General features: G+C 34.7%; 1 protein-coding gene and 1 long non-coding RNA gene across 2 annotated transcripts in view; both read right to left on the bottom strand.

Moving 5' to 3' along the window:
• The window catches only part of LOC115987415 (cuticle collagen 1-like), a 2,666-nt gene extending 1,531 nt beyond the window's left edge, over positions 1-1,135 (bottom strand). The window contains exon 1 of the mRNA XM_031110953.1: positions 511-1,135. Coding sequence (XP_030966813.1) covers positions 511-1,035 — 525 coding nt within the window. The 5' untranslated portion in view covers positions 1,036-1,135. The remainder of the gene's footprint in view (positions 1-510) is intronic.
• A 40,399-nt stretch (positions 1,136-41,534) lies between these two features.
• LOC115987412 lies at positions 41,535-44,442 on the bottom strand. The gene is made up of 2 exons (XR_004091075.1): positions 44,107-44,442; positions 41,535-41,788 (listed from the first exon to the last, which is right to left on the bottom strand). It is a non-coding gene; the product is annotated as an uncharacterized LOC115987412 (long non-coding RNA).
• Between the last annotated feature and the right edge of the window lie 27,647 nt (positions 44,443-72,089).

The raw sequence follows: 72,089 nt of genomic DNA, 5'->3' as shown, positions 1-72,089 counted from the left end.
AATGTAGAAACATGGCCACATGTCCAACTTTTTCATGGTAAGGGGTAGTGTCACCCATATTAGTACACAACTTCATTGGAAAAAGAAAAAAAAAAAGACTTGATTTTTTTTTTTTTGGTTTTGCCGTTTTGGGTACAAGTGATAGAGGAAGAAAGGAAACCCAAAGAAGTAAGAAGAATAATTGCAGAAAGAAAACACAGAAGATTGGAGAAGAAGGGAAACTGGAAAACGCAGAAGAAGCAGGGTAAAGATAAGGTTTGTGCTTTTCATTTCTACTTTATTTTGCGGTCTTGGTGATGGGCTGTCTTGGGACTGCATAACGTCGACGCCCCCATCTTTTTTTATTTTTTTATTTTTTTTTAGCTTCAGCCCGACCCGTCAGACCCAGCCACTGTATTTTTTGTGTAGAGCGGATTTTGGGTTTAAAGAACAACAGTATTCTCAGAACCAAATGGTAAAAACTGGGGGGAAAAAAAATATAAAAATCCAAACAGATAGGAAAAAAATTACTATTGTCATTTCCTGGCAGCTAATGCGGCACTCGCAGCCCTTGTAGCCCTTGCAGCAATAACAACAGTCCCCTTTCGGCCCTGGCGGCCCAGGCGGCCCTGGATCCCCTTTCGGCCCTGGCGGCCCAGGCGGCCCTTTCGGCCCTGGATCCCCTTTCGGCCCTGGATCACCTTTCGGCCCTTGCTTCCCTGGAGGCCCTGGCGGCCCTATTACTTTTAGGCGGCAAATGTAAATCGCCCATGCGATTAAGCTAATTCCTATTATTAGAGCCAAGATCCACCCCAGCACGAACCACACGGATACTGATTGTGGTTGACTTCGTGCAGGCCATATGTTGTCATTTCGTGATGATGGAATGAAAGGGGGACATGGGGGAAAATGTTGGATTGGAGTAAACTCAAATGCTGGCGCTGTCGGTGGTGGAGGCGGAGTAAGGGAGGGTTGTGGTGGTGGTGGTTGTGAAGAGAGGGTTGGAATTAGTGGTGCAATGATGGTGGTAAACAACATGAAGAACAGGGCAAACATGGTTGAAATATTTGGATTTTGGAGTTGGAGGTGAAGCTCCGTCTGCTCTGAAATACCCACAAAGCCATGCTTTTTATAGTTGCTTGGATCACCATCGTTTGGTAGATAGTCTTAGGCAGTCTCAGACTTCACCGACCTTATTTTAATTTTTTGCATGAACCTCTTTTGTTTTATTTTGTTATTTTTTCCGAAAACAAAAATAACCCAAAAATAAAAAATAAAAAAGAGCCATGGGCCCTTGCGACATGGACCTTTTTATTTTTATTCATAGGAAAGTCGGTGCAAGTACAATAATACATGCATGCATCCACTTTCCAGTTGAATTTCCTAGACCGTACGTAATGGTTGTTAACTTCTCAGTTGTGGCTTGTGTGGCAGTCCTGATAGTGAGGTGCTTCAGGTAGTTGATGTCCAGTTGGGTTGTATCTCGTGTGCATGTGTTATGTAAGCTCTTACTTTTAATAAAATCCGCCCGTTCATGCAAGTTCACGCTGTGTAACTTGAAAAAATGACACATTTTTAAGATCATGGTCACATTGCAACTTCATGATATTGTTTTAGGGAGTCAGCAAATAGACGAATCTTGAGTAAGAGATAAATACTGTAATCTACGAGCTTATTTCAAATTTGTCCATACGATTAAGCTAATTAATATTGAGTGAAGAGAGGGTTGGAATTGGTGGTGATGGTTGCGAAGAGAGGGTTGGAATTAGTGGTGCGATGATGGTGGTAAACAACATGAACAGCAAGGAAAACATGGTTGAAATATTTGGATTTTGGAGTTGGAGGTGAAGGTCTGTCTGCTCTGAAATAGCCACAAAGCCATGCTTTTTGTAGTTGCTTGGATCACCATCGTTTTGTAGATAGTCTCAGACTTCACCAATCTTATTTTTTTTTTTTTTTTGCATGAACCTCTTTTGTTTTGTTATTTTTTCATTCTCTGCTGCTAAAAGCCTTAAAACAATAGAAAGCCTAAAATATTCCGAAAACAAAAAATTAACCCCCGAAAAAAAAAAAAAAAAATTTAAAATAAAGGGCTCACTGCTTTAAGTCCACATGGGCCATGGGCCCATGCGAAATGGACCTTTATCTTTTTATTACATTTCTATAAAGCATCGTAGATCTTTCGTGGAAGATAGAAGTCTTTGGTAATCATATTTGTTTTATCTCTCTCTCTCTCTCTCTATATATATATATATATATATATACATATATATATATATATATATATATAATTGAAGTCTCTGTTGGCATCATAATTTTTCACATCAACACAGCATAATATTTAAAAAATAAAAAATAAAATTATAAACACTATCTTTCTCTCAATGAAACTCTATATCTTTAACAAGTTCAACTTAAACTCAAACTCAAATTTTGATAATTTAACTCAAGATTAATTATGAACACACATTTTTTTTTAGTAAAGTTAAATTATGAACACTATAATTACAATATCACCATCTGTTATCAACTCTACCAACCTGTGACTCTATTCTCAATTTCTTCCTCTCTCTGCGTTCCAACTTCAAACTCACTAATCATCATGTTAAAGTTAAGTTTGATTTACTATTCTTTTTCCCCTTTTCTTTGCTCATTAGCCGTTTATGAAGCAAACAATTGGTCTGCATTGCTCCAATTTCCAAGACAACGTGCACCACGTGTGGTTAAAATTTGATGTTTTCATCGATTGAGGTTGTGGCCAAGTGTGAATTCTCTTTCTTCTTTAATTCTTATTAAAATAATATATATTATACTACATAACATTATAATATATATATATATATATATAACTATTATTAAACTATTATACATCATATAATATATAAAAAAATAGAAATATAACAGGATTTTTTGGGCTAAGCAAAACTATTGATCATTATTTTTTTTTATAGTAATTGATTATTTGATTAGATTTTTCATATATTGAGATTTGTCTACTTTCTAGCAAATCTTTAGTTTGTTATTATTTTTTTATGAATGAATAATTTGTTATCCCCTTCTTTGTCACTCTTATATTTTCTTCTCCTTTACTTTGATAAAAATATATATATATATATATTATAGTTTTTTTTTAATGTATTTTTCAATATTGATTTTCGTACATGAACCACCAAACCTTACACCTTACGTCTATGACTATATATGATTTCGTTTAAAGTTTAGACCCGTTAAAATTTAAAATTTATTATTTTATGGGTTCGTGTACTTTTTTTTTCTTATATTTCTCTTTTGAAGAGTCATATATTTTTTGAATTGTTTCAATAATTTATTCTTTAATTATATATCTTTTTGTTATTTTGACAATTTTAACATCTGAATTTGTATTAGTTTTTGCAATATTTGAACATGTTTAGCAGATTTCAATGACTATACCATATATTATTCTTTTGAAGGTAATCAATTTTTCTTTTATATTTCTATATTGTGTAATTATATACATTTTGTTTTGTTTCAAAATTTATAGGAAGTAAATCTTATGATTCTTTAATATTTTTTGGCATTTCAAAAGTTTTAATATTTGAATTATTTTTTTGACGATAACACATCTTTTTCTTATATTTCACTGTTTTGTAGTCACACACACACACATATATATATTATCTATAATTTGTAGGCAATAAATCTTATGATTCCTTTCAATAGTTATAACCATAGATTATTCTTTTGAATGTAACTTATTTTTGTCTTATATTTCTCTATTGTTTAGTCATATATATTTTGTTTTGTTTCAATAATTTCTACACCATGAATCATCTGATTTTTTAATATTTTTTGGTCTTTTATAAATTTTAATATTTGGAATTTCATCATTGAAAATAACAAAATCCATGCAAACATTAAAATAAAAGTTAGTGTTATATGAATATTAAAAATTTAAAATTAGAATTGTATTCCCGAATACTGATTTACTTTACGTGAGTAAAATATAGGATATTTTTTTCTCTTAATGTTTAAATGTGCATTTTTATACAGGATTCCTGAGTAATTAATGTAAATCCATGCCATATATTAAAATCTCTAAGTTATTTTACACATTTTTTGTCAGTCATTACACATCCAAGCAATGACTTTTTCATCAAATTGTAACACAAATTAAAGTCATACAAGAGCAAATCATGCAATGATGTAGTTTTTTTAATCAATTTAGGATCTTATAAAATCATTTTAGTCTACCTCACAAATAGGTAGGTTCCCGTGCATAACACGGGTTAACGGCTAGTTAATTATAAGAAGATACAAAAGTCCTTAAAAATACAAATAGGGTTCACTATTCACAAAAACCCTACATTCGATGAGCCATTTTTCTTAATATTTTACCACATGCTGCAATTACATCTAAATATTGATGTTACATCCACAATCACAACTGAATATTTGTAATGCACAATAATACATGCACCCACTTTCCTGTTGAATTGTCTATACTGGGACATGATGGGTTTCTCACAAAAATGTCTTATGCTTTGCCCCGTACGTAATGGTTGTTAACTTCTCAGTTGTGGCTTGTGTGGCAATCCTGATAGTGTGGTGTTTCAGGTAGTTGATTTCCAGTTGGGTAGTATTTCGTGTGCATGTGTAATGTAAATTCTTTCTTTTAATAAAACCGCTCGTTCATACAAGTTCACTAGGTGTAACTTGAAAAAATTATACATTTTTAAGACCATAGTCATAGTGGCAGCTCCATGATATTTTTCTAGGGAATTAGTAAAAAGATGAATCTTAGGTACTGTAAGGGACATATTTTTATGTAATTGGCATATCTTTTGACAAAACACACTTTACTTATATTTTGGTAGATCTAAGTAGGTTCAAGATGATCATTACAAGTGGTTACATTGAAGACATGAAGATTACTCAAGAATTGCTCAAGAAAAGTGCAATCTACAAGTCTCGATACCTCATCTACAGAAGCTCGATTTGTTGAGATTCATTAAAGCTTGACAAATGTCTCGATCTATAGAGTTTACGAGATTCAAACTATAGCCAACAACGTTTTTATTCTAAAAGGCTATTTGTTTATTGGTTTATATAATCCTTATTGGACTAGGAATTAAGAAAGCCCAAGGTTTGTGTATACCTATTTGAAATAGGAGAGCCCATTCAACTTTTATTTAAACAAGGAGGTGGAAAAAGAAAAATTTAACCCTAGAGAGCTTCATAAGGTTTTCTTTTTGAAACCCTAGCCTCCTCCTATAGAAGAAAGAGTTCTTGCTGCATTTTTTGTATGTCTTTGGGTTCTGCAATCAAGCAAAGTCTCTCACACCATCATTGAAGATCTTATTGGTGTTTCTATCTAAAGCTCTTGCAAATCATCTGCATCAATCCAAAGGTTGTTGTAGAGTTAGTCACGTATTGAGATTTGTGCAAAGGATTTAGTCATGTATTGGGATCCGTGCATCATTGGTTAGTCACGTACTGGGATTCGTGCATTGAACGGAAAGATTGCCGCTACAATACAAGTCAAATTGGGTATTGGGGTAAGGGTTCAACTGTAGGTTGGTATTTTGAGATAGGCCAAAGGGTTTGGTAAGATTCCTTATACTTGTAACCACTTGTAATTGATAATAGTGGATTATTGGGAGTGGTGACCTTAAAATCACCTGGTGGAATTTTGCCTTGATAGTTTTCCCCATTCGTAAAAAAATCACCCGTATCAAATTTATTTTTCGCTGCATTTAGTATAATTGGTGATTTGTTTGTGCTACCACACTATTGCATGTAATTGAACCTAATTAATTAATTTGCAAGGGGTCAATATATTTTTTCCCTAACAGGTACACTAGCGAAGCCAAGAAATTTTCCTAGGGATAGCCAAGTTAGTTATATCTACATTGTGTTAATGGGTTAAGCCTACATTAGTTCATCCTATATTGGCTCAAAATGCAAAAAACTCAAGTTAATTTGGCCCAAATTGTGGCCAAAAATAAATTACTTTATTTCATAAATAACTTTAAGTAAACTTGTGCCTATATTTTTTTCACTGTACTAAATTATTTGCACTTAGGTTTGAACTTAACTTCTTGCATTTTAGAGCTTTTCTAAGGAGTTACATCTAATGTCTTACATTTAGGATAAACAATTGGTTGACTAAGATTATGACTTCAAAGGGATTAAAGAAGAAGAATTACACAAGAACCTCTTATCTTGCCTACCATCTTCAAATGCAATTTTGTTTTTATGAGAAAAGCTGAAAATCCAACCGGATATACATTTTACAGCCCCAAGACAAGTCAATATGAACAATTGTCTTTTTTTTAGTTTTTTTTTTTTTTTATAGTTTTTTTTGCTTAGTATATTTTTTTAATTGATGTTGTATGTGATATTGAGTTTGCAATTTGGTACTCTTTTTAGTGAAAATATACAAGTAGTCAATTTAATGGAATGAGGTAGCTAAGTTTTAGATTTCAGGAATTTAGAATTTGAGGCAACCCCAATGAAGAGGAAGAGTACTTTAGAGTGTTTAAGGATCCATGGGTGATATATTAGCATATATTTGGTATTTTTTCTCTTGTGGTCCTATGCATGTTGGCTACGGTATTTGTAAAATTATCTTAATTCTGTAGAAAATAATAGATTGAAGTGGTTGAAGGCTACTACAACCTGTGCAATGTTTTTAATGTCTAATATTTGTGCGTAGATGCTCCAGAAGTGTAGAGCTTTTTTTTTTTTTCATTTTTTTTAATGTTGAAAATTTCATTAATTTTATTTTGCGGTTTAGGCGTACTTCGAATGAAGTTTATGCATGTGCCAATCACAAAAATTAATTGAAGTCTGTGATGAGATCTAGCACCAAAAACTGAACCCATCCACAACCCCCACATATTCTAATATGGCTTAATATGTTTATGCAATTACATCGTTTAAGTTACTATTACAAAATTAATAAATTTAGCATTTACATATTAGGTGCTGTAAAATATTTGGAAGGCTCAATAAAAGACATTGCATTATGATCTTCTTTGTCGAACATTGTCATATATACAGGTGGATGGAATTTTTAGAATACATTTTTATAATCCAAATATTGTTTACCTTATGAGTTCATTATATATTATTGTAGTTATGTCATTGAACAAAAGCATATTATTTATGGACAAAAAACTAATCAATTAACAATCACATTAGAAACAACACATTGAAGGTCATTTGAAAAATTAAGAGCTATCAATTTAAATACTAGGTAATTTTTTAATATAAGAAAACCCAAAAGAGATAACATATTCTTTTCATTACGTTTATCTATTATATGAATTGAATGATTTTTACTAGTTCAACAAATTAAAACAGCAGTTTTTATAAATTTCTGTTATTTTAGTCACTATATACTCAAAATTTTCTAACCTATATATATATATATATATATATATATATATATAGGTTAGAAAATTTTGAATTAAATTTGCTTTTGTTGCTTTGACCCACATCCTTGGATTCTCTCTTGCCCTTGTCTTGGGACTTATATTGAGAGAAAGCAGTTTGTTTGCGATCCTTATCACCTGCATTGACATTTGCATTTTTGACGAACTTCTTGAATTGTCTGGTGATATATGACTTTAGCTTAGTATCCTTATCATTGTCATCATTCTTGGTTTTCAAGGCCATATTCTTGCCTTTGCCACTTTTGCCAACCCTTGCTAACCCTAGTTCATAGGTTTGCAAGGTACCAATCAATTCAATCAAAGGAATAGAGTCAAGGTCTTTTGATTCTTCAATGGCAATGATCTTGGCATGAAATCTCTCTGGAAGAGATCTGAGAATCTTCTTATCAATCTTGGGCTCCAGAATCTGTTCTCCAAGATTGAATGTTGAATTCACTATGTCTTTGAGCTTGACATAGAATTCATCAAATGATTCATCCTTATCCATCATAATTTCCTCAAAGCTAGTAGTGAGCCTTTGAAGATTAGAGTTCTCAACAACTTTAGTGCCCTCACAACTGTTCTGAAGAATTGTCCAAACTTCCTTGAAATTGTTAGTTGAAGAGATTTTCTTGAATTCTTTATTTGTTATAGCACTAAAAAAAGCATTCAATGCCCTACTGTTAAAGTTGGCAGCCTTGATCTTGGTGTCATCCCATGTTGCAGGTGGCTCTTTAGGCTTTGGCCAACCTACTTCAATTGCTAGCCAGACTTTCTCATCTAAGGACTGCAAAAAAGCTCTTATGTGTACTTTTCAGTATGCATAGTTAGTCCCATCAAATAGAGGAATAATCAAAGATTGTTCACGATTCATAACAGTAGGGGTCAATGGATCACATAGCAAATATTAAAAACTAATCAGAGTGTGCCTGCTTTGATAACACTTGTTGGTTTAAGATAGCTTGACCCCGGTTAATTAATTATGTACGGCGACGAACCCCCAGGGTCATTTGGGCCTTGAACCCCAACTCTACAGTGTGGCCCATAGTCCTAACGCCCTTGTTAGAAACTGGGCTTAAGGCCCACTAGGGTCACGAATATGGGCCTTTTGTCATTGTGTTCGGCCCAGAACCTGCTAGGCAGGTCATTGTAGTATATGCTCATTAGTTTATGGCCTGGGGGTTGCCCTGTAAATCTCATCTCCCACGAGTGTAACTACTCAGAAAGGTCATACCCTAGATGCTCGGCATCGTCTTTAGAAGTACCTCTACCGAGCATCACCTCCCCGAAGTGGGAACCATTTCCAATGCTACTCTCTCTACATCCTACTCCCAACTAAACACTCACTTAGCGATAACAGCATTGGACCTCCTTTTCCACTAGCCATCAAAGTAATCATGATACTTACACTAATTTGGGGCTATAAATATGAGAAGCTAAGTGATAGAGGGTTGAAAGGTGGGGGAAAGAAGTTCAGAGTTGAGAGCAATAGAGTCATAAGAGTGAGAGGGAAAGAAGACAATGGTGGATGAGATATGGTTGGGTCTCTAAGCTAGAATCGCCAAAGTAGGAAATCCAAAGCCTACATTACAAATAGATTGTGAGCCCAAGAGAAAGCCAGACTGTTGATCTTGTTTTGGGTGCGCACAAATTCAATTACCTAAGTTGATTAATTATGTCAAATTACATGAAAATAGTGGAGGCACCAACAAATCACTAAATAAACTAAATACAGCAGAAAATAAATTGAACACGGTGATTTGTTGACAAATGGGAAAAATCTCGCATGGCCAAAAACCCACCGGGTGATTTTATGGTCACCATTCCCAATAATCCACTAATCAACAATAAAGCAGTTATAAGTATAAGGAATCTTACCAATTACCCTTGTCCTATCCCAAAATACCAATCTACAGTTGAACCTTTGCTCTAATACCCACTTAGACTTGATTTTGTAGTAGCCTTCTTTCCCTTGATATATTGAAAGTTCGAATTTGTGTGAAAACATAAGAGCTGTTTAGACCCCCAAATTAAAGATTACGGCTTGGTTGATTTTATTCTAACTTAAACTAAGTGCGAAATAGAGTAAATGCGAGTGAATAAACAATAAAACTACTCTAATAGATATTCATTAAAACACAGCAGTAAAATGAAAACTAAAAGAGTAGAGAAGAAGAATGCTAACACAAAATAACACGTTGATATGTTATCGAAGAGGAAACCGAAGAGCTCGACAAAAAACCTCACCGCCGCCCTTCAAGTAGTAAATCGATCCACTTGAGAATAAGTTGGAGTACACGAATAACAAAAGACCCTCCAAGCATAATCTACCCTATGTACTCAATCCCTCCAAGCTCCTACTACCAATTGACTTCGCCAAGCCTTGTCTTCTCTAGCTCTTTGGATCAAGCAATTCAGTCCGATTTCATCCACCAAACAAATGGCTTCTTCCAATACTTCCCAGCAACACCAAAACCTCACTTGACACTTAGAATGAGTGTGGTAAGTGTTTGGGCTATCAACTTCTCAAGGATTTGGAAATGGAGAGGTAGGAGTTGAGGAAAACCACAATGGATTGTGTAGAGGATTGTGGATATAACAATCTCTAACTCTTAAAGGTTGTGGTTAGGGTTTTCTCTCTGAAAAGCACTCCTCTCAATATGTGGGTAATGAGGGTATATATAATGGGTGTAAAGACATGAGGTATTAGATATGACAAAATAGCAAAACAAAATGTTTCGTGGGTATCTCATGGGAAGGCCTTACCTGTGAGATACTCATGAAAACCAGCTATCACCATCTGTCATAACTCTTCGCATTCCAGTCATGTGCTGAGCACATGCTTCACTTTGCTGGAAGGCTACTCGCAAGCAACCCATGAAAACTCCTTGATCTTCAATTTGCCTTGAGTCTTCACACTTTCTCTACACACAACCCATACAATGAAATCCCACATAAAATATAGGGTACAAAAGATTGAACATAATTACAATCAAATTTGGCACAGAATTAAAGCCAACACAAAAATAGTTGTAAATCACAACTTTACATGCACCAACCTCCAATTTGTGACTAACCTTTTGCACAGATCCCAAGTACGTGACTAACTCCAGCAACTTGAATAGATGTTATTGGTTGCAAAGTTCTTCACTTTATCAACAATGAAGATTTGGAAGCACTCGATTACAAAACCCTATGACGTACAAACGTAGTAACTTCTCATAGAGAAAATAAGTCTCTCGGTCTCTGTATCCATGCATGACGGCCTTTAAAATAAACCTTATATCTGTTTAGGGTTGTGAGAAAAAATACCCCAAAAAATATGCAAGGCTGGGTCGAATTTCAGATCTGGAAATTTTGAAGTCGTAATTCTCGATAGATCAAGTTGCTGTCGAGCTATCTATCGAGCTTCATATTAAGTCTCAATAGTAGGCTTCTATCGAGCTATCTGTCAAGACTTAATGAATAACTTTTTTTCACTTGTTTCTTAGACCAATCTTCATGTCTTTAATACTTGACTTGAACAACATGTTTTTTGAAGTACTAAACCCATCTTAGATCTATCAATTACAAGTAAAGTGTATTTTGTCAAAAGATTAGCCAATTACACAAAATATGACCCTAACACTCTCCACTCACATTCACCATCATTTATGTGTTCTCCACTCATACATCCCTACATGGAAAGTACTTGCACACCGCATCCAAAGATCATTCTACATATTTGTATCCTCTCATATCTTTCCTACAAGGAAAAATCCTACGTTTATAGGATCTTTGTCAACCCTACACCCCTATGTAAGTACCAAGTCTTCTCTTCTCCACAGTATAAGAATTTTCCTAACTCTTACACTTTTGAGTTATTGGAGATTATTCTATTATTAACTTAACTTTAGGAGGGTTTTTAGCTAGCACCCCATTGATGCTCTCTATAAGGGTAGTTTTTTATACTCATACAGCTAGGTCTGAGCATTGTGGACCGATGAATGAAGGAAAATTGGGGTTTAAAAATTTTGGTAACTTTGTTTTGTTAGGGAAGCTTACATAGAGGGTTTTGTGTTTGTCTTGGAAAAATAGATTATGTATTAAAGTCCTCACTGCTAAGTATAAGGTGGGCAATAATTGGCTGAGAGCAGGTGTAGCTAAGTTTGGAAAGGGTCAACCTATTTTGTTTGGAAAAGAGCATTTGTAAAATTGTGGGAAAGATAGACAAAAGGTTGCAACTAAATGAAAATATTTGCTTATTTCCAAAAAGGATAAAATTGTTTGATTTTAAATTTTAGGAGAAAAAAATGTAACATACTACCAAACATAAAATGAAAATGCTTTTTTTCTCATAATAATGATAGAATTTTGTAACAATTATACGAAGGTTGTATTTGGAAGCTTGGATTTAGATTTGGATTTGAATTTTAAATTAATAGATTTGAAATGTCTTGATTTCAAATTCATTAATTTTAGGAATTATTTTAAATTCAAGCATTTCAAAAGTTTAAAATTCTTAGTAGATTTGTCAAATCCAAATTCTTGACAATTTTTAAACTGTCCAAAAATATATTTGAATTTCAATCACCTAAATCCAAATTCAAATGTTCAAATCATATCATTCAAACACACCATTAAAATATTGATTTAGAAAATAATTTAAAAAAATGATATTAAAAAGTGATATTAAAAACTTTTTAAAAATAATTTATTAATAATTTTTCTAAAAGAACACATTAACCTGCTCGTGATAAGATATAATACTATTATAATATAACATTATTATAATATATGTTAATGGATTTCATATTAGTTTAGGAATTATTTTTAAAAATTTTCTACATAAAAAATAGCTATTTTTTTGATAATTTTTTTATACCTTCCATCAAAATGGTATTTAAACATTTTTAAAATAACCTATTAACGAATACTAAGAGTGCCAAATAAATAAAATATATCCCTCCGCATTGAGCCACGTGTTTTATCACCTGTGCTGCACCTACAAAAAGTGATTGCTACCTAAGAATTCTAGTTTAGCAAGCACTATTGTTACCTTCAATTCAGCCAAATAGCAAATACTAGTTATGCCCTCCGGATAGCTATACATGTGGAAGTGGACCGTGGCCGTGGGACATTTTGGGCAGTCTATAATTTGGGGACTATGGAAAGAGGCTTTTAATGAGACATTAATATAGATTTCCTGTCTCTGCTGCAGAAGAATTCTTATTTTCTTTATTTTTTAGTTGCTTTTTGGGAAAATTTAACTAATGTACCAGATTTAAAAATTATTTTAAAAATTTTTATGTAAAAATAAAAATAATTATTTAAAAAAAATTTTATGTAAAATTTTTTATGTAAAAATAAAAATAATTATTTTTTAATGATTTTTTAAAGTTAGATTTTGTTTGGGATCTGCTTATTTTGCTGAAATTAAATTTTTTTTTGCTGAAACTACTAAAGATAAAGGTAAAAATTAGCTGAAATAGTATAGTAAGATTTATAAATAATACAAAAAGTACAATAAAACCTATAAATAATAAAAAACATAAGTTGAGTAGTTTTTAAGCTAGAGCCAAATACACTTAATGAAAGTTTTAAAAACATTAATTTAGAATATATTTTTATAAACTGTTTTATGAAAAAATTAAAATTAATAGTTTTTTAAAAAATTATTTAATGTATGCCTTTAAGGCACAAATTAATTATTCATTTTACAAAAAATTTTATGAAAAATTAAAAAAAAATTTAAAAAGTTAATCACTTTTTTGTTTTTCCATAAATTTTTTTCTTAACATGGCTTAGGAACATATGCCCTAAATAAAATATGAAACTCTATTAACAATTGGAAAATGTTATAATGTCGTGATAAGAATGAAACTTAAAAAATTTATTTTTAATGTAGCGATGGTTGATGCCTCACTACAAGTAGCGAGGATATTGTGCATCGTTAAAAATTTTGTTAACTTAGTGAGACTAATGCACACTTACTTTGGTTGGGTTTAGACAAAAATTTGCTAAAATGTTAAATTGGAGAGGCTAATATAAATGTTCTTAAAATACAACTCTAACCATCTGTCAAAAATGCAAAATGTTTTTTGTTCATGAATAGTCACTCTCTTAGAGCATTCTCATTAGCTATTCTATAAAAGAATGTCATTTTGACACACTAAAAGTCTACTTTATTATTTTACCACATCATTTTATAATATCTCATTCATCAGATGTTTTATTCTTTAATTTTATACATTATAATAATATTTACAACACATTAAAATAATATATTAACTCCTCTCATCAACAACAACAACAATGGCACAGCCACTACTGCTGCAACAACGGCCACCAACAACAAGCACGGCCACAACAACAACACCAACAACCACCACCGGCACAAACCCACATCCAACAACCCCACCTTAAAAAAAAAAAATTCACAACAACCCAAAAAATAACCACCACAACCACTCAATAATCACCACCACAACCACAGTACCACTACCACAACTAACCCACAACCCACCACTTTCACAAACCTCAAAACCCATCCCAAATCAAACAAACCCAACCTCCAATCCTTCTAGATAAACCTGAACCTCACAACCTACCAACAACAACAAAAAAAGCCACCACCACAACCCATGAAAATCAACCAATAGCCACAACAATAAAGAGGGAAAGGCGAACATAGGGGAGAAGGAAGAGGGTGAGATCGACGACAGCCTCGGGGTGAGATTAGCCATGACTGGAGAAGGTGAAATCGTGAGTGAGATTGGCAAGATCGAGCGTGACTAAGCGAGATCGATGGCGGCCGACGATATTGACTGCGACTGGGCGAGTCGGACTATGAGCGAGATCAGTGGCAACGGCTTTAGAGGGTGAAAGAGATTGAGAGGAATCGGTGAGAGGAATAGAGGTAAGAAAGATTGGGAACCGGTGAGAGAGAAAAGAGAATAAAAAAATAGAGATGCTACGTCTATAACATTTTTACAACAAATCATAGGTGGTTAGTTGTTTTTGGTTCAAATTTCAAACTAACGCTAAGATTACTTTTTTACCCCAATAATAACAACTAGTAACAATTTGTCACTTAAAATTTATTGTAAAAATGTTGTAGACATATTATTTCTCTAAAAAAATATATTAAAGCTTATACCATTTCTGTCAGTGCACTCTCATATTTGAGATTGTACTGTTCACTCATGCCAAATATTTTGACATTTATGATACTGATGAGAGGGATTTTTTAGTATTTGATGTGTCAAATATCAAATATTTAACATTTGATACATCTGATGAGAATGTTCATAATTTATAAAGTTACTGTTCATTAACAAAAGAAATTTTCAAGGCAAAAAATTGTTGAAGTCAAAATAAATATTTGTTTTTATTTCCTCTATTCTTTCGGGAATGGAGAAAGATTAAAAAAAAAAAAGATTAAAGTAAGAATAAAGAAATAATAGTTAAATAGGCTTGAGAAAATAGAGTGCCGGTGGAAAGGTTTTTTTTTGAAAAAGTAAGCAAACAAAATGAAAAAGTAACTTTTGCTTTGGAAATTGGAATATATGATACTCTAATATATGCCACCGACACAAGTTGCTCTATAAGTATCATTTATATCAACCCTAACCACAAAATTTCGGAAGTGTGCGGTGACAATTATCATAAAAGTACTAGGTTTGTCCATATTATTTGTTCAAAGTCTTTCCGCAATAATTGAATAGACCGTGTATCTATATCACGAGATGCTTTTGCAGTGCAATAATTGAATAGATCAAATCACAGTGCAATAATTGGGAGAAGAGAGAGACGCAACTATTGTAGGTCAATATATAATTGATAACCTTTTTTAATAATGTTTTCATGCAAAAAGAAAAAAGAAAAAATATTATTACACTACCATGGGCGCCATCATTTGTCTTGTTCGGCAATCAATTGCCTCTCATCTAGCCAATCTTCTATTCGGCTTAGCAATGAAAGCACCCTTCTTCCAATCAACTTCAAGCATCTTTCACATTCTTAGATTATTAGATGAATGACTAGGGTCTATACTTTAATAATAACATGAACATGCATTGATACATAGATACTGTGATGTAATGAGGTAAATCATGTATATGAATATGAATGTACATGATGGCATGATTGGATATGAGGATGCCATGCTTGAGTGATTGGATGTGTTTGTCATTATAAATATGCATGTGATAATTCTTGATTATTGCCTTGTTGATACTATTGCCTTGTGACATGCTTGCTGCCCTTGGAATATACTTTCCAATGCCATGATAAATGAATGTTTAGAGTTTGGGGATGATATGCCGTGTTAAATTCTCTAGATGGATATTAGAGCGTGTGTGTGTGTGTGTGAGTTTAGAATAATATGTTAGGAGACCCTTTTATAAGATTAGGATTTGGAACACAATGAGTGGAGGCCGACTTACAGGTTGGGTGGGGTTGGGTGCTTAACACCTTCCCATCTCCATATCTAAACTTTAGACAAGTGCTTTGGTAAAGATTAGTCCTTCCACAAAAACGCTATATAGATGGTTTCTAGATCTAATCTAGGTGATGACTACATTTACACCCTCTGCTTGGTCCACCCTAGGCCGAGATGTACCTTCCTATGAGGAAACCACTAAGACCCAACATGGTGGGGGCACTTGCGCCCACACTGTATAAGACTTTTTTCAAAAGTTTTAGCTTACGAATTAAAGGTCTTACCAAGGGTCATCATAGAGCACCATTTGGCTTTTGCAAAAGACCGTCTTATTTTTAATAACATTCTTGCTATTTTTGAGACTTTGCATTGCATGGACTCACAATTCAAGCAAATCTAGTTGTATGACACTTAAGCTAGATATGAGTAAGGCCTATGATAGAGTCGAGTAGGTTTTTCTTGAGAATCTTATGAGGAGAATGGGTTTCAGTGACCACTAGATGAATCTCATTGTGTTTTGTTTGAAAACAGTTACTTACTCAATCCTTGTTAATGGAGAGCCCAAAGGTTTAATTCATCCATCAAGGGGAATAATACAAGGAGATCCATTGTGCCCTTTTTTTTTCTCTTGTGTACTGAAAGTTTGCATGGGATCATTAAACAAGTAGCTAGAAGGGGTGAGACTAAAGTTGTTTGTTTGTTTGTTTAGACCCCTAAAAATAGATTGTTTAACCCTAGTGAATTAGCCAAGTAGTTACTTAGGTTAATTATCAGATCTAGGTTAAATAGCAAAATATCATATCATACAGTGTGGAAAAATAAAGAAGACAACGATATGATTACTTAGGAAAACCAATGAAACAATCCAGTTTAAAAGTAAAAAATTTGGGGATGATTTAACCTAACTATCCTTAAGGTAAACAAATTCACTATGATAGAATGGAAGTTTACAATAGATTTTCTCCCTAAAATCTAAAGCTACCTCTTGTAAAACTTACTCACACAAGCACGTGCAACTTCGAATTCACGAACTCTTCTATCTTGAATCTACAACACACAAACACCCACGTTTTTTATTTTGAGATCCCACTCAAATGTTTAGATCATCAATAGTAGTTGATCTTGTTATGGCAACAACTTCTACAACATTGGATCTTGAGTTTTTTCAAGGAACAACACGGTAGAAGAATTAAGAGAGCTTTAGGTACAAAAACCCTAGATCTAAAATAGGAGACACGAGATGCATTCTTCTCTCTCTCTCTCAAAATCTCTCTAAAACGTGCATTAGGGTTTCCTTTATATACTAGAAGTGTTTCACCTGAAACCTAAATCTAAAGCAGAGTTTAGACTAAAATAGAATTCTGCAAAAATTTCATGTCTGCAATTTTCGATGGGTCGAACCTGTTTTTCAATCGGTTGAACTCTTCAAAAATTGAATTTTTCTTTTCTGCAACTTGCATATTCTTGTATTCAAACTTGCAGCACCTTGAGCATTTTCTAATCAAACCTATAGATTTAGGAATCTATATTTAGACAACTTAGTGTTCATGGTTTGCCAATTGTTCTAAGCTTTTAGAACCTAACAAAAGTTTTCTCTCTATGCAAAAATGGACCAAGACTGACACATCTGTTTTTCGCAGATGATAGCCTCTTTTTTTTTTTTGGCAAGGCAACCTTAGAATTGAAGAGTGTGACTAAGTCCTAGACATGTTATCTACTTAGGAGGGTGCCTCTGGTCAAAAAGTGAATCGAAATAATACTATCATCTTTTGCAAGTCTACTCCAAAGGCTACGAGACAAATTATCAAAGGTATTTTAGGGGTCTAAGAGATTAAACAATATGACAAATATTTCGGTCTTCCATCTCTAATGGGTAAGGGGAAGAAAGCAAGCTTCAATTATATTAAGGAAAGAGTTTGGAGGAAGCTACAAGGCTAGGAGAGCAAGTTGTTATCTCAAGCAAGGCAGGAAGTCTTGCTTAAAGCTTTCATTCAATCTATTCCAACACATGCCATGGGTTACTTCAAACTTCCTTTCCTAACTAAAAAGTTTTGGTGGGGACAATGTGGTGATAGGAGAAAAATTCATTGTCTCAAATGGGATGAGATTGCAAAATCTAAAATGGTGAGTGGTATGAGTTTTAGAGATTTAGCCCTTTTTAATGATTCTTTGTTGGCTAAACAAGCTTGGAGGCTTTAAGGTGCATAATAGGGACTCTTTGTTTAATAGAGTCTTGAAGGCAAGATTTTTCCCAAATGGCACAATAATGAAGGCTAAAGATTCAAAGAGGGGCTCTTATTCTTGGAAAAGTATATTAAAAGGTAGGGATGTCATTGCACGGGGTGCTTGTTGGTGGATTGGTGATGGTAAGCCGGTGAAAATCTAGAAACATCTTTGGTTGCTAGTTAAGCATCCTACTATGATGTCCCTTGTGGAATCTTTATAGAAGGCTACAGCTGACTTGTTAATTGATCCCTCTATGAGAAATAGAACACAGGTATGATTGATGACATCTTTGTTCCACAGGAGGCCGAAGCCATCAAGAAAATACCCTTAGCCTACCATACAACAACCGATTCTCTCTTTAGGCATCTAGCACAAGATAGGAATTACCCTTGTAAGTTTGGCTATCGTTTTCTTAGGATGGAGACAGAGCTTGACCATAGAGTGTATCCTTATACACATGATACTAGACTTTGGAAGAATATAAGGGCTTTACACTCTCCGAACAAGGTGAAGAATCTTATTTGGAGAGCTTGCAGAAATTCTATGCCAAGCAAAGGTAACCTAGTTCACAGGATTGTGATTGATAGTCCATCTTGTGACCAATGTAACTTGGTCCTAGAAGCTCCTCTTCGTGCTCTTTGGTCCTATCCTATGTTAGATGATGTGTGTAATGCCTCTATCTCTTGGGATTTTTGCATGTCCACTAGCTTTTCGAACTTCAACGAATTGGTCTCTTGGATTATGCAGAAGTAAAAGAACTTAGAATGGTTTACTATGATAGCATGGTCAATTTGTACTCAAGTTAAGAAACCAGGTTAGACTACACCAACCTAGTCGTAGCATTGATCAGATTGCTCGGGTTTCAAAGGAAAAGGTATGATGAATTCATAGCAATCCAGCCTCCCCCACTCCCTTTGCCTCCTAAGCCTCATGTCCGGTGATGACCTGCCCTAGCTTACTTATATAAAATAAACTTTGATGACGTCGTGTTCCAAGTTGAAAATAAATTGAGCATTGGTGATCATTAGGGATAATCAAGGTATGGTCATAGCATCTCTATCTTATAGGTTCCTCAAGCATTTCAAGCTATGGAAATTGAGGCTTTGGCAATTGCTCGGGCTATTGAGTTTTCTCAATCCATTTTGGAAGGCAATTCGAAAGTGATAATAAAGGGTTTAGTTGAGAAGGGTAGGTCTTTGGCTCCCTATGATCTTTGGGTTCAAGATGCAAGGATTTTTTCTAGGTTTTTTACTAAATTGCTTTACCTTCATGCTAAAAGAGAAGGTAATATGGTTACTCATAGTTTGACTAGGTATGTTATCACTAGTTTGGAATGTGTTGTGTGGATAGAAGATGTTCTTACACCACTTTCTTCTTTAAGTTAGGTTGATATAGCCGGTTTTTCTTAGTAAAATTTTAGTTTTGTTCCTAAAAAATAATATTGATCCCACCCCACATCACAATTACAAACGAACAAAATTTAAGCACAATACCTTAAGTGTTATTTCTTAGGCATCCTTCTTAAAATTCAGTCATGCGGCTTTTTTCTCATAGGATGAAAGTGTATTTTAAGTTAAGTAGTCACATGTCTGAATTTTAAAAGATAAATCTATAAAACAACAGCTAAATATTGTACCTAAATTTTGCCGTACAAACAATATCTTTGTCAAAAATCTTTGATTTAGCACAATGCTTTTTTGGTAGTAAACACAAATAGTGTTATGCAGATCATCACCTTTTTAAAAAAAATTTAATTATTATTATTATAATAACTAATTTGGACTCACTTTGCAAAGAGCTGGTAGCTCTGTTTAATATTTTTGAGCTATGTTCATGGTCTCTAGTGGACTTTGAGTGCTTGATTTAGCTGTGATCTTGATCATAATTTTTTTATTATCTAATTTATCTCCTCTTGCACCGTTAGTTCCTTACTTTTATTCTAAGATCATAAACATAACAAATATGATCATTAACAATGTCACAGGGCGTAACTAAGAAATTTTTTTTGGGGGCCAAACTTATTTTCATCGACTATATCTTTAAAAATAATATAAAGGATTTAAAAAAAAAATTAATCCCCAAACCTTTTGCAAAAAATAGTATTATTTTTATTATTTATTATTAAAAATAGCACTTTGGCCTATAGGAGAATAATTTCACTACAAAAAACGCAGCTACAGACCCAAAAAATGCAGCTATAGGCTATAGCTGCGTTTTCTATAGCCGCATTTACAAACGCAGCTTTTACTGTGTGACAATAGCCCCCTGTGGGGTCTATAGCCACGTTCTTTTAAACGCAGCTACAGGTCCACCTATAGCTACATTTTTCCACCCCCTATAGGCTGAGACTTATAGTTGCGTTTTGTAAAAAATGCGGCTATAGACCCGTTTTGGGCTACGTTTAAAATGCGGTTATAGCCTGGACCTGTAACTGTGTTTTTAAAACGTGGTTGTAGGTTCAGATCTATAGCTGCATTTTCTATAATGCAGCTATAGGCTAAGACCTATAAACCAGTAAAACCCAGTGACAAAAAAGTGAATCTAAATATAAACTAGCAAGAAACAGCAAATAGCAATAATGTTGATATGTCAAGTTTTAAACTTTTCTACAAAACAATTAACATGCCATACCCTTCTCAAAAGAACATCCCTATCTCATTGTGTACAGGGGCACTGATAAAAAATTTCACCTTAATTTACATAGAAAATTATGGGGAGAAACCCTTTGTTCAGCAATTTTGGTTCTCTCCTCATAACACAAGTATCATTATCAAACAAGCATAAGCATATACAAGTAAAATATTAAATTAAGATAAATTAACAAGACTATGAATATAGATCCAGGTTTCAATGTTTAGATTTAAGACAATTTGGAAGAAATAAGGCATCAAGCGGTGGCCTGTGTGAGTGGCTATCAACTAGCAGCCTAACTAGCTAGAAACTACAATTCTAACTACAATTCTATGCTGTATGCAGATATGCAGATATGTATAGAATGAAAATTAATAATTGTTTAAAAAAAAATGTTACAAAGTGAAGTTGTTAGCTTGCTTCGCCTATATCATCTTCTCCAACAGCACCAAAAGGTATGATTTTGGCACCAAATCTTGCAGCCATCCTGACAAACTCAAATTGTTCTGGCCACATTAACTTGTATTCTTCACCCTGAAAGTACAAAAATCCAAGAATTTCTAAACTATTAAAGTTGCATATTGTAAAGACCACATCCCATTTATGTTGAAATGAAATACACAATCAATACATTTGAAAAATAGTACCCGTGTCTGCACATGTCAATTCATATAATTGTATAAATCACACAGGAGCTTAGAGGGAGAGAAGGCAACACTTTGCATGATGAGATCTGTTAGGACATATGTGATTCATGTTAGGAACATATGTCAACATTTTATGTAATTAGCTAATCATTTGACAAAATGTACTTTACTTGCAATTGGGTAGATCTAGGATGTGTTTAATGCTTCAAGAAACAAGATTTCAAGTTCAAGTGTTAAAGCCATGCAAGTCTGTCCAAGAATCAAGTGAGAAAGTGTAGGATTTTAAAGCTCAACCGCTAGCTCGATAGATGGCTACCTATCGAGGTTTATGAAATTCAGTTTTTCAAGCTAATTTTCATCAAATTTGTGAATGTATGTTTGGGCTTTCTTTTCTCACAACCCTAAACATATATAAGGATTATTTTAAGGGCCATAAAAGGTTACGCACAGTTGCACAAGAGCACAATTTCATAAGTGTGAAGAAGAGTGTGACTGGAAACCTAGTTTGCCCTAGTTCTTCTTTCTTTTAAAGAAGCTGCTGTGTTTGTACACCATAGGTTTTTGTGACCAAGCAAGTTCATGATCTTTATTGTGTGATAAACTGAAGAACTTTGCAACTAACATCCTTCTCAAGTTGGTGATCAAGTTGCGTATTGGGATCTGCGCATTTGGTTAATCACGTACTGGAAACCGTGCATTTAAAAGTTGAGATTGTCACTACAGAACAAGTCCAATTGGGTATTGGGGTAAGGGTTCAACTGTAAGTTGGTATAAGGTACTGTGATTCCTTTACTTGTAATTGCTTGTTTTGATAATAGTGGATTCTTGGGAGTGGTGACCTTAAAATCATCCGGTGGGGTTTTTGCCATGTAGGTTTTCCCCATTTGTAAACAAATCACCGTGTCAATTTAATTTCCACTGCATACTTAGTTTAATTGGTAATTTGTTTATACTACCACACATCTTGTTAATTTGATTAATTAATAATCTTGGCTAATTAATCAATTAATTCATCACAAGGAGTCAATACGTTTTTGGCCTATCAAGTGGTATCAGAGTAGGCATACTCTGATTAGGGTTAATCATTATTGTGTGATCCATTGACCCCTGTTTGTCATGGATAGAGGATAGTCTCTTATTATACATCATCATCATGAAAGAAAACCACTTACCCTGGACTAAAGATGCAAAAACATGAAATGAGCAACAACACTATCAATGAACCACAAAACCAATTAGTAACTAGGAAACAAGGAAACCAATTAGTACCACTAAATATTTGGTATCAGTATAAACTATACATTATTATTTTCACAAAATATGGCGTTGTAATAATATTTGTGAAAATGGTTGTTTAAACTTGTGCTAGGACTTGCCCAAAAGATTTGCTAAAGGCATGAACGTGTAACAATAGGGCAGAACCTATGACTAAAGAATAGAACAGGATGAATCATCTGTTTTTGCTTTTATTTTTATTTAAGTTTAAACAGTTGAATGGATTTCTTTTCGCCAAAATAACTAGAAATCATGTAATACACTAAGCAAATAGAAACCAATGTTGTGTTCTTCTAAGAGAATAAGAAATCAAAACACCAAACACCATCCGTTTTACTTATTGTAAAAACTAAAAAGCACATGTTTATGGATTAAAAATCTCACCCATCTATAAGAAAACTTTCTCGGACATCAATGAGGTGTACACCTCATTGATTCTATAAAAGTGCATGTGGATCCCTTTTCAAGCCCCAAATAAAAAAGATTTGTAATGACCCAAGGAAAAGTGTTAGCCACATCTACGCTATACCTCAAAAGGACTAGTCACAATTGAGGCTCCTTACAGTTTAATAAAGCCCAGTTCAACCCAGTAAATACCCGATGTGGGATTCATCACACACCCACACACATCACACAATCAATCAAATTGGGGCATCACAATCTCCCCCACTTAAATCCCTAACGTCCTCGTTAGGGCCCACTTTGTGGGATAGTGTTTCTGAGCCCACATGGGATTAACGGGCCGGCTCTGATACCATATGTAACGGCTCAAAGAAAAGTGCTAGCCACATCTGCGCTGTACCTCTAAAGGACTAGTCACAAATAAAGATTCTTGTAGTTGTTAATAAAACCTAAATTTACCCAGTAAATATCCAATGTGGGACTCATCACACACCTACACACATCACACAATCAATCAAATTGGGGCATCACAATATCCCCCACTTAAATCCCTAACATCCTTGTTAGGGCCCACTTTGTGGGGTAATGTCTCTGAGCCCACACAGGATTACCAGGTCGGCTCTGATATCATATGAAATGATCTAAGGATAAGCGCTAGCCACATCTACACTATATCTCAAAAGGACTAGTCGCAATTGAGGCTCCTTGTAATTGTTAATAAAACGTAGTTTAACCTAGTAAATACCCGATGTAGGACTCATCACACACCCACACACATCACACAATCAATCAAATTGGGACATCACAATCTCCCCCACTTAAATCCCTAATGCCCTCGTTAGGGCCCACTTTGTGGGGTAATGTCTTTGAGCCCACACAGAGTTACCGGGCCAGCTCTAATACCATATGTAACGACCCAAGAAAAAGCACTAGCCATATCTGCGCTATACCTCAAAAGGACTAGTCACAATTGAGACTCCTTACAGTTGTTAATAAAGCCCAGTTCAACCCAATAAATACCCTATGTGGGACTCATCACATACCCACACGCATCATACAATTAATCAAATTGAGGTATCACAATCTCTTCCACTTAAATCTCTAACATCCTTGTTAGGTCCCATTTTATGGAGTAGTGTATTTAAGCCCACATGGGATTACTGAGTAAATATCCGATATGGGACTCATCACACACCCACACACATCACACAATCAATCAAATTAGGGCATCACAATCTCCCCCGCTTAAATCTCTAACATTCTTGTTAGGGCCCACTTTGTGGGGTAGTGCCTCTGAGCCCACACAGGGTTACCAAGCCGGCTCTAATACCATCTATAACGGCCCCGTCCCAACTGTGTAGATATTGTCCGCTTTGGGGCCTATACCCCTTACGGTTTTGTTCTCCCTCAAAGCACACAGTAGTGGGGGAAAAAGCCTCTATACATTGAAGGGAAGTCGTTCCTTATAAACACATTCCCATGTGCTTCCCTAGGCGATGTGGGATTCCATGGAATGCAAGACCCCCCTTTTTGGGTCACTACAAGATTAATTAGTGTCTTACTACATATACAAAAGAAAATTTATTGAGGGTACATTTATTCTTCACATAAATTTCTGTTAAAATTAGTAATAATTCTTCACATAATTTAGTACCTTCCCTTTGGTGCCAGCTATGTGGATAATCTTCATCTTTGAAATAGGCTCCTCCAAGTCCAGAATCTACAATTGTCCATACACCACAAAGTTATACAAATTCGGACCAGAAAAAAGAATGAAATGTCATATTTACCAAATTCATAAATTACCTTAATATAATTGAAGAGAACTCGAAGCGAAAGCACTTGCTGCCCTTATCAGACGGACTATGCAGCGTAATAAAGGAGGACAAGACATCCAATGCCTTTTCATACAAACTTATTGAACATCAACAACCACATTAAAAAAAAAAAAAAGAAAAAAGTAATGGCTATGTTTTTCATATATTAAACACACATATTTATCAGATAAAAGACACCATGTCATAGAAATACCCAAAATCGAAACCCTAAACCAAAAATAAAAATAAAAAAAATTTAAAAACTTATAGTTAGGTGGATTGTGAGAGTGTCTTGAGTGAGATTAAGATTTGGAGAGAGTGTTTAGAATAAGATTGAGAAGGTCTTCAAGAGAGAGAAAGAGAGAGAGAGAGAGAGACCCAAGGAAGGGCGGCGAGACTAGCTCGGAAGACTGTAGGAAGCGACAACGCTACTAGGTGAGATTGGCAGCGTCGGTAATAGAGGCCTGGGCTTCGTCAGTAGTGGCACGGTAAGGAGGATCAGTGGTAGAGAGGGGTGGATGGCGGTGAGGGTTTGGGAGTTAAAAGGAGACTATGGGACTTCTCTAGAGAAGGTGAGAGATCGGGTTAGAGAGAGAGAGTGGAATCCAGGAATTGAGGGATTTTTTTAAAAATTTATACCAAACCTGTAGCCATGTTTAAACAAACGCAACTATAAACATGCTTTAAGCTGCGTTTATATAAAACGCGGCTTAGGTATATAGTTGTAGCTGGATTTATAGAAAACGTAGCTCTAGGTATGCCTATGGCCGCGTTTTTTAAACGTGGCTTTAGGAAATATTTAAAAAAAAAAAGAAAAAAAAAATCAGATGGGTCTATAGCCATGTTTTTAAAACGCGACCTAAGCCCAACCCATAAAAACGCAACTCAAACATCAAAAAACGCAGTTATAGAGCTTGATCTTTGGGCTGTGTTTGGTAAATGCGGTTGGAGTAGCTGTGTTTTTGCCAAATACAGCTCAAAGCCAGTCTATAGCCATGTTTTTGTAAACGCCACTTAAAAAAACGTAGCTAAAGCTCTCGCTTTTTGTAGTGTTTCATTGTAAACTGCCTAAGGCAGTTAAGGCAAATGAAAACAATAACGACTAAGATAAACAGTCTTATGAACTTTACTTGAAGGCATTTTGAGCAGTTTTGACAAGAAATTTCTTTCCCATTATAAAAGTTCCTGAATCCTTTATAACTCGTATAGTAGAATTCGAGCTTCACCTTACGGACTCGTTCCTGAAGTTGAATGATGTGGGCAGACTTGAGACTTGCAAAGAGGTTTTGATAGAAGCTACCATATGGCCTAAAAAGTATCCACAATTTTCTACTAGTAAGTTACTCCTCCATCAACCATCATTGTATTTAACTTTTGGGTTTTCTAATCTTTGCTTTTAGATAGTTTATCTGTATATTCTTAATTTCAATGCTAATAAGAATGGCTGTGTTAGGGTAAATGTGAATCATGTTAGGAACATATGTCATTATAGTATTGGCTAATCTTTTGACAAAATGCACTTTACTTGTAATTTGGTAGATCTAGGATGTTTTAATACTTCAAGAAACATGTTGTTCAAGTCAAGTATTAAAGCCATGAAGGTTGGACTAAGAAACAAATGAAGAAGGGCTGTTCATTAAAGCTGGATAGATTCCCGACAGCTTTTAACAGATAATATCTATCGAGGTTTAATGAGTCTCGATAGCTCTCGAAAGATAGTATCTATCGAGGTCTCGACAGCTACTTGATAGATGTATCTATTAAGAATTACGACATTCAGATTTCCAGATCTGATTTTCGGCCCATGCTGACATGTATGTGTAGGATTTCTTTTCTCACAACCCTAGACATATATAAGGCTTATTTTAAAGGCCGTCACATAAGAAAATACAAGGAGAACACATGCAAAATGTGATGAGTGCCTTATTCTCTCCGAAAGAAGTTACTGCATCTTTACACCTTAGGGTTTTGTAACCAAGTGCTTCTTGATCTTCATTGTTGATGAAGTGAAGAACTTTGTAGCCAAAATCTTCTTCAAGTGGGTGTGTTAGTCACGTAATGGGAGCCGTGCATCTTTGGTTAGTCACGTACTAGAATCCATGCAAAAGGGTGGCGTTCATATATTGAAGAGTTCTGAGGTTCTGAAACAGTAAAAGTTTTCTCGTGTAAGTTCACCTACGAGAATTGTAGAGTCTAAGGATAAAGGTTTTGTACTAGATCTGAAACTCCTCTTTACTATAGCAAATTACTTTTCGAGAAGGTTTCCTTCCAAGTTTTCTACTGTGAAACTAGTTTGTTTCATTGGTTTTCCTAGGTCATCATATCTTGTCTTATTTACTTTTCTACTGCATGATTTTGACATGATATTGATGTTAGTTTGTTTTAACAAAGTTCATTCATAATAAATCTAATTAACAACTTGGGTTTAAAACTTGTTAATTCTATCAACCAGGTCTAAATTTCCCAACAAGTTGACATGATATTGATGTTAGTTTGTTTTAACAAAGTTCATTCATAATAAATCTAATTAACAACTTAGGGTAATTAAAACTTTTTAATTCTATCAACCAGGTCTAAATTTCCCAACAAGTGGTATCAGATGGGTACACTCTGATTGGATTAATTTCCTAAGCATGATCCTTGACCCCTGTTGTCATGGATCGTGGACAATCTCTTTTGATTCCTCTTTTATACGTATCAAAAAGTTCATATTAAAGTCTTTTTGTAGGCTCTAGGTGAACAGGTATGGCAAGCTGTTGAAATTGGCTGGATTAAGCCAAAGGAAGCGCCGATGGATTGGGATGAAGTAACAATCAAAGTGACAAATTTCAACAGTAGGGCCTTCAATGCTTTGTTTTGTAAGGTGAACAATGAGTAATTCAAGAAAATATCATCCACAGAAGTTACCAAGGAAGCATGGACCATTCTTGAGACCTCCTATGAAGGTACCAAGGCAGTAAAGACTATGAAACTTTAAAGACTCACTAGAAGTTTTGAAGAAATAAGGATGGAGGAGGATAAGACCTTTGATGAGTTCTATACCAAACTCAAGGATATTATGGATTTTGTCTTCAACCTTGTAGAATCTATACCAAAATTCAAAATTGTTAGGAAAATCCTTAGGTTCTTACCTGAAAAATTCCATTCCAAAATCACTGTCATTGAAGAAGTAAAGGATATTGATCATATTCCTTTGACTGAGCTTATAGGGAACCTTCAAACCTATGAGATGGGATTAGGTTTAATGGGAAAAGGTGAAAGGAGTAATAACTTGGCTTTTAAGAGGTGTAAAGGAAGAGAGTGATGACCCTGAAGATGAAGACGAGGATGAGGATGAGGACTTAACCTTCATAACTGATGAGATTATCAAGCTTCTTCAATTTAGGAAAAAGGATAAGGACCAACCTCCTAGGAAATTTAAATCCTCTAGGAAGGGTAAGAATGAGAAACCCCTTATCCAGTGCCATGAGTGCAAATGTTTTGGTCATATGAGGATAGATTGCCTAAACTATCTTATGAAGGAAAAGACCAAGAATTCAAAAGGTAAAGGGTTGGTTGCTACGTGGGGTGATACTAAGGATGACTCTTCCAATGAGTATATAGATGAATGTGGTCACTTTATAGCTTTTGCTGCCACAACCGATAAGGTGATTATGGAGAGTGCTAGTGACAATAAGGATTCTTCTGATGATGAAGTAGCCAAAAAGATGACCCTTCAAGAAACCTATGATAAGTTATGCATTGAATTTATAAAATCTAAAAAGACCTCTCATGTTTGTAGAAAAGAGATTAATGAGGTAAAGACTGAAAAAACTGATCTATTAGTCAAATTAGATGAGACTACAAGGTTGGTTGAGACTCTTGTTGTGGAGAACAACTCATTAGAAGAGAAGGTCAAGAATCTAGAGGTTGAGCATAGTTAAGTTAGAACTCAAATAGAGAGGATGTCTAGTGCAAAGCTTGATGAGGTATTGAGTGCTCAAAAGCCTATTTTTGACAAGACTAGCTTAGGATATGTTGTTTCCTCTGGCCCCTCCTCTTCCACGGCTTCTGGATCAAGGATTGTCTTTGTGCCCCAATCTGAGAAAGGTGATAAAGGTATGAAATCCATAACTGATTTGTCTAATCCTAAATCCTTTGTTAAACCTCATGTTTGTCACCATTGTGGTGTTTCTGGACACATTCGTCCTAATTGCTTTAAGTTGTATCCTCAAAAGCAGGTGTCCAAACAGTTATAGGTTTTCTCTCAAGGACCTACACATTTTTTTGGAGATTTATTATAAGTTTTGAGTTTTTTAACTCAATTTCAGGAGAATTCTAATTTTCCTATGTCCTTTAGTAGACATAGTAGGACAGGTGCCTTTTCATCTTCACGACCATAAACTTGTGTTGTGTGGGTGAGAAAAGAGCCTAAGACTTAATTGTCTTTTCTATTTGTCCTCTACTTTAATTCTTTCTATCTAAAGTAGGACTCTCTTTGCTTGATTTCTTATCTGTTTTTGGAATCATGCTTTCATGCATCTACATCTATCTTCATACTTTCATGTTGTTTGTTTGTTTTTGTTTGGTCGTTTAGTTTTTTTTTTTTTTTCAAAATAAAATAAAAAAATCAGAAAAATATAAAAACAACTTGTATTTGTGTACATTTGTACTTGTATACCTTGGTGGGCCATTGAAACAAAGTTTTCTAAACTTTGTATCTTTTGTAGATTAGATGAGCATCTCTATGCACAACTAAGCAAATGAGCTTTGTGGCTCATGTTTGTGATGAATAAGATTAAATAATCTCTTGTATTTAACACTCGTATCACTCTTTTTGATGGGAAGGACTATAAAATCCTAAGAGAAAGGTATAAATAATTATCTCACCATTGTTGCCTACCAATCATAAAATAACATCTGTATGCTTCGGCATAGTAAAAGTGCAATGTCAAAAGTTTAACATAATTTGGTATTTCTTTTCTTTCTCTTATATGCCCATGCATGATATGCTTAAAAAGAAAATATGCAAAGAAAAATAAAAGCAAAAATAATCAAAATGCTTTTTATATGATTGCAAACGTGTCTTCTAGGAGATATAGGAGTTACAGGATATACCTCAAAGATGATAGTCCCATCAAACAGTTATAATTATGTGTGAGTCAAAGCGATTTTCTCATATCTCAAATCGTCATAACATGTTGACACTTATGCAATCTTGCAATGTTTTTCACAAACGACACTCAATATTCTTTGCTACTCTTGATACATGTGCAGCTACAATGTGATTTGGCTATCACAAGAAATACATGTGTTAATGTATGCTTACTAAACTGTCTTCACTTATTTTTGATATATAAAATTGGCTAGAATTGTTTAGTGTGTGTATGTGTTTGGGATCTAAATGCTTGTCATTTTTCTTGATGAGAGATGATTTTAAGAGTTTAAAATGTTGTTTAGATCTTTGGTTGAGTAGCATGTTTGATTGCATTTATTTCTATATTTTTCTCTCCTTTGAAAAACTATTTTTGAGTAATCTCAACAACTTCTCGATATCTCTTGATAGCTAGGCTATCTATCGAGCCTCTGATCTTCCTTTCTCGGTGGTTGTTATCGCAATTTCAATCCATCAGTGTTTTTAAGGATTTTGTCTTGATTGCTTCTCGATAGCTTCTCAATCCATCGAGAAACTTTCTGTCTGGCTGATAGATCCTCGTCAGAATCTTGATCCATCGAGGTTGGCTCGATAGCAGCTCGATAGCTCTCGATCCATCAAGATCCTCTTGCATGCATTATTTTTCACATGTTTTGCATCTTTCTTTTATTTTGTCATCCATAACATCTTATTTCATTACATTCATGCATTTATCTGGATTCCTTGTGCTCCTTTGATCATCCTTGATCATCTTTATGTTTCTCAAGTGAAGCTTTCGAGCTTCTTGTACCCTTTGTCAATCATGACAAAAAGGGAGAGAAATTGTGGAGAAACTGTGGTTTCTTTTTTTAAGATTCTATATGTTAGGGGGAGAAATACATGCCTTTGTAAGGGGGAGATGTGTTTCAACTTGTTAGGGGGAGTGTTTACCTCCTTGTTGTTGTAGGAGCTTCTTTTAGCTTCTTCTTCTTATACACCGGTCTTGTGACCATGTTTACATATATTGTGCTTATCTTTGATATATATATATATATGATGTATGTTTTCTTCACCTACCTCTACATGTATTGTTTCTTTTCTCTCTTTATACACATATTTTTTTATTGTATACAATCTTTTATTTTTGTCTCATATTAAGATGTCGTGATGAGTTTTATTTAAAGTGTTTCAGAAATACAGGTTGTCAAAGTCTTCTTACCATGAACTCTCTTCTTGCAAAGTTTTTCAAGAGTTTGTGTTAGGACAGATTTTATTGTAACCAACAAATGAGTATGAGTTGAGTGATTTATGACTTCTCTTATATGTTCATTTGTTTTTGTGGTTTTGTCACGGATAGCCAAAGAGGTAGATTGTTAGGACATATGTGAATTATATTAGGAACATATGTCATTATAGTATTGGCTAATCCTTTGACAAAATTTATTTTACTTGTGGGTAGATCTAGGATGTATTTAATATTTCAAGAAACATGTTGTTCAAATTAAGTATTAAAGCCATGAAGATTGGACCAAGAAACAAATGAAGAAGGGTTATTCATTAAAGCTGGATAGATTCTCGACAGCTCTCGATAGATAATATCTATTGAGGTTTAATGAGTCTCAACAACTCTTGACAGATACTATCTATCGAGGTCTCAACAGCTGCTTGACAGATGTATCTATCGAGAATTACGAAATTCAGATTTCCAGATCTGATTTTAGGCCCATGCTGACATTTATGTATAGAGTTTCTTTTCTCACAACCCTAGACATATATAAGGCTTATTCTAAAGGCCGTCACATAAGAGAAAATAAGGAGAACACATGCAAAAGGTGACTGGGTGCCTTATTCTTTCTGAAAGAAGTTACTGCGTCTTTGCGCCTTAAGGTTTTGTAACCAAGTGCTTCTTGATCTTCATTGTTAATGAAGTGAAGAACTTTGCAACTAACATCTTCTTCAAGTTGGTACGTTAGTCACGTATTGGGAACCGTGCATTTTTGGTTAGTTATATACTGGGATCCATGCAAAAAGGTGGCGTTCATATATTGAAGAGTTCAGAGGTTTTGAAGTAGTAGAAGGTTTTTGCTATAAGTTCATCTATGGAGATGGTAGAGTCTATGAACAAAGGTTTTATACTAGATCTGAAACTTCTCTTTACTATAGTGAATTGTTTTTTAGGAAGGTTTCACCCCCAGGATTTTTACTGTGAAACTAGTTTGTTTCATTGGTTTACCTGGTCATCATATCTTGTCTTATTTACTTTTCCCCTTCTTGATTTTGACATGATATTGATGTTAGTTTGTTTTAACAAAGGTCATTCATAATAAATCTAATTAATAACTTGGGTTTAAAACTTATTAATTCTATCGACCGGAGTCTAAATTTCCCAACAAGCTGGACTTATGGGGACCACTAATGTGGATATTATACTGTTGTTTTGGAAAAAATAATCATTTGTTTGCCTATTTAGGTAATCAAAAACCATGGAGGGTTGTATTACTTTATGGTCCACCTGCAATAGGGAAGAACCTTCTAGCAAAGGCAATTGCAGCAGAAGCAAAATAAACTTTCTTTAGGTAATATATATGCATATATTTTTACCAAAACCAATACCAATACATAGCAAGCAATTGGATTACAATAACTGATGATGAAAGAATTATGCATGCAAGAGATATAAAAGAATTATGCATATATATATATATATATATATATTTGTATGTTGTAAACGTGAAGGGATTAGAATGGTTAAACCTTTTCTTTAATTGACTTTTCGTGGTTGCCCTACTTGAAATAATTTTACCACTAGTGCAAGTTCTATAGTTGGTTGTCACAATATTTTGTAAACGGATGATGATAAAAATTGCTTTCAGCATATAAAAACAGAAAAAAGAAAAGAAAAAAAGAATGAGTTACGGATGATGATAGTATGTTCACTATCCAGTTGTTTATGTTTCATTTCTGATTAATTATATCCACCATCATGGTGTTTTCTCCCATCATGAACTTGGGAATATAGCTTACAAGTAACGTGAAAAAGATCCTGAGTGGAAAACTAAGAACAAATACTATTTCTAGTATTCTAAGGCCTGCATTTTAGGGACTCGTTATCCGTCATTTTGACACAGCTGAATACATGGATATATAGTATTGAGATATATGGAATTTGTTTTTTCCTCTCTTTTTCTCAATGGTGTTGCCTTACGTTATTCATTTTGAGTCACCAAAAATCTTTCCATCCTAAATTCCTAAATACCTTTTCATATCTGTATCTATAGACTTCATGTCATCCAATGATTCATATATGTTACTTACTGTTTCTCTAACATTTTCTGGAACAGTCCCATGGCATCACATGACATGGAAGATTGATGTACACGAAATATATACAAAAAAGTACTCTCATATTTGTATTTTAGCCCCACTTTTATGCTATTTTGTGACTGATTATAAGTTGTCTTTGTTTATAGGTAATAAAGGATTTACATACAAAGTGAGACTGGGCCAATTTTCAAGCAATGTTAAGACCCAGATGCGAAGCATGAAGTAAAGATTCAGCCCAAAGTAAACATCCAGCCCAAGCGTGAATTCAAGAGAAGACCAAAAACAAAGAAACGAAAAAATAAGAAGTCCAAGATTCAATTCAACATGGATGAAGTTTGCAAGGAAATAACCTCCTAAAATCAAGCATTGGGGCGTGTCACAAAAGAAATAGAAGTCAGCGTTTAATGCAAGGAATCCCTTGCATGTGCGTGGCTTGGAAATATAAGTTTGTTGTTCTACTTGTATTAGGATTATAGCATAGTGTGTCAAGCGGCGGCTCTTTTCTTATATAAGTCCCTAGGTCAGTTTGTACGTTAACCAGGGAAAAGAAAAAAGAAAAATGAAAAAAAAGAAGAAGGCTAGGGCTGTATTGTGATTATCTCTTTCTCTATTTTATTTGTCTAACTTAATTCTTAGTATTTTATTTTTGTGTTTTATTTCAACAAACAAGAGTAGCTAAATTTTCAATTAGGGTTAAGATTATTAGTATTATTTATGTAATTTAATTTTTCCCACAATTGTTGTTCTTTAATGGTTCAAATTGTTCTTGCTTCATACCAATTGGCTATGATAAGATTCTTAATATGAGTTCAATATAATCATGTTTTTCTCATGATTTTGGATTTATCTTAATTAATTGAATACTTGGTTTATAATCATTTGATTTTAAAATTAGATATCTTTTGTGATTTGTTTGTTAACTTATACAATTGATGATTTGATTTTATAATTAGGAAGCGAAAAAGAGCATGGTTTAGATTTTTAAAATACGGGTTTTAATGATAATATTTTCCATGATAGTAAGATTGACTTTTAGACTATTATGCAATGGGCTGGAAAAAAATTAATGATCATGAATATATACTTATATGAATCAACAAAGTGGATTTTGAAACCTTAATTTCTTTATCTTGTGTAAAGTTGAATTTATTCAACTATGTGTTGGCTTTATTCCATGCCAAATTTGCTTTTAATTCAGCATTTAGAAACCCTGTATTTAGGTGGGAATAATGTAAGGATTGTGTGTGAGAGAGTGTGAAGATTTGATCAAGAGCGTACAACAAGAAGGTGACTCGCGACTAGACTCGCAACTGACTCGCGAGTGGTGACTCACCAAATGAAGCACACGTGTGAAGCATGCAAGAAGATGAAGAGTCAAGACAGCTGAATCACTACAGGACAAAAAATACAGTCTGGCCTAGTCTAGTAACTGGCGACTGAAACTTGCGACTCATCCCATTCACAAAGTGACTCGCCAGTGCACCCTGTTTTGCTGAAAAGTGACCTTTCACATTCCATCTCATACCCTACTATAAAGACCCTTATACCCATGAAATGTAAAGAGCTTCCAGAGAGAATTTTGAGAGAGAAACCCTAGAGAAAAACAAGATTGATTTATCTACAATCTTATACATTTGATTATCCAAATTCCTCTACTCTCACCCTTTCCATTGTTATACCCATAAGAGGATTATAAATCAAATCCTTACCTTACCAAATTTAGAGTAGTGAGAAGGTTCTTGGTGTTTGGAAAGCAGTTCAAGAGAGAACCAATTCATATTAGTTGATGCAATGGGCTAACTGCAGGATTCGGAAAGCTAGAGAAGACATGATTCGACATAACCTTGTTGGAGCAAGAAGCTTGGAAGGCTTAGGTGCATTGGGTAGATTAGGTTTGGAGGGTCTATTGCTATTCATGTATCCCAACTGATTTTCTAGTGGATCATTTACCACTTGGAGGGCGGCGGAGAGATTTTTCGCTGAGTTCTTCAATTTCCTCTTCGATAGCACGTGTTGGTGTTATTTTGTGTTTGCATCTCTTTTTCCCTTACTCTTAGCTTTTAATTTCTACTGGTTGTGATTAATTAATGGCTTAGAGTAGTTTGCAAATTTGGGTATTGCTTATATTTCATATTCTGCACATATATTATTTGAATATAAGCTTGTATTGAAAATTTGTATTTGGGGGTCTAAACATTCACAAGTGTTCTATACACTAAGCGAGTGTAGACACTTAATTTTGCACCTATGATTTAATCAAGGAAGATGACTGGAATGACCATCCATGTACCCAAAAAATCATTTTTGCATTACACGCATCAATTTATTCTTGCATTACATGCATCAATTTGTTCTTGCATTGCATGCATCAGTCTATTTATTGCATATCATAACAATGATCTTGAGATTCTAACGGTCACAATGGTATGTTCGGTCTTTAAATCGAACCATCGGATCGAAAGATATCGCATGATCAAGTTTGCATGGTCCATATGCATTGTGTCTAGGAAGAGTCGACCACACACGATTAATTTAAATTAATTTTGATTGGTTAAACAATTAAAATTAATTAAATAATTTTGTGATTGGTTGATAATTAGTGTTTAAAATAGGATTGCATGCATAGGAATAAAAGGGATAATTGGATAACAATAAAATTGTGGATAATCTGAACTTTATCAAGATTTATTTCAGGATATTTATCTATAAGATAATTGTTTTTAAAAAGCTTGAATTATATAGAAATGACATAAAAATAAAAAAAAAAAAAATATCGTGGACGGAGGATGAAAACATGTCTAGATATAAGGATTGGATCAAAAAACCCTAGAAGGAGAGTCCAAATGGTACCCGAACACGAAAGTGGGTTTGACATCCAAAAGCACCATTGGGCTTTAGCCCAACGGCTTTCGGGTGACGATGAGGCACACCTTTTTCGATCTTTTCGCAAAAGGATGCGTCCGGATTTACATCCTAATTGTCGTGCCTATTTTTTTAGAGTCTTCTAGCCTCTATAAATGGAGATTGGGTCTTATAATTTAGCACCTTTATTTTACGCTCTAAGAGGTACACGTTTTAAGGCTCTCAAATTGCTGATACTTGCTGATCCTCTCTGAGATTTGCTACTTAAATTAGGGTTTTTAGGTTTCAAAGATAACTGAATAAGTTTCTTTGGACCCTAAAATAACCTCTCAAGAACAAGGAGTGCTCATGCAAGAGGTTGTTGTCAATCACCCTTTCTTTTCCTTATGCTTCTTGTTTAAAATGATGAATGTTTTGTTATCTTTGAATTATTAGTCATTGTTTTGTTTAAAGCATGATTATTTTTCTATGTGATTGTTGTAATCTCTTTCTTGAATGTCAGTAATCTGCATGTGAACAACTCTTTTCTTCATTAGATGTAGATCTGACTTTTTCTTAAAATAAAAATAGGTCTGCATCTTCATTAGATGTAGATCTGACTTTTTCTTAAAATAAAAACAGATTGTATCTTCATTAGATGTAGATCTAAATTTTTCTTAAAATAAAAACATATTTGCATCTTCATTAGATGCAGATCTAATTTTTTCTAAATTAAAAACTTTTTTGTATCTTTCTTAGATACAGATATGATTTTTCTTTAACATATGCAAATTTTTGAAATAAAGAAAAAGATAAAACATGATTGTGTTTATTGTGTTTAGTCCATGTTGCATGAATTTAAATTATGAGTGAAACTCTCTTCTTTAAAAAAAGAAAAAAAATTCTTTCAAAACATATAAACAACAGATCTGATTTTTCTATTATCAAAAACCTTTTTTATTTATTTATTATTATTCAAAAAACAGATCTGATCTTTTACAAATCAAAAACCATTTTTCTAAGTTCTTAAAAAAACAGATCTTATATTTTTCAAATCAAAAGGCTTTATTTCATGTGACACACACAAATCTGAATTTTTATCTCCAAAAATCACTTTTTTTTCTACATACTACAAAATAGATCTGGTATTTTGATAAATCAAAATTAATTTTTTTTTACCAACCAAAACAGATCTGATTCTTTTCAAAAGAAGAGACTTCATTCATAATAAATTTGTGTGGCTTAATTTTTATTTCACATGTTCAACATATCATTCATGTCATGCATAAAAATGGTACATTGGTCACAAGAGTTTAGAAAACCAGACTCTGTCTGGGCGGAATGGATGCCTAACGCCTTCCCATTCCATAACCTAGCCTTCAAATTTAGTGTCTTTGGATTGGTAGACCTAGGCTTTATCTTTGTTTTTATTTTTGGGTAGATTGTAACTAGGACAAAAAGCCATGTATTTTTGGTAGATTGTAACTAGGACCCAAAGCCATGTAATGTTCAAACTTTCAAATATGTATCCTCTTTATTCAATCAATGAAGCAAAGCAATTCAATTATGTATTTTTTATTTAGTTTTTCTTATTTTTTGTACATAAAGAATTAGTGGCAACTCCACACCACTTACCCAAAAAGAGAGATGCCCTAAAAGGCACACCACAAAAATCTCTCTTTTTTGAGAGCACCCTAATTTTGAGGTCTCTCATAGTGAGTTTTCAATAAAAAAAAGATTGATTCATCCATAATCTTATACATTTGATTCTCCAAATTCCTCAACTCTCACCCTCTCCATTGTCATACCCATGAGGGGATTATAAACCAAATCCTTACCTCACCAAATTTAGAGTAGTGAGAAGGTTCTTGGTGTTTGGGAAGCAGTTCAAGAGAGAACCAATTCATATTGGTTGATATAATGGGCTAATTACGGGATCCAGAAAGCTAGAGAAGACACGGTTCGGCATAACCTTGGTGGACCAAGAAGCTTGGAAGGCTTAGGTACATTGGGTAGATTAGGCTTGAATGGCCTATTGCTATTCATGTATCCCAACTAATTTTCTAGTGGATCATTTAACACTTGGAGGGCAACAGAGAGGTTTTTCGCTGAGTTCTTCGGTTTCCTCTTTGATAACACGTGTCAGTGTTATCTTGTATTTGCATCTCTCTTTCCCTTACTCTTAGCTTTTAATTTCTGCTGGTTGTTATTAATTAATGGCTTAGAGTAGTTTGCAAATTTGGGTATTGCTTATATTTCATATTCCGCACATATATTATTTGAATATAAGCTTGTATTGAAAATTTGTATTTGGGGGTCTAAACATTCACAAGTGTTCTACACACTAAGTGAGTTTTCAATTGGTATCAAAGCGGGTACACTTTGACGGAATTCAATATCCTTAGTGTGATCCTAGACCCCTTGTAGCTATGGATGAAGCTATGGAAAAGGCTATGTTGAATTGTGTTGCAAATGTTTGTGATAATGACTCTATGAGTATTTTTAAAGATTGTCCTAACAATGAACTCCTAGAGTTGTTAAAAACAAAGAAACATGCTAGAATGTTTGTTCACGTGCTAAAGTATCTTGAACACAAGAACCATGGTTTACACAATAGTCTATGTGAGTCAAATTCATTGATTGAGAAGTATAAAAGAAGAAATAGAATATTGTGTGACAAGGTTGATCACCTTAAAAAGAGAATTCAATCTAGTAAGAGAACAAAAAATGAAGATGATTTTCTTTTTAAAGATCAAGAATGCTTATCTCATGCTTGCTTGTTTGTGCACATTGCTATGAAAGTATTCAATTCTTGTTTATGATATCTTGATAGTGGATGTTCTCATCATATGACAGGAGATAGGTCAATATTTAAGTCTCTCAAAGAGAAGGTTGGTGACTATGTAACATTTGGGGATGGAAGCCATGCTCAAGTTCTTGGCAAAGGGACTATTGAGATACCGGGACTACCTCTATTGAAAGATGTTCAATATATCAAAGAGCTTAAGGCAAATCTCTTGAGCATCACTCAAATATGTGATGAGGACTCTCTTGTTCAATTCTCAAAGATAAGATGTGTAATCATAAATGGAGTAGGGATTCAAGTCTTGGAGGGATATAGGACCACCGACAATTGCTATGGAGTGGTTCCTACACCAAATATCTCTTGTAGGAGTGCCTGAGTCGATGTGTTGGAACTTTGGCATCAAAGACTCGGCCATGCAAACTTCAAACAAGTGGCGAAAGTGTCCAAACTTGAAGACATTGTGGGGCTCCCAAAATTCGAGAAGGTGGAGAAAACCATTTGTGGCGCTTGTCAAATGGGAAAACAAACAAAGGAAAATCATCAAAAGTTGAATGTGATCTCTACATCATGTTGCTTAGAGCTTCTCCATGTTGATTTAATAGGGCCCACAAGAATGGAAAGCTTAGGAGGAAAACGGTATAATATGGTCATTGTCGTTGATTTCTCAAGATACACATGAGTGGAATTTCTTAGAGAGAAATCGGAAGCATGTGAGAAGATGAAGATTCTTTGTAAGAAGCTTCAAAATGAGCAAGGTGTACCAATTGTCAATAAGAAGTGACCATGGCAAGGAGTTTGAGAATGCAAAATTTGAGTCTTTTTGTGAGAAGAATGAGATCAAGAAAGAGTTTTTAGATCCTAAAACTCCTCAACAAAATGGGGTGGTCGAAAGGAAGAACCAAGTGATTCAAGAAATGGCAAGAGTTATGCTACTCAACTTGCAAATTCCTCAAAAATTTTGGGGGGAAGTCATGAACACCTCATGTCACATTGACAATAGAATATTCTTCAAAGCGGAAACAAAGAAGACCGCATATGAAATTTGTAATGGGAAGAAACCAAAAGTGAAATACTTCCGAGTCTTTGGGAGAAAGTGTTACATTCTAAATGATTGGGAGAACCTTGGAAAATTTGATGCAAAGAGTGATGAAGGTATATTTATCGAGTATTCAACCACAAGCCGGGCATATAGAGTCTTCAACAAGAAAACAAAAACGGTGATGGAGTCCAGCAATGTGATTATTGATGATGCCATAACAAACGTAGCAAATGATGATAGTGGAGAAGGAACAAGCTCCAAAGAAGCTATCGTTGAGATTGATGCCCAAGGTGTGGAAGTGGAAGAATGTTCACTGGAAAGAGAATCTACTCCTGTGAACTTTACAATGGAGACAAGATCATTGTCCAGATCCCCAAGCCCTCTTATCCCTCCGGAAGCTCATCCTTCTATCTCCCGAAATGATAAAGTGTCCACCTCAAAGAAGCCATCATCTAAAGTGGTTAAAAATCATCCGGAAAGTAACATTATCAGTTCTTTAGATGAAGGTCTTCGTCTTAGAAAAGAGAGCACACTTATTATTTTTCCCAAAAAAAGTGCGTATATATAACATAAATTGATATTGTTTTAAATTACACTTTAAATTTTCAAACGCCCCAAACAGTTACTAATGGAGAACCAAAAATCGGGCTATCTCCAGTTTGTCCATAGTGTCGTCCACGGCCAAAAATGTTAACCCAGCATAAAAAGGTCGTCCATGGGTACGAAGGTCGTCCATCAGGGAAACACTTGGTCGACCACTCAACACTTAGAAAATTTCTAGAATGGATTTATGTGCAAAAGCTTATAATTCGGACCACATTCTACTATTTTGAAGTATAAGCAAAATCCTCACTCATCGCTCTAACTTCCCATTAAGTTCTTAACTTCTAATAGCAGTTATAGAAGATAAGTTTGAGCTTTCTAACTTCAATAGCAGTTGTAGAAGATAACACTGAAACCTTCCAACTTCCATCCACGTGGAGGAAGTTATTAAACAAATAACCGCTCCAAAGCTCACTATAAACGAACTCATACATATCAAATGAAGGTAAGTTTCCACCACTCCTAAAAGTTGGGATTCTTGAGTTCTTGAGAGAAAAACTAACTTAAGCATCAGATGGTTCTTGGCCAGTTTAACCCGGTCACCTTTGATCTTTTACTTTTTTCAGGCCTTCCAAACAACCTCAAGTCCATTGAACTCCAGAGCATTCAGCATAGTGATTTTTTGTACATCATCAGTTGGCGCCATCTATGGAAGTTAAATTTGTATCAGTTGGCGCCATCTCTGTAGACAAAAGGTTGTATGGTTCGGACAAGGTCAATGGCCACTAGTCTAGGCCACCAGGAGAGTGGAAACGCTTCTAGCCATCCCAACCATGCTCACCAGTCAGCACCTATCATGCAACTGCCTTCTGTCAAACAAATGCAATCTATGGCAGCCACCATGTCACGCCCCAAACCTGATACCTGGATTTGTGACCATGACCGGCATGCTAATATCAAGCCTAAACCTGATATTAACAAGAACCAACTTAACTTTTACAAAAGCTTTCCTCTTTCTTTAAATTTTTTGTTTCTTTACTTAAAAGATATAACCTTTCACTTGACATTCAGAGCATCTACATTGTACTCCAAAGAATAACATAATTCACCAATTGTTCAAATTCGGAATTTCACATAATATATCTCTTAATACTTTAAGGTATACAATTTCATTAGATCCTAAAATAAACAATGCTACAAATCTAAACATCATATTGCTAATTTAAGATCTATACATATAAAACTAAAACCAGCTCCTTCCAAACTCGACTAAGGCTCCCTCCGCTCCAAAATAAAACCTGCTAACTGAAAGAGTGGAAGGGGTGAGCTACACAGCTCAGTAAAGGTAAGATATATGAGAATTCAATAAGGATACATGAAAATCAGATCATTTCATTCTATGAATATTCGAATAGGAGAACATCTTTTCATGCATAATATTTAATACTATTCATAATAATAACTTATACGCTCTTCATAGAAAACAATTGTTCTCCTTTTCTTATTAGGTTAACATTACCAAACCTTTCGGATTAAACTTCTTTCATTTCCTACAAAGTCGCCATATATATATATATATATATATATATATATTCTCATTACAAAATAATTATTTAACTTAAATCAGATAATCGGCAATTTTGTATTAAACTAGAAACATCTTGACTAATAAGAAAACCTTTCTTTATAAACTTCTTCTCATAGAATACTATAACTTTCATGATCATAAAACTTAACGTTTCATAAAAATAGATATCTGATAATTTTTAAACGTAAATTTGTACTTTCATTAGAAGCTGTATCTTTATAGTACAACAGAACTTCAGAAACTTTTGTCTTTAATGAACAGCTTTTCTCTTTATCAGAAACTTCTTTTCAGAGAGCTTTTAACTTTTCATAATGTATTTAAACAAAAATCATTCTCTCATGATTAATAACATAATATAGTTGTTCATAAATAACTTATTGGTTAGTCCATATCTGATAAGTCTGTACAAGAGAAGGCCTCATCACATTTGGGTGCCCCCGTGTGTATGATATTGTCCCCTTTGGGAGGCCTGATGGCACATCCCCTCCAGATTTTGTTCCTCCCCGCCGTCCATACATATTGGGGAGAAGGCCTTATTTAGATTAGAGTTACTGGCAACCCCATTTCCTCTACTTTAAATGGCCTTGAGTTACGGGCAACCCCATTTCCTCTACTTTAAATGACCAAACATATAACATTTTTCCATGGAAAGCCAGTAATTAACCGGTACTAGCTGAGTTCAGATTACCAGAGGACATAACCCGAAAACATTTCATACTTTACATCATACTAAAATTTTGCATAACATTTCATAATAATAGCATTTCCATTCTTTTCTTTAAACATCATGTTCGTGGAATTAATAATAGCATCAATATGCTTAAATCATATACATAAGTTTTTCGAAAGCTCACGAACATATCTTTGTCAGAATAATAATTATATGTCATATCTCTAATCAAAAACATTTTAATGCATAATATATTTTAAAATAACCTCATGACTTACCAAATGCCCATATAACTTATCCCTTACCTGAAAGCAGAGGAATCAAGAGCCTAAAGTCGAAGAAGCTTAGACTTGGATACTAGTAACACCTAAACCAAATATCAAAGCTTATTACTATCCATAATTCCTTATCATAAACTTCACATTCATCTCAAAGCCTATCTCTTAGAATCAAGGAAGTCCTAATCTCACGTCAAAGAGGTTCCCACAAACACAAAATGCATTCATCAGACAACATGATGTACTAAATCATAGAGAAACCAATTCATAAAATTTATATATGGTTCTAACATACCAAATGATGAGTATATTAAATTATAGCTCAAAATATTCACCCTAACTTTGGAATTAAATCCTCAAAATTAGGCATGTCCCTTACTGTTCACTGTTTTATTCCAGCAGCATGTGCCTCATTTGTAAAATACAAATGGGCTGTTCACGCATATCCAATTGTCATGAAAATTTACAGAACTACTCCCCTGTATGTCCAGTATATACCATAAAAATTTTGGAGTCAAAGCATAAACCCATGATTTACTAAAAATCATGTAAGACAGCATACTCAAATCTGTCCTGACAGAATTTCATGCAAATTATAAATTAAACCATTATTTTTATATTAATCCAAATGCTGTGAAACCAATTCAATAACAACCATAAGTGTCTTAGGTTTCATAAGAATTATCCCTAGCATCCAAATTCACTATATACAATTTAACACATAATTTAACATGCATGAACACAGAATCTGTCACAGTGACAGCTTTGCAACATTTTATCGTAAATTCATAAACAATTACCGAACGATGGTATTTTCATATGGGGATTTTTATATACTCATAAGACATGTTATAAAACACTTACATATAGTCATTTAACCATTTAGAGCAAAAATACACACAACAAAAATCCCAGCAGCAGCATCAACAATACTCATCCTAACTTGTTCTTACTTCCTTAATCATACAAAATCATTAATTAATAAAAACCCTAATCTACCTTCAACAAATCACCAACACAACTTCAAAGCTTCTTAAAACAGCATATATATATATATATATATATATATATATATATGTAGACTTACATGAAAGGATTTTCTTTTCCTAGTGGCTGGACCAGAAAGTATGAGAGGTAGAGAGCTTGAGAGAGTTGAAAGAAGCTTCCTTCTTGCTGCTGGACTTTCTGTCTGGTGCAGCCAAGAAAATGAGATAAGGGGAAGACTTTTGGGTGGGGTTTTGTCTTTCTTTTGGTGTGTGAACCGGTGGACTTGAGAGGAAGATTCAAGGGAGCTTCCTAGCACTTTCCTTGAGAGAAAAAGAGAGCAAATTAAGCTGAAATTTCAGACTTGGGTGTTTACCCGTAGGAAATGGAGAGGTAAGGAGCTTCTTGGATGTTCTATTTGTTTGAGAAAGTCAAGGAAGAGGTGAGGTGGAGCTTGGTGATTGCATGGCCAAGTCTTGGTCTATGGGGTTTGTCATCATGCATGGTTCTAAGCTTTACATGCGTTGAATTTCAATTGATTGCATGTGGGTGGAATTTCCACTATAATATCTCATGCATCATACATGGTTAAAACACCAACAACTATATATATATATATATATATATATATATCTCATAACTTAACCACTTAATATAGTTTTGTACATAATTAGTATATATTTAAAATACCGATAGCAATTCAGTCATGTATAATCTTTACAATTCTCATTCAATGGCGTTATAAAATAATATACTTATTAAGTACTCTTCTATTAATTTTTGTAAGTAAGTGGCTTAAAATATTAATAATACTTAACCACTTAAACACATAGTTTAATTATAAAAATTAGGTTGGGGTGTTACACGCCATGGCAGAGCTAACCCATCAGAACCAAGAATTGACTCAAGAGATCAACCATAGAAGGCAACGTCATAAACAATGTATAGAAGGACAAGCTCAGAGTCAAGAAGTTAGAGAAGGAGAAAATGTGGAGCACGAGAATCAATCAAGGGGTACCGCTTCACGTAGAGTGCTACACTTGGAAAAGGAGATGGATCAAATGAGGAAAGTCATGGACGAGATGAGGGAGAATATGAGAAGAGTGAATCTTGTAGAAGACTTGGCTCATCAAACTGATTCCCCCTTCATAGCTTCTATCAACAATCATCCCTTTCCTTCCAAGTTCAAAATGCCTTCCTTGGACTCTTATGATGGAACACACGACCCGTGTGACCATATTGCAACCTTCAAGACCATAATGCACCTTCAAGGAGTTTCAGATGAGATAATGTGTAAGGCCTTCCTGACCACCCTTAAAGGGCCAGCACGAGTGTGGTCCAGTAAAATACCTCTGAATACGGTTGGTTCTTTTGAGGAGTTGAGTAAGTTGTTCGTCAACAACTTTATCGGGGGACAAAGGCATAAACGCTCCTCGTCCAGCCTATTGACCATAGAGCAAGGGGACAATGAAAGTTTGCAGTCTTTAATTACTCATTTTAACAGGGAAGCCTTGGCGGTAGACGAGATGGATGACAAGATGTTGTTAATAGCCTTCTACAATGGAGTTAGTGCAGATTTATTCATTCACAAGCTTTATGAACAAGAACTACAGGCCATGGCTGAACTAGTACATTCAACCCAAAGCTTTATGAATGCAGAGGATGCAATCATTGCCAAGAAGAGGAACAAAGCATAACAGATGGAAGTAGAGTTCCCTCGATATCCAGAACAAGGACCTTGTCCAAAGAAGGCCCGAGAAGGCCTGAACAAGAGAGAAGAGGGATAGAGAAAACAAGAAGGCAAGTTCGTCCTCAGGACAAAGTTGACATTATATGCCTTTGAATGTCCCACTTGACCAAGTGCTTATACAGATCAAGGATGACCCGTCCTTGAAATGGCTAGAGAAGATGAAGGGAGATCCTAACAAGCACAACAAGAATAAGTATTGCCGCTTCCACAGAGATCACAGGCATGACACAGACGAGTGCTATGACTTAAAGCAACAGATTGAAAATCTCATCAGACAAGGAAAGTTGAAAAATTTCCTTGGACGAGATCACAAGGACGAGAAGTTTAAAGGAAAGGTAGAAGAGCCATCACGAGCCCCACTTGGAGAAATAAGAGTTATTGTAGAAGGAACTTCAGTAGAGCAATCTTTCAAGTCAAGGAAAACCTACTTGAAAGTAGTGTAAAATGTCCAACTCTCTAGATGAGTTCCAAGGACGAAAGGGGCAGACAAGCAGGCCATTTCTTTCACAAACGAAGACGCTGGAAGGGTTCATCATCCATATGACGATGCAATCGTCATCACTTTGCTCATTGCAGATTACATGACTAGAAAGGTGTTGGTAGATAATGGGAGTTCAACAGATATCCTATATTACCCATGCTTTCTAGCGGATGAGGCTTGGACGAGATCAACTTCGTCCAATGAATTCGCCCTTAGTAGGATTTGGAGGAATGAAAGTACAATCAGTGGGCACTATTACTCTTCCTGTAGTGGTGGGGACATATCCACAACAGATAGCCAAAGAAGTGAATTTCCTCATTGTAGATTGTTCATCTTCCTACAATGCCATCATTGGACGACCAACTTTAAACAATTGGAAAGGCAATAACATCTACCTACCACTTATATGTCAAGTTCCCAATTAAGTATGGAGTAAGGCTAGTGCAAGGAGACCAATTAGTTGCTAAAGAATGCTATTTAGCCATGTTGGTTATGAATGAGCATGTACAAACGATAAACATAGAGGAGAGAAGGGTTACTGCAGAGCCCACTAAAGTACTAGAAGACATTCCTTTGGATGAGGGTGACCCTGAGAAGTCTACCAAAATAGGGACAAGTATGGAGAAAGAGACGAAGCAAGACCTCATCCAATTCTTAAGGAAGAGTACTGATGTTTTTGTGTGGAGTCATGAAGACATGCCAGGAATTGACCCAAGTGTCATTACTCATCGCTTGAATATGTATCCATCTTCCAAGCCTATTCATCAGAAAAAGAGGGTCTTTGCTCCTGAGCAAGATAAGGCTATCAAAGAAGAGGTTTAGAAGTTAACTGCAGCAGAATTTATTTGGGAAGTCTATTACCCAGATTGGTTAGCTAATATGGTGATGGTCAAGAAGGCTAATGGCAAGTGGAGGATGTGAGTAGACTTCACTGATTTGAATAAAGCTTGCCCCAAGGATAGTTATCCATTACCACGCATTGACCTACTGGTGGATTCAACAGCAGGTCATCAGTTACTTAGCTTTATGGACACCTTCTCAGGTTACAACTAGATCAAGATGGATGAGGCAGATCAAGAGAAAACATCCTTCATTACCAGTCAAAGTTTTTTTTGTTATAAAGTGATGCCCTTTGGTTTAAAGAATGCAGGGGCAACTTATTAGAGATTAGTCAATCACATGTTTCGTCCACAGATAGGACAGAATGTAGAAGTTTATGTGGACGATATGTTGGTGAAGAGCTTGGACAAGAAGAAACATCTAGAAGACCTACAAGAGACCTTTGACATACTTAGACAATACAATATAAAGCTGAATCCAAGTAAGTGCGCCTTCGGGGCTTTGTTGAGAAGTTTCTAGGATTCATTGTTTCACAGAGAGGAATTGAAGTGAATCCTAATAAAATCCAAGCTATACTGAACATGGAACCACCAAATAATGTCAAGAAAGTCCAGTCCCTCACTTGATGAGTTGCAGCTTTAAACAGATTTGTTTCAAAAGCTACAGATAAATATTTGCCTTTTTTCAAAGTTCTCAAGAAAGCATTTGAATGGATGGACGAGTGCTAGAAGGCCTTCCAAGATCTTAAGGTCTATCTTACTACAGCTCCCCTGCTAAGCCTATCCATACCAGGTGAGGAGTTGTATTTATATTTAACAGTGTCACCACATGCTGTAAGCTCAGCATTAATCAGGAAAGAAAAGAAAGTGCAGAAGCCTGTGTATTATACAAGCCGAGCACTAAGAGAAGCAGAAGGATGATACCCAATGATTGAAAAGTTAGACTTTACACTCATAATAGCTTCTAGGAAACTAAGGCATTACTTCTAGGCACATGTCATCAACGTTATGACAAATCATCCCCTCAAGAAGGCGATAAACAAGTTGGAAGCCGCAGGACGATTGATCCAATGGGCTACAGAGCTAAGTGAGTTTGTTATTAGGTATTAACCTAGGAATGCAATAAAGGCTCAAGTTCTGGCAGATTTCATTGCAAAATTCACTCCAGGTCATGGTGATCTAGATGGAAGGGAAGAGGCTAAGACATGGGTCGTCCATGTAAATGGGTCATCTACACTATATGCGGGAGGGATAGAAGTTGTATTGCAATCCCCAGAAGGAGATAAGCTAAAGTATACGGCTCATCTATAGTATCAAACAACTAACAGTGAAGTTGAATATGAAACCCTTCTTAAAGGGCTAGAATTGGCTAAGTCCTTAAGGGCAGAGTCAATAATCGTCCAAGTAAACTCTCAGTTAGTCATGGGCCAAGTAAATGGAACATGTGAGGCAAAAGAAGAACGAATGAAAAAGTACCTTAGTAGGGTGAAATGCCTTGTTAAGAAGTTTAAGGAAGCCAGTTTCTTTCAAATCCCAAAGGAGGAAAACATGAAAGTAGACACCTTGGTAATGGCAGCATCTACAGAGGGATGGGTGGAAGAGCTTGATGAAGTCCAATATATGCCTAGCATAGATCTTCCAAAGGTGCAGCAAATAGAAGGTGAAGAGAATTGGATGACACCAATAATAGCTTACTTAAGGGATGGAAGTCTTCCAGAGGAGAGAGATGAAGCCAGACGAGGTGCTATACAAAAGAGGCATCTCTCAACCTTACCTAAGGTGTTTAACTCCAGACGAAGCAAACTACGTTTTGAGAAAAGTTCATGAAGGAGCATATGGCAACCATTCAGGAGCTAAAGCACTCGTCCACAAAGTCATCCGTGCAGGCTATTACTGGCTGACAATTCAAGCATATGCTAAGGCTTATTTGAAGGTATGTGATCAATGTCAATGCTTCGGTAACGTCCCTAGACAACCATCGAAGTACCTTATCCCGATGATGGCCCCATGGCCTTTTGCACAATGGGAATTGGATATTTTGGATCCCTTTCCAATTGGAACTAGGCAGATAAATTTTTTGATGGTGGGGATTGATTACTTCACTAAGTGGGTGGAAGCTAAACCCTTAGCAAAAATCACACAGCAAAATGTCAAAAATTTCATCTGAAAGAGCATTGTATGTAGGTTTGGGGTACCTAGAGTACTAGTGTCAGATAATGGACGATAGTTTGATAACACACCCTTTAGAGAATTCTGCGAGTAGCTGGGAATCAAGAATCATTATTCTTCACCCTCCCACCTACAAGCAAATGGACAAGCAGAAGTAGCAAACCAATTCTTGTTGAAGATCATCAAGACTTGGCTTAAGGGGGCAAAGGTAGCATGGCCAGACGAGCTACCAGGTGTACTATGGGCTTACAGGATGACTGTGAGAACCTCCATAGGGGAAACTCCTTTCAAACTAGCCTATGAAAGTGAAGCAGTCATACCAGCAGAAATGCACATGGCCAACCACAAAGTGATGAGGTATCAAGATAAGGAGAATGAAGAACAACTTCGTCTTAACCTCGATCTTATAGACGAGGTAAGGATGGATGCAGAGCACAGGACAGCAAGATACAAAAATCTTATGGCTAGACAACATGATGCAATGGTGAAACCTAAGTGCTTCAACATTGGGGACCTCATCCTTAAAAGGGTCTCCTTGGCAATTAGGAACCCGGCCCATGGAAAGTTAGGACCTAATTGGGAAGGACCCTAAAGGGTTATCAATTGGAAAGGGCAAGGATCATACTACTTGGAAGCCCTGGATGGACAGAAGCTAGAGCACCCCTGGAATGCTAAGCATCTAAGAAGATACTGTCAATGAAGGGTTAGCCTGGACGAGCATCATCATGAACGAGTATCATCATGGACGAAGTTGATGCTATGTGTTATTTTCTCCATATTTATTTGTGCTTATTGCTAGTACCATGTCTTTAATCCCTAAAAGTGCATTAGTTTCCAATTTTGCGTTGTCTATGGACAAATTTGTCATGGACGAAGTCATGTACTTAGTCTGTCTGTTTGTATATAAGTATTTTTAATTCCCTGAAGGCACTATCTTCTAAGCATGTGCTACATTTGTGGATGATGTTTATGTTGTGTATATACAGTTTGGATTCCCAATGTATATAATGTGTGAATTTCTAATTCTTTTGTTATTTTCATTCAAACTAGTCCACAAGAAGGCTAAAAGCCCAAGACGAGTAAAATATCTGGTCGTAGGGATGTAACATCTATAAGCTTTCCTTGATACAAGGATCAAGCAAAGAAAAATAAACCTACGGTATATTCGTTTAATCAACGGATGAGGTAAAAACTTAAAGTGTATTCATCTAACCAATGGATGAGAAAAAATGTGCACGTAAAAATACTTAAAATCCATGGTTGAATGTGACCAGCCAAACAGTCCGATCTTTGGACGAGTAAATGCTGGAAACGTCTTACCCAAAGACGAATAAAGGACCGTCCAGCCTATAGACGAGAAATAATGCAAGCTATAAGTCAAATTTATGGACGAATAAAGCTAGCAAAAGAAATACCAATCATAGACGAGTTATACTTGGAAACCATAAAGAATGGTAAAGGTGTTAAGCATGAAAAATTTATTCTAACATGAACAATATAAGCAAAGGAAATTCATTCATGCAAACAGGACAATATAAAATGTCTTCATGAGAGGACGGACCACAAGTAAAACCACAAAAATAACATGGACGATGTAAACAAAGGAAATTCGTTCATACATAAAGCATACAACATGTTCAACATCAAATGAGGAATGAAAATAAAGGTAGACATTCATTCATAAAATTTTAAAAAGGGTATTCGACCACTGTCCAAAAACCCTTGAGTTGTTCAAAGCCAATTAAGGCAATTGTATTTGTTTCTCATCCATAAACTCGGACGAGGGAATTGTACTTAAATAATTTTGAAATAAGGCCCAAAAAAATGGGCATCCTCAACAAACGAAAATAAATAAATTCTCTAAAAAAGAAATGAATTACTAGAATAAACCACTGGGGGCTTCAACCCCAGACTTTGGGTCATCCTTGTTGGCAGCAGTGGCATCCTTGGCAGGCTCTGCTGGGGCGTCGTCCACAATGTTGACATCCTCAAAGCTCGTTGGAAGCAGGGAACTCTCTGTGGCAGTAGGGATCTTGAAGGAGTCAAAATCCATTTCAGGGTAAGTCTCCTTGGCATCAACACAGAAGTCCTCATAGCTAGTAGCATAGTAGCGATCTAGATGAGTAGTAAAATCGTTTGACTTCATAAAGGTTGCAATGACTTCCTCCTTAGCCTTCTTCAGAGACGAGGTAAGCTCTTGGACTTTCACCTCAAGGTGACTTATCCGAGACTCCTTCTTAACATAGTCTGCCTTGAGCTCTTCCACCTCATTCTTTAGCTTCGTCTCAACTGCCAGAAGATGAGTGACCTTCTCACTCTACCTGATTACTTCCTCCTTCTTCAAGAGGACCTCATTAGCCAGCTCCTTATTCTTCTCCTTAGCAGCCTTAGCCTCATCACAAAGCTCCTTGGCTTGGGTGGACATAGTGTAAAACTTCGACATGGCCTGAAAAAGGGATAGACGAGGGAAAGTTAGAAATTCTCTAAATTTCTTAGAAAGGGAACTAGAGATAATGAAAAGCTACTTACCTTAAAAAGGTCATGGATGGCAGAACGTTTAAAGTCCTTCACTAACATGTTGTAACAAGCATTCACCTTATTATCAGTGACGAGTCCTTTGAATGACCTCCAAGCATAACCCTTGTCCAACACCAAGTTAGGAGAACGCTTGGCTGGTTCTGAAGGATGATGAGTCCTATAAGGAGCTTTGGCTGCAGGAGAAGGAAGGTTTTCAGGCTGGACAAATGGAATGGTCTGGATGGGTACCAAGTTCTCTGCCAAGTTATCCAAGTCTACCATCGGAGGAGTAAATTTTGGAACCTTGGGAGGAGGAGTCTTGTTAGACTTTTGCTTCTTGGAGCCTTGACAACTTGGAAGGTCACCAAGGTCCACAGAACTAGATATGCCCTTCCTTTTCCCTGCCTGGACAACAGTTTTCTGGAAGACCAAAGGAGTTGTATCATCTTGGACCTGGACGTCCTTTTCATCTTCAGTACCATTGGCAACAACCTTCTCCTTGTTTTCTTTCATGGTGGCCAACCCTATGGTGAAGAAGACAAAGCTATATATATATATATATATATATATATATATAAGAGGAATGGACGATACTTACTTTGACAAGTGGTCTCCTCGTGTGCAAGATTTTCAACAGTAGGCTCAAGACCAAGTCCCCAAGCAGCTAGACGACAAAGAGTCACTAAGCTGTGAAAAGACCTCTCAGGGAAGGCACGAACTTTATCAATACGCTCTAAATGAAAACTGTCCAAGCATGGACGAGTAACAACTGCACCAATAAAAGAAAAGGTTAGATGAGAAAAAAATTAGATAAAATAAATAAAAGAAAAAGGAAGAAAGACATACCCTCAGGACGAAGACAACCTAGGGGGCTGGTAAAAGGAGGGAAAGGGGCACTATTTACATCAACTGGGTCCCCAGCCCAATTTCCAGAAATAATAAAGAATTCTTTCTTCCAAAACCTGTCAGAAGAACTACAGCCCTTAATTAAACTAAATTAAGGGCCCCTAGACTAGAACTAGTAAAAACAAGCAGGTTGTTTAATCTCTGAGGTCTTATAACAATAAAGGAACTTGTCCACTGTGATTGGACAGTTCCCTTCAAGTGCCTCACGCCATAACACTTGCATGGCAACTATCGTCCTCCACCCATTAGGATTGAGTTGGTTTGGTTCAATATCCAACCTATGGAGAAGACCTCTACAAAAAGAGTTTAAAGGAAACCTAAGACCTGCTACGAGATAAGGTATAAACACCTAAACCAGAAGAAGGAGAACAACACCATTCCCCCTCTTCGGGTAGACGAGGTCTAAACTCACCAGGAATTTGGTATCTACCTACAAGGGTATTTAATTTAATTGTGTCCAGAGTAGATGCCACCTCAGGGGCACAACTATAGATTACATTTTCTTCTTCCTCTTTATCTTTTTCTTCTTCCTGCTCTTATCTTGAGGAGGACTAGATGTCTACGAGCCCTCAGGAAGCCATACTATGTTGCATCTCCTAGAAATCCTTTAAGGGAAAACCAGGGACCCTAGACAAATAATGCTCATCTAAGGAACTACTATCACTACTATTACTTGTACTACCCTTACCACTTCCAGGGGACATGTCCTGGTACTTGTCTATCTCTCTTTCTAGACTACTATTAGACGCAGACATAATTAGAAAAATAAATAAGACGAAAACCTAAAGATGGAGGAAAGGAAGTACCTAACGAGACTTGAAGACGAGGACTAGACGAGGCTCATGGATGAGATGGCAAAAAAGTAATTATCAGAAAAGTAAGGGGTAAGAGAGAGAAAACACATATTTATAGGGCCCAGAGGTGAGGTCAACGAAGCGACACGGACCAACTAAAAAATGATGTGTGGCATTTTACTCAAAAAGATGAATCGATGCAACAAGTCCACTAATGATATTATGACACGTGGGACAATCTTGAATAGTAAAATTCAACTAGGGTAAAGATGACACATGGCGCAACTATTGACCATTAAAATTTGACACGTGGAAAAAACCAACAATTATACTACAGTGTTCTGAATGAACCTTGGACAAAGGGGGCAATTGATGGTGAACCAAAAATTGGGCTATCTCCAGTTTGTCCATAGTGTCATCCAGGGACAGAAATGTTAACCCAACATAAGAATGTCGTCCACCGTGGGGAGGTCGTCTATGGGTACGAAGTCATCCATCAGGGAAGCACCTAGACGACCCCTCAGCACTTAGAAAATTTCCAGAATGGATTTATTTGCAAAAGCTTATAATTCGGACAACATTCTACTATTTTGAAGTATAAGCAAAATCCTCACTCATCGCTCTAACTTCTCACTATGTTCTTAACTTCTAATAGCAGTTATAGAAGATAAGTCTGAGCCTTCTAACTTCTATAGCAGTTGTAGAAGATAAGACTGAACCTTCTAACTTCTATAGTAGTTGAGGAAGCTAAGTCTGAACCTTCCAACTTCCATCCACGTGGAGAAAGTTATTAAACAAGTAACTACTCCAAAACTCACTATAAAAGGACTTATACATATCAAATGAAGGTAAGTTTCCACCACTCCTAAAAGTTGGGATTCTTGAGTTCTTGAGAGAAAAACTAACTTGAGTATCGGAGGGCTCTTGGTCGGTTCAACCCGGTCACCTTTGATCTTGTACTTTTTTTCAGGTCTTCTAAACAACCTTAAGTCCATTGAAGCTCGAAGCACTCAACCTACTGATTTTTTCTGCATCATCAGTTACTATATATGTTTTCAAAAAAAAAAAAAAAAAGCTACTAAATAGTTCAAAATTTTTTATAATTTAATCATTTTATAAGTTTGACAAAACCCGATAAGTTGTACTTAAGGTTTATCTAATTACTAAAAACCATTATATAAGAATTAAAAGTGGATTTTTTTACAATGAAAAATAATTACTACACAACCTATTCAGATATATAAAATAAAATATAATAGATATGCTTATCGGTTTTCTAACATTAAAATCCCACATAATATTTACATGCGTCATATACTCATGTTATTGTACAAATTGATCTTAAGTATTGTATAGATATTGGAAATAAATATGAGAAATATTACCTGAACTTTCTTTTTATTTGCATCAAATAAGTTTATTAATAAAAGGTGGTGGAGTTAAGGCCCAAATTAAGTCACTCTTTGAGACGATAAGTGTTGTTTATGAAATTTCCCAATTTAATAGATCAATAATTGTAGCACATGTCTTGAACTAAACTTTAATGGTTGTCGTGAGATTTACTATTTTTTTTTTTTTTTTTTTTGACAAGAAAATTTCCCAAACTAAGAAGGAAGATAAATTTAGTCTTGAACTAAAGACGTGGACTCAAAAATTCAATTACATACGAGGAAGGTCTTAAACACTCCACGACACACCTAATATTGTACCTTATTTTAAGTTTCATTCCTAATTTCTACTATTTGAAGAGTACCTCTCAAGTATTTTATTTGAAGGCAACTCAAGTGTTGACAATTGGATCTTGATAGCCTTTTGATGTTAATACGACAAATATACAGTAAATACCATTAAATGTGTTGACTCAATTATACTTGGCAAAGAAGTGCCAAACATTTTGTGTTTCTCAACCTTTTCGGGTATTATATTCTTCTAAGGCACTGACAAAGTCTACCTCTACAGTACGAGGAATCAAGAATTATGCGTACCTATTTCATACATAAATGCAAATGGCATATATATAGCCACGTACGTATAAGTTAAAGATAGGATAGGTCTCGATTATTGTCTTAATAATAATATGGGATGAAATTCCTTTATATGGATTATTTGAAGATTTCTGTTTAAAGGTGTGTATCAATTTGATTGCGCTGTGCGAAAGTGATTCAAAGATTGTTTTCAACGCCTTAAATGATTCCAGTAAAGCAACTACGAATTGTTAATACAATTGATAGGATTTAACACAAGTTTAGAGAGTCTTGCCTGGTTCTAGTTACACATATTAAAAGACAAGGCAATCGTCTTGCTCATTTGTTAGCTCAGTATGACAAGAATATTTGTAATTATGTGACATGGATAGAAGAAAAATCCTTCATTCATTAAGTCCACTTTGACTCAAGATGTAATGTTATTATCTTCATCTTAATAAAATTACAATTTTCTTATTATATATACATATATATATATATATATATATATATTTGGTTGCCACGTGTGAAAAAGTGTTATGATTTTTTTTTTTTTTTTTCAGTGAGTTCAAATTTGATTTCTGACTGACCCAATGCTAATATGTTATCATGGAGATGGCCAACTCCATCTAGTGTTTGTTTGTTTCTTAGTCTTATGTTATTTTTACAAATGTGAGATTACGACTTAATTTTGTTATTTATTTTTTTCATACCATTTTCTTTGGATAGGTATACTGATAATTGTTCTTTTTTTCTTTTTCTGCTAAATAAATAAAAAATGGTAAACATCAGAGCAAGTCATGTCCTATTTAATAAGATGAGAGGTGCTACGTCCACAACATTTTCACAATGTTTTCACAACAAATCATAGGTGGTTAGTTATTATTGGTTCAAATTTAAACATAATACTAAAATTACTTTTTGGCCCCAATAATAATAACCAGTAACAACCTACTACTTAAAATTTGTTGTAAAAATATTATAAAAATGTTGTAGACATATCATTTCTCTAATAAGATATACCATAGGATTCTCACATTAGCCAACAACCCTAGTGCTAATAAGTCTCATATATATGATTGCAAGTTGGTCGTGGCGCTAGACCACTAGACCCCATACTAGGGTTTTATAAAGATTTTACATTCTTTTCCCAACTTTAAGAAGGCCTCAAAAATATTGGGCCAATAATCCCACGCAATTGTTTCACAAAAAGGAAAAAAAAATTGCTATGAGCTTAATTATTATGAATATGTTGAATAATTATTGACAATCGATTTTCCTAAAAACTTGTAAAAAATTATATTAATAAAATCTAAATACAAAAGCTATAATAGTAATTTGTATCTTCAAAAGCAAGAAGAATGGGTTCAAAAGAAAGACATATATAATTGAATAATTACTATTTAAATATTAAAAAAATTTCTAAATTTATCACCTTCAATCCCAAAATGTATTGGGTCATCCCATTTAGTCAAAATAAAACAAAAGTTCTAATTTCATGAATGAGTTGAATCCAAATTAATATACAACATCCAAATAAAGAAACAAAAACAAAAAGAATTGATATTTTTAGTGGCTTCAAAATTTTGATTTCTACTGATTTCAACTTTCAAGGTAGTTAAAGAATTGCACTTAATACATGTAACACGAAGAATTCTTTTAGTTTGTATTATATATTAGCTCAATTTATTTGAAACAAATATTCTTTGGGTGATCAACAACCATAACTATAACTGTCTAAGAATTTCAATTTCCAAGAGGTATCATGATCATCCAATAAGAGGGCTTTCAACTTTTCAAATCAACTATTTGAAAACATATTGATTCTAAAAGACAACCTCCCCCCCCCCCCCCCCCCTTCCTTTTGATATTCCCAAGCTAATGAATTGCACTTAAGGCGTGTTGGGGTAATAGAATTTGAAACCCCTGCAATGCAAAGTTTTGGAAGTCGTTGTTGAATAGAAGCATGAAGTGAGGATAAATATGATAACATGGAATAGTGTCATGTTAGAGATGTAAAGCTTTTTACAATTTATTAAAGTGATAAATTGTAATTAGAACAGGTAAAGCATGAACAGATAAATTGAAGTCAAGTCTAATTATAGTAACATCACTTTCACTAAGTTTACTATTAACACTAATTTTACAATGCATTAATCACAATTAAATTCACTAACAAAAGGGGGGGGGGGGAACAGGGTTTAAAAAAATCTCTTGTTAATTGTGACAATTTTTGCATCATTTGATTTATTGTGGGTACATGCTCTAATACGTGTTTTTATTTGTTTTACCTTTTTGCGTGCAAAGAAAAAATAATAATAATAATAATAATAACAACATTTATCAATAATCTCTCTATCGGGTGGATCATCTAGCTCCAATTTTGGTATTTGAATAGAAGTTCTACTCTTGACAGGTGAAAGCGAAACTTAGCTAATTTGAGTTTATATATATTAATTATTTTTAGGCTCAAAAGACTATCATTTATAAAAGAGAAACATTTACATTAAAGAATAGAGCCTCTAAGGCAAGAGGAAGAGGGTCTTTCATCCAAGTTATATCATTAGAGATAAACTAACAAATTTAGCTAAAGAGTGTGCCACTGAGTTACCAAATCACCTGACACATTAGAAATAGTAATTGCGAAGATCAGCCACTAATGTCTTTATTTCTTCCAAAATATTTCCAAGTAGTGAATAATCCATAACCAGTAGAGGGAGTTTTCTCATAACATTAATATTATCACCCTCAATGTGGGTGAGTGATTTTAGGATATACATGATTCCAAATGTTACTATTTAAAATGTTCTTGCTTTCTTGGTTAGGTTTGACAAGGACAAGTTATTTTTTACCTTAATTTTTATAGCTCTCATTGTTCTCAAGCAGGGGTGTGTATGGATCGAGTTGGGTCAGATTAAGGAGATTTTTCGACCTAACTCACCATGATGGTTTATAAAAAATACAACCCAACCCAACCCATTACAGGGGTTCAACCCAACCCACATGGATTGGGGTTAGGTCAGGTTGAACCTATGGGTTGGATAGTTTTTTTTAATACTATTTGATGGGAATCAATTAAGTATAACTCGTCCTTGGTTGTCATCCATGACCAGACCACATCTAAAGAAAACCATCCAAGAATGACAGAATGCATGAAGAAGACCCTTCGTCAGGAGTAATAAAATCCAGTTGAAAGAACTCGTCCATAAAAGACTATATTCATAGATGACTAGATCCATGGACGACCAAATTATACTTAGTAAATTCTACAAAGAATTCTCCAAAGGTTCTACATGAACAAACCACGATATGTTGCTCTTAACACGTGGAAGAGATTCCTCGAACTACGCTTCACATACCCTATTTTCTCTAAAAACTGCCCACATTACCCACGATGGTAGTGAATCCAAACAAGTAGACCTACATCTAACTCTCTATAAAAGGATCAAATCTCATTCACCCAAGTTAAGTTCTAACCATTCACTATTTTTTATCCTTGTGTACTTGAGAGAAAACTAACTTAACTGTCGAGGATCCTTGGCCAATTCACACCGGTCACCTTTGACAGTTCTTTCTTTCCTTTTAGGACTTACAGCCATTACCATAGTCGAAGTATTTCAGCCTACTGATTTTTGTACATCAGTTGGTGCCGTTTGTGGGGAAGAAGAGAGTTAAAAAGTTTCTAAGTACTAACTTTTCCGCTTTCCAAGACAAAAAGGCCGGATGGGTCGGACTAGGTTAATGGCCACTAGTCCAAGACACTAGGAGAGTGGGAATGCCTCCAGTCATCCAAATCGTGCACCACCACCCCCCATGACCGTTAAACAACAATTAAAATTCATGGCAGCAGTGATGGTAGAATTGACACAACGGAATCATGAGTTAACTAGAGAAGTCAACAGACAATGTTAATACCATGGTGGAGAATGAGGCCAAAATTCAGGAAATGAAGGTGCTGAGAATAACACTAAACGAGACCAGTCTAGGGGTATCGTCACTCGCAGGATATCACATTTAGAGAGAGAGATGAATCAAATGAAAAGAGTCATGGAAGACATGAAAGATTCTATGAGGAGAGCAAATTATGTGGATAATCTCGACCACAAGACTGATTCCCCCTTTATCGCGTCCATCATAAATCATCCATTCCCTTCCAAGTTTAAAACGCCTACCCTAGATTCATATGATGGGACACTGACCCCTGCGATCATATTGCCACTTTTAAAACAACCAGGCATCTTCAAGGTGTTCCAAACGAAATTATGTGCAAAGCCTTTCCTACCACCTTGAAAGGTCTAGCCAGAGTGTGGTTTAGTAAATTACCACCAAACACAATAACCCTCTCCTATTTGGGACTCAAAGACCACCCTTGAAGGTTTAGATCATCAGCTCCTTTGATGACTAGAGAAGGCAGCAACTTCTACAACACTGAATCTTGAGATTCTTCAAGGAATAACACCGAGAGAGTTTTTTGGGTACAAAACCCTAGAAACAAAAGAGGCACACTCTTTTATCTCTAAAAAGCCTTATAAAAACGTGCATAGGGTTTCCTTTATATACTAGAAGAGGTAGATCTGAAACCCTAATCCTTTTTGGGCTTGAACTACTGTTCAGGCTTAATTAAAATTTTGCAGATACGACTCTCGATCGATCGAGCCTGTCTCTCGATCGGTCGAACCAGGCAAATTCTGAAATCTTCTTTCTTCAGCTTGTATGTTCTTAAATCTTGACTTGAATCACCTTGAGCATTGTCTAATAATACCTATAGACTCTAGAATCTATATCTAGACAAGTTTGTATTCACGATTTGCCAATTGTTCTAAACTTTTAGAACCTAACATTTTATATTATTTAATTGTATAATTTATATTATTTTAATGCGTTGTATGTTAAAATAAAAAATTTGGATGTTAGGTATATTGTATAATAGTTAAAGTAACTTTTTAAATGTTAAAATAGGAATTGTTATGCAATTTCGTATGCTAATGCTCTAACCATCGAAAAGTAATTTGGCAGCTAGTTAAAGAATTGCACTTAACACACGTAACGTGAAGAATTTTTTTTGCCATTAAAGTCAAAATTAAGGAGAAGGAAAAATGAGAACAAGAAAAATGATGGCTATTTTTAGTGGCTTCAAAACTTTGATTTCTACCAATTTCAACAATTCAAGGTATACGTAGTTAAAGAATTGCACTATTCATAATGTATAGTTCATAATGTTTAAAGAATTGCACTATTTATAATGTATGGTTCATAATGTTCTCGCCTTTCTGGTTATTTTGGACCTTTAAAAAGGTCGGTTTATACTTTTATAGCTCTGATTGCTTTCAAGTTTCATATGATAACAGGTAAGTTATGCTCTAGAATGATATTTACCCTCAATAATGGTACGACAAATGACTTTGTTGTGTACTAAGCCTGTCTAGTTGTTTTCAATTTTCTCACATGGTTGACTTCTTTAATTTATGGATCATGTATGTGGGCCTATCATACTTTCATTGTGAAATAGTTTGTGGTCCTAGAACCACTTCAATGATTAAGGCAAAAGCTGGCTTTGGAAAATTATATTAACATGGAACAAAATTCATATCGTCCTATTTTGTCACCCTATTTGCAATGTGGAACACAATTCCATAAGGTTGTTTTTAGATTTGAGAATTTAAAATTAAATAATTTTAAAAATAATTTATAATATAAATTACTTCATATAAATTTAACATCCCATTATAATACCAATTCTTGCCACAACTATGACATGACAGAATATAAATGGTGGACAAAAAATGGCTGGTAAATATATTTTGGACCTTTAGAAAGGTCAGTTTATACTTTTATAACTCTGATTGCTCTCAAGTTTCATATGATAACAGATAAGTTATGCTCTAGAATGATATTAACCCTCAATAATGGTACGACAAATGACTTTGTTGTGTACTAAACCTATCTTGTTTTCAATTTTCTCACATTGTTGACATCTTTACTTTATGGATCATGTACGTGGGCTTATCATGCTTTCATTGTGAAATAGTTTGTGGTCCTAGAACCACTTCAATGATTAATGCAAAAGCTGGCTTTGAAAATTTGTATTAACATGGAACAAAATTCATATCATCCTATTTTGTAACCCTATTTGCAATGTGGAACACAATTCCATAAGGTTGTTTTTAGATTTGAGAATTTAAAATTAAATAATTTTAAAAAATAATTTCTAATATAAATTACTTCATATAAATTTAACATTCCATTATAATACCAATTCTTGCCACAACTATGACATGACAGAATATAAATGGTGGACAAAAAATGGCCGGTAAATATATAAGTGATAAGCAACCATTTATAGTTTGTCAAAACAAAATTCTAACAAAGAAGTTGTAAAATAGTTTGTGATCGTAGAACCATTTCAATGATTAAGGCAATAGTTGGACTTTAAAGAATTATATTAACATTAACAAAATTCATATCATCCAATTTTGCCACCATATTTGCAAGGTGGTACACAATTTCATAAGGTTGTTTATAGATTTGAAAATTTAAAATTAAAGAACTTTAAAAAAAAAAACAATTTCTAATATAAATGACTTCGTAGAAATTTAACAATCCATTATAAATTTCAGTTGTAAGAACCAATTCTTGCTACAACTATGATGTGGCAAAGTATAAGTAATAGATAAAAAATAGTGGGCCAATATGTAAATGATAAGTAACTATTTACAGTCTGCCACAACAGAATTGTGACAAAGAAGTTATGAAATAATTTGAGGTCCTGAAAACACTCCAATGATGAAGGCAAAAGTTAGGCTTTGAAGAATTGCACTAACATGGAACAAAATTCACATTGTCCTATTTTGCCACCCTATTTGCAACGTTATACATATTTCCATAAGGTTGTTTTTAGATTTCAAAATTTATTAAAAAAATTAAAAATTAAAAAAAAAATTCTAATATAAATTACTTCTTATAAATTTTACAACACATTATAAATTTCATTTGTAAAAACCAATTCTTGCCACAATTGTGATGTGACAGAGTATAAGTGTTGAAGAACTAGTGCGTCCACCGTTTGGAGAAATAAAGATCGTTGTAGGGGCATGTCAACAAGAAGCTTGTTCAAAGCCAAGAAGACTTATCTACAAGAAGTTCAAAATGTTCAGATATCTAGACAACTACCAAGGATGATCAAAGAGGATGAGCCAGCCATAATTTTTACATATGAAGATGCAAGAAGACTGCACCACCCTCATGATGATGCTATTGTCATTACTCTGACAATTGCAAATCATACAACCAGAAGGGTGTTAGTGGACAACGGGAGTTCGGCCGATATTCTCTACTATCTAGCCTTCCAGCAAATGAGAATTAAGAAGGAGTTACTTCATCCAGTAAGTGTGTCATTGATCAACTTTGGAGGAATTAAGGTTCTACCAATTGGTACTATCTCCCTGCTAGTCGTGGTTGGCTCTTACCCACGACAAATCAATAAGGAAGTGAATTTCTGCCATTGACAGTGTGGACATATATATATATATATATATATATTCCTCCTAGCTTGTGTGTTGCTACTTTTTCCAATTTTAAAAACTTATCTTGAAGAAGTTAGAGGGTAGATGTTTTTCATTAAGCTTAAATTTTAGGTCTCAAAGAAGTCTAAATAGTACAGGTATTTTGAATCCCTTTTTGGTAAAATCGTAACTGTTTCCACCCTGTGTTTAATGCTCTCTTTCATGAACAAAATATTTTTGAAGCTCTTTTTGATAGGCCAATAATATATTGACCCCTTGTGATGAATTAATCAATTAATTAGCCAAGTTGATTAATTAATTAGATTCACATTCAATATTCGTGGCAACACAAACAAATCACCAATTAAACTAAATATTCAACAGAAAATAAATTGACACGGTGATTTGTTTATGAATGGGGAAAACCTACATGGCAAAAACCCACCGAGTGATTTTAAGGTCACCATTCCCGAGAATCAACTGTTATTACAAGCGATTACAAATAAAGGAATCTTAGTACCTTATACCAACTTACAGTTGAACCCTTACCCCAATACCCAATTGGACTTGTTCTGTAGTGACAATCTCTCCTTTTAATGCACGGCTCCTAATATGCGACTTAATCACCAACTTGAGAAAGAATGTTGGCTACAAAGTTCTTCAGTTCATCACACGATGAAGATCACGAAGTTGCTTGATTACAAAACTCTACGGTGTACAAACACAGCAGTTTCTTGAATAGAAAGATGAACTAAGGCATATGTCTCCAGTTCACAATATGCTTTTGAGAAACCTTGCATTTCGTTGCATCATCTGCGACGACCCTTAAAACAATCTTTATATATGTTTAGGGTTGTGAGAAAAGAAAACCCCAACATCTATTCATGGATTGGAGTGAAATCAGATCTGGAAAATTGGTTTTCATAAACCTCAATAGATATCCTATCTATCGAGCAGCAGTCGAGTCTCAGGCTAAAATAGCCTTTTAAGCCTCCATAGATACTAGCTGTCAAGTTTTAAAATCCAGCACTTCTTCACTTGATTCTTGGACAAACTTGCATGACTTTAACACTTGAACTTGAAACCTTATTTCTTGAAGTAGTAAACACATTCTAAATCTACCCAATTACAAGTAAAGTGCGTTTTGTCCAAAGATTAGTCAATTCTATATTGACATAGATTCCTAACATGAACTACATATGTCCTAACACTTTTTTTTTTTTTTTTGGGCCCTTCACAATTGATATATGTTTTTGTATGAGTCCTTATTGAAGTTGCGTTTTGTATCACATTTTGTTGTTCTGGCTCTTGCTCTAATTACATTACCCTTAAAACTAATTGTTGATTATGTACTTTTACAGCATAGAAAACCAGGTGATGGCATGCTCATGGGCTGTAGTTCTCGCAGCCCAGTTGGGGATGGGCCTACTTCCCCCAAGTACTCTGATTAGACTCTCTCCTGCAGTTAACAATTATCCATCTGAGGCATCAAGACAAGAAGTCAGAGTAAGTTAATTTTACTGTTAAAGTTCTGAAAATCAATGTTTCGGTGTTTTGTCTATTATTTGCCTTTAGCCATCATTCATTGATTGTAATGTTGACTTTACATCCATTGAATATTTACCTTCATTGGTCAGTAGTTTCTTGGTTATTCTTTGTGCAATTTATTTATATTTATGATATAGAACATATTCAATGTATCCTCAGTACGCCTTGAAACTCTAATGCAGCCTCAGGGAACACCTGAAAATGGTTATTTATGGCAGAAAGTAAATTACCAATTAAGCTCCCCTAGTCGAGAAAGTATACCATGTTTAGACATGGCAAAATAGGCGGGTCAGGTCGAGTTCGGGTCGGGTTAATTGGGTTGCGGATTAAACAGGTTGCAAGTAAAAAACGAGTCATTTTAAGCATGTTAAAAACAGGTTTGGGTCAATCGGGTTGCGGGTCGGATTGGATCCGGTTGACCCGTATTTTTCACATGAATTTTTTTAATAAAGAAAACAATATGTATTTGCCATTTGAAAAGTCATGCAACAAACTACTTGATGTAAAATGCATTACTTTGAATTCACCACTTATATCAAGAATAAACTACACTTATTAATACTTATTCAATAATTTTAAAATTATACAAATCCTAACATTACTATCTAAAACAAAATAACATAAAGATAAGTAAAACAAATATACAAATTTTATTTCTACACAATATCAACATCTCAAAATATAAAACAAAATTACAAAGGACTTATTGGATAATTCATTTGACAAAAAATAAAATATATATATATATATATATAAGAAATTTACAATCATGACTTTTTGTCAATTGTGGTTGGCACTCCATTTTAATTTGAGATATACATTAAAGTTTGATTGTTTACTTATTTATACATTGTCTCTTTTATGAATATCATATCATTATTAAGCAATACACACTTTAAGAAATATCATAATTTATTTTGAAAAGCCATTTATTTTGGACATAAATTGTTAAAAAAAATAGGTCTAAGCATTCATAATTTATATTAATGTGATACTTTGGCTTCACTATTTTCACACTTGTGAATGTTTCTCGCACGTCTAGAATTTTAAATCTATATTTTTAACTGTACTGTAACTAAATTATCTTGGCATGTACTTTGCTATTTGATATCTAAAAGCTTTACTCATTACAGAATGCTCAACCATTCATCTTTCAATTAATTTGCATGTAGTTATGTAAATGTTTCAATTGTTTCCTTAAAACTCACAACAAATAATTAAATCAATATTGTCTTTATTTTATTTTATTTTTTACCCAAAAAAAAAGTTTTTAAAAAATGGTTCTGGTTCGAGTCGAGTCACGGGTCGGTCAGGTCAGAAAATTTTGACCCGTTTTGTCATGTCTATGTTTCAGTAATACCAACTCAACATCTATTTTGTTATTCAAAAAATCACATCAGACTACTCCACTAATCCAAACAAAAAGACCATCTTGACCCTAAATTTTTTTCAAAACCCCGCCTTATGACTCCTCTCTTTCTCCTTCTTCCACTTTTTGGAATCTAATTCCCAAATCAACTTTACTCTTCTTTAGTTCTTCTCTCTCTCTCTCTCTCTCTCTCTCTCCATTCTACTTGCAACTATAGCTTCCATTTCCTCGCCGCACCGCTCTCCCCAACCTTTAGTTATGATCCCCACAAACTCCAACCCTTACCTCCAATTCTGACCACCACAAAGCACCATCCCTACTTGCGGTTTTGACCACCTCTAGGTATTCTCTCTTTGTGGTAATTTTCTCCTTTTTTTTTCTTTTTTTCTTTTTCTTTTTTTTTCTTTTTCTTTTTAAAAATATCCATATACACTGATAGCCCTCATCTCTACCTCCAAAATGTATTCAAACGTATGGATGAAGAAAATAGCAATTTGTGGGTAGGTTTGGATTAGGCCAAAAATTTGAAGTTACTATGCTTATCGATTATTTTTACCCATTATATTTATATGAATGTGTAGTATAGATTTGTAACGTAAAGATCCTTTTATGGTATTGGAGAATTAGAAGACTAAAAGTTACAAAGAAATAATATAATCTGGAATTCTAAGCACAAATTACATTTATTTTTACTATAAATTTTTTGTTAATTTTGTTTCCATTATCAGTTATGTTAATAAAATATTTTTATTTTCTGTTGTTTATTTATTTGGTTTTTGAAAACGTGGTGTTTAGGCTCAATAGAGTTGTGGTACAAAAGAAAAGGTGGTTGCAAGGAAGTTTTGTATGCAGAGAGCTCGTTGTAGGAGAAGGTGGGCAGTCAATGGATAATTTTGATAAGAGGAATTAGACATAGTCTTTGACAGGTACAATACTTTGTCTTAGTTTACTATTGGTAGAGCCGTAAAGGTATGATATAACACATAACGTGCTTATTAGCACGTTTGATGTTCTTAATTGTGTCTTTAATGTCATTGTTGCTGGTGATACTTACTACACAGCTATTAACATTTTCTTTCATGACTGTTTCATTGGTGGATATCATTTTCGTTTTACTGAATTTATACATTTCATTTAGTAAAAGTTTGGGGTTTAATTATTCCCAAAATGAGTGAATGAAATTCTATTTTCTTTCTTTGAATTTATTTTTGATACCATCAGATTTGTTGGAAATTTGTAGTGGCAAAGCTATTCAATATTCATATAGTTTTTGTATTTTACTCTGCAATTACTAGTACTGTTTAATATCTATGATTGTGTTAGGTACTTTAATTTCTTATTCTTATGTGAGTGCCTTCTTTTTTTCTTTTTTCTTTTTTTTTCTTTTTTGGTACAGATAAATCTCCAAGGCTGGAGCTTAAATGCTGTAAAACATTGAAAGAGAATATCAAGTACCTTATGCTGGGTTAATGATGGAAGATGTGATTTGCAAATTGTCTCACTATCTATATTTAAGAATGTTGAGAAAAGAAGACATTTGAGGTCTTCTACTTAGGCAATTGTATGCTCGCAAGTTGTTTTGAGAGCCATAATTTAAGAAAAAAGTCTTATAAGTAGATTGTTTCATTTCATGTTTGTCATACAACTTTCATATATGAATAGTGGACAATTATATTGTTTTCAAGTTTGTTTTTCGCTGCGATATTGTTTTCAAGTTTTTAATTGCAAATATTATCTTCAAGCCAATTAGGATACAATAAAGCATGCTTGAGTTTTCATCATTATATATGGAGGTGGACCTCGCCCAAAGGTGCAAAAAAATTATGAAGTAAAGACTAACTAGTTTTAAGCAGAATTTTATGATTGCACAACAATTTACTCATAAAGCTCAAATTCAAATTTGATGTATTAAATTGTTTTGTAAATTGATTATGATTGTTGGATTTCAGAAAAATTGAAGATTGAATGGCTAAACATTTTGGCAACACAAATTAGAGAGCACATCAATGTATTTAGTTCATCTTAGCATGAGTTTGGATACAAATTATTCGGTGCTTGTTTGTGTCTATGTTTAAAACAGTGGATCTCGTGCACTGTTTATGGGACTCGCAAATTACTTTTTTCAACAAAAACAACTTTAAAACTAGGTCAACTGTAATCACCCTCCAAAATTATCAACCTCTCCCTTAATGAATTTTACGACCTTCATCCACAATTGTCTTATTCAAAGATGCACATATAGAAATGAACTTTACCATTACATTTAAAAATATTCATCATTTTCATATAGAATCTAACTTTTTTGTTTAGCCACATTAGTTACAAAATGTATCCAAAAGAGTTGTTACAAAAGATATCAATTGTCCAAATTGTTAGATATTCCTTCTAAAAAATTATCCAAGTCAAATAGTTGCCCAAAAATATTGTCCACTAGTTGTGCATATATCTGTGTAGTTTGCTATTCCAAAAAACTGTCCAAAAACGTTCTCCATCATTCTTCAGAATCTTGAAGTAGGGCCCTAGAAAAGAAATTTATATGTTAAAGGGCCCTTTTTTTTTCCCTAATGTAAAAAGTTTATAAAGTAACATATTGTACCTAGCTCATATGTGACATTAAGGTACTTTCTTGAAGCATTCATGTATAACTAAACATGGGATAAGCAATAGACAACTTCAGGGAAAATGATGATGATTGAATATCTCCTAAGAAAAAGAGAAGATAGTAACATATGGTTTAACTTAACAAGCAAAGCTAAGAAAAAGAGAGAGATTAAAATAGTAATTTTGAACATACCATGTATCATAGAACTAGCTTGCTGAGCTAGTGAACTAGTTGCATATTTTACACTTCTCATCTTTTCCACTTCTTCTCAATAGTCTCATCTGTTAACAAGGCACGACCAATTAAAACATTGTTCTAATGACGGTTGATTCCCCCAAATAGTGCACATATTAAGTTATATTTATTAGTTCAATAAGTGGTATAAAAAATAGTATTCTCAAAACAGTCATAATCTAATTTTGATCCACCATCTCCCCTTTTCGAATGCCAAACCCCTTGTTTAAAGCATACTTGATACTTATTATAAAGGTTATATGCTTCTCCTTAGGAACTCACTAGCATTCCAAGTTTAATTTCATAGTATTTACCCAATATTATATTTCATGATTTTCACTTTTTTTCATTGTCACCAACTGTATCAAGAGCATTTTCTGAAAAATCCATTACTAGTCTAGCCTAATCATGAAAAAGAATATTGAATGAACAACTTGAATAGACAAAACTCATAGTTTTCCATAATTACACAATCAGAGACTTAAAACTAAAAATAAATAAAAAAATAAAAAAAGACAAAGGAAGAGATAGATTGATTGCCTTAGCGGAGACTTTTAGAAAGAGACTAACTATTGGAATCAATTCCTTCAGCAAATCGAATAGAATAGAAGCATCACATCCTTGCACCAATGCCAAATTCAAAGAGAGACAGATCGGTTCAATATCCTGATGAGTTTCTTAAACTCTTTGTTTCACAAAAATTGGGATATATATCAAAAATAAACTTCTTTTTTAGGCTATCACATATACAACAAGTTTCAGGTTCTAGTATTCCTATCTATCTCCTTTCCACGCTAAAATGAGCCATTGCATTATTTTGTGTGGTGATAAGTGAAAAAAACCCATCTATAGTTGTAAAGAAATAAAAAGAAATTGAAAAATCGATCTCCTTTCCACACTCAAATGTGCCTCCCATCTTCTAAACTTTTATCAGAAAAGAAAAAAAAAAAAATGTCTCCCATCCATAGTTGCAAAGAAATAAAAAGAAAATAAAAAATTTGTCTCCTTTCCACGCTCAAATATGCCTCCCAGCAGTAGTTTGCAAGTAAATAAAAAGAAAATGAAAAAGATGTGAAAAAGTATTGAAAAGAAGCAGATAAAAAGGAAAAATTACCCCTTTGCGTCTTTGGGTGTTGGAATCGATGACTGAGAAAGTGGTGCGGGTTCTAACGATGATGCTAGAAATAGAATAAAGATGATTTTCGAGGTTTTCAGAGGATATAAATTCCAATCTCGCTGAACCAGCAATGCACGGCAATGGCTGTATTTGGCAGCGAGGTTCAGGGTGAGAGAGAGAGAGAAATAAGAGGGAGCATTTGAGACAAAGAGAGAAACAAATGGGTTTTGCAATTTCAGGTTTGGTAAAGTGTGGAAGAAAGTGGCACTAGTTTGAAATTTTTTAGGATAAAATTGGCTTTTGCTTTGGTCCAATGCAACAGGTTGATGTGGTTTTCTTGGAACATGTGTCACCCATTTATTAAATAGAAAATATTAAAATAAATACTGAGTTGGTATTACTAAAATATAGTATACTTTCTCCCAAACCGGATGACCCATGACCCATTTTTTTTAACTCTTTCCCAGGTTAGGTACTTTACATTTGCTTTATTTTGATTTTTTTTACTTTGCTTTTCATTGTTTTATTTTTTATATTCCTTATAATATATTATTTATTATTATGGGTCAAAAAGAGCTACCATTTACTTTGCATTTGCTTTATTCCTTAGATAGACAACTTCCTTGCGCAAAAAGAGCTGCCATGGCTTCTACCATCTCCACTGAAAAAGGAAGAGGAATCCACTGGGACAAAGTAGCAATGATCTCACTATCTGAGTCTCGAATCGCCACCCCGATACCTGCGCAACTTGAATTCTCAAACATAGCAGCATCAAAGTTCACCTTATATACACCTTCTGGAGGACGAGACCAACGCACATGAGCAGCAAGAACACTCGGCCCAGCATCAGACTTGCATGCATCAAAGAATTCCCTCACTAAGACAATTGCCCTTTCACCAACTTCCTTCAACGGCCAAGTTGGTTGGTTCTCTCTCAATCTATTCCGCCTCTGCCACAGACACCAAGAAATAGTAGAAAACAAAGCCACCTGTTACTCCGAAGCGCTACATAATACCTCCTCCCAGAACTCGAAAAAGCTCCGATATTGTTTCCTGTAGAACCTGACAAAACTAATATTAGATTTCCAAACTGCCTGGGCATGATCGCACAACCACAAACAATGGATTAAAGATTCCGTATGCTCATCACACATTGAATAGGAGGCTTCAACAGGGACATGTCGATGTCGAAGATTCTATTTTGTAGGTAGAGAGTCACGTGCAACTCGCCAAATAAAATGACGAATTCTATTTGGAGTCTTGATCTTCCATATCTCCTTCCGTACCTTGCTTTGCCCATCCATTTGTCTCCAACATCCGATAATCCCCAGTAGAAGTTACAGGCCAAATCAACAGGTCTTCAACATACTCTTCACTCACTGGAATCCGTTGGATCAACTCAGCCTCCCACGGCAAAAAAATCCTTTCCACTAAACCAGGATCCCACACCCTTCTATCTTCCAAAAACAGGTCCTTCACAAAGAGAGCATCAGTGTTAGTCCTTGGAGAAACAACCTTACTGTTGGAATGGTCTGGCAAACAAGTATGCTCCAAAATTTTAATAGACTCTCCATTCCCCACTCTCCAAACAGCACCTTTATTAATGACATCCCTTGCCTCTAAAATACTCCTCCAAGGAAAAGAACATTGTGGATGAACCGGAGCTTCCAGGATGCTATCATTAGGAAAATATTTCGCCCTAAAGACCTTATAAAGTAAACCAAGTATTGGAAAGACCCGTCTCAAAGAAAGAAGCATGTTTATTGATGAATATTTGTATTAGGTTTGTATTGCAACACTGCTGGTTTTTCTCTTTGTTTTAGTGTGTTTTCATTACATTGTAATCATAAGCAGATATTTTTCTGTTCTTACATTGGTTTTTCATACTGCAATAAGATCCATGTGGTTAGTGGGTGACATTATTCTTAATTATGATGGTTAGTGGACAAAGTTATTTGGTTTTCATAGGAAGTAATGTCACAAAAAAAATTCTGAAACACAATGTTTGTGCTTTGTTTTTGTTTGTTTGTTTATATATATATATATATATATATATATGATATAGTTAAGTTCTTATAGCCGTCCTATCTCTTCCCTTGCCTTTTCACTCCAGCAGGAGGCTAGAGACAAGCTTATTTGGACTCCAAGCTCCAAAGGGATATTCTTGGTTAACTCGACATTCAAGCTCTTAACCAACCAATCTGCAACACCTACTTCCCAAGAGCTACCATGGAGGAAACTGTGGAAAATCAAAGCCTCTGAGAGTAAAAATGCTACTATGGAGGATTGGGGCT

This window comes from Quercus lobata, chromosome 4 (assembly GCF_001633185.2).
Source record: "Quercus lobata isolate SW786 chromosome 4, ValleyOak3.0 Primary Assembly, whole genome shotgun sequence".
In the NCBI taxonomy this organism is placed as follows: Eukaryota; Viridiplantae; Streptophyta; class Magnoliopsida; order Fagales; family Fagaceae; genus Quercus; species Quercus lobata.
Note: the sequence above shows the minus strand (reverse complement) of the source record. Positions and strands in the feature narration are given on the sequence as shown.